This window comes from Phyllostomus hastatus, unplaced genomic scaffold (assembly GCF_019186645.2).
Source record: "Phyllostomus hastatus isolate PE091 unplaced genomic scaffold, TTU_PhHast_1.1 phas_scaffold_46, whole genome shotgun sequence".
Classification (NCBI taxonomy): Eukaryota; Metazoa; Chordata; class Mammalia; order Chiroptera; family Phyllostomidae; genus Phyllostomus; species Phyllostomus hastatus.
The window spans coordinates 41114358-41186446 of NW_025334032.1; positions in this window are offsets into that span (position 1 = coordinate 41114358).

Here is a 72089-nt window from a genome sequence, read left to right on the forward strand (position 1 = left end):
CGATGGCTATACCTGCAGGAACTATATCATAATTCATTGTAACTGTTTCTTGCCTTCAAGTCACAGTGACACACAAAAAAGTTCTCCAGCAGATCGGAGACTCCTGCACAGCCCCGCCAATCACCTGGGCCACGTGAGGGGTGATGCTGGACTCCTCGCTGTGAGCAGAGCATCTGTCTGCTATGTGAGCGGCCACGGGGGCATCCTCTGTGATGCCCAAAGGCTGCTTGCTGGCATCTGGCAGCCTCTCTGTCACAGTGTTCTGAGGCCAGAAGGTGACAGAGGAGAGGATGTTCGACAACACTCACCATGGCCACGTTGAATCCACGTGCGTGGTGCTGGGAATATCGGGAACATTGTGGAGCACATCATAGCCCCTCGCTACAAACATTTCTGCTGGCTATGCAACAATATTTAAAACACGGCGATTCTTTAACGGCTGCAAAGAAAATTATTGTGTTTAAATACAAATTAAGCGACATGAAAGCTCATTTGCTATATAAAATAAAAGATCCTATAATAATACTTCTTAGGGCTCTTTCTTCACCAACAATGCACAAAAAAAAGAGAGATAATTTAAAGATTCTAACATTTTTAGTGTATTCCACTAAGTCAGAACTCATAAAATACCTAACTTTCCCTATGGTTTATTAACAAGTGAACACGATTATGTTTTAATTACAGGCTATCATTCTTATGTATAAAAGAGACTGGGTGTCTTTAAATATTAAATTTTACCCTGACACTGCTGCGTTTCCCCCCGTGGCCAGAATAATTATGGCATCTTCTGTCGACAGAAAAAGAACGCTGTTTTCTGCTGCTCATACATCATTTCCAGGAAGAAATATGTTAATGTCAGAAAATATTTTAAGGGACAATTAACATAAAATCCATTAGCTATTAGCCCCTGCTCCCAAAGCGGAACCCGGACGCGCGTACACAGCGCCCGCAGATGAACGCCCCGCTCGGTGAGTCAGTGGTTTGCACGCGCTGCTGCCTTGACTTCCAGCCCCGTCTCTAACTGGGCTCAGTCTCTGTCGGTGACCCCTGGCCCCCGCGACCACTCAAGCAGCAAACAGGCTGAAGCCAATTTGTTTTCCTTATGTTTTTAAAGTCGCTGGCCTGGGATGCTAATTAGAAATAAATCGCTTGACCCATAAAAAGAAGCGGCAGGAAACCTGAAATGAAGGCATTCTCCAACCCTCCACGCTCCTTAGTGATGCCATTTTAAATATTTCAGACAGCCTATAAATAATTAAAACCTCACCACAGCAAATTATGTCCTATTATGCAAATAAATAGCCTCCTCCCTAGTTTCATTAAAGATTCTAGCTGACAAGCTGAGCCGTTTAAACACAGCGAAGGCACTGCAGTGAGGCGAGAATCTTTCAGTATTTTTTTTAATTGTTAGTGCCAAGTTCCATGTGGATTTTTACTCCAACACTTTAATTTGCATGAGCAAATAAACCTTTAATAAACCTTGTGTAAGTGGAGGAAATGCATCATTTAATTAAATTTGATTCGTTGTGAAACTATTGTGACTCATGAATATGTACAAAGCGGGAGCTCTTTCTTTGACTCAAAAGATGACAATGTCTTGAATAAAGGAGTGATTTTTCAAGAAATTGACAGTCTCTGAGGGGTTGAAACTAATCAATAAATGTTTGGCATAAAGTTTTCCATAAAATTGACAAACCTGCACGTAATGTATTTCAAAAGCATGCTCATACTTTCTTACTTCATGTTGAGATTTGTATATATTTTCTAATCAATGACATCAAAAACAGGTTAAATGTGAACCTTTCAAAATTCACCTGCCTAAAAAATTCCAGTCATATTTTCTGTTTCTTTGAGGTGTTTTCTTCCTGCTAAATTAAAATAACCCCAAGGTTTATATAGTGGGGTATGATTTATGTAAAACACCACAGGGAACAAAATCCTATTTTTAGTTTCAAAATGCTATGTATGTCACACGGATATGCCCCCCAAAAGAGAAAGAGGCTCAAATTGAAATACATAAATATCTTTGCCCTTTGGTGGTTAAGATATTACATTCCTCCCAAGCATAGACTCTTTATGATGACTTCAATTAAACCATTATAAACTTCAAAGAAAATAGTTTTAGTGGCCATTGATAAATGGAACAAGATGTATCACTTTGGAACATGTCCACCCAGCACTGCTTATAGCAATAATAAATGTGACTTGACTCCCACAACGCCTGGGAAGTTTTCCAAATACACCTTATTTTGTGTTTGTTAACAATTAGTGAAGGCCACTGTAGGTTAGAAAAATGTTATATGCGCTCTAAGATTATGCTTGGAGAAATATCTCAGTGAAAAATAGGTAGATTTATCTCCTCAAAAAATAACATGTTAAACTATAATTATTTATTACTACTAATATGTGAGTAATCCCTACAATATCTCTACATTAGATAGCAAGTTTTTAAAAATATTTTATTTATTTATTTTTAGAGAGGGAAAAGGAGAGAAATATCAATGTGTGGTTACCGCCTCCCCCACCCCCCTCACTGGGAACCTGTTCCACAACCCAGGCATGTGCCCTGACTGGGAATCAAACCTATGACCCCTTGATTCACAAGCCAGCCTTCAACCACTAAGCCATACCAGCCATGACTAATATCTCTGTTCAAAATGTTCTGATATTTTATGTATTGTAGGCTGAAGGCAGTCCTAATAATTTTTTTAAAATTATTTTGACACAACCATGATTGTTAGAAATCCAATAACTCGGGAAAGAAGAGGAAAGGATGTAAATGAACATGAATGAGGGACCCATGGACAGAGCAAGGGGGGATGGGGTTGAGGGTGGCAGTGGGCGTGGGTAGGGTGGAAGAAAGCAGTGGTGGGAAAATGGGGACAGCTGTATACGAATATCAATAAAAAAAGTAAAAAAAAAAATCCATGAAGCCTGTTAGTACAGCCGATAGTAAGTGTAGTGTAATGCTACCTACCTAAGTGAAAAAGTAGTCCAGTAATTATTTTTAAATATTTTTTAATCAATTATTTATTTTTTTCTTTTTGATTAATGTTTAGTTATTTTTTTAAAGATTTTATTTATTTATTTATTTCTAGAGAGGGAAGGGAGGGAGAAAGAGAGAGAGAGAGACATCAATGTGCGGCTGCTTGGGGCTGTGGCCTACAACCCAGGCATGTGCCCTGACTGGGAATCGAACCTGAGACACTTTGGTTTGCAGCCTGTGCTCAATCCACTGAGCTACGCCAGCCAGGGCTTATTTTTACACATTTTAAAAGATTATCTAGAGTTTTACCATTTTCCTCAAACTATCAAGCATCCCTGTAATTTTCAACAGATGTCTACTTATTTTGAAACTTCATCTCTCCACCCACTAATCCTCTGAGGACTCCCTCCTCTGAGATGGTCCTTTGGCAACCTTCCATCATCCGCCTTTGTCTTCATGTCTCATCTAGGTAACTCCTTAATCGTTATTAATGTGACTTAATTATATTTTCACCCTTTCTTTCTCTTCCAACTCTCTCTTATCATTTTCTCTTCCCACCCAAATAAATGAATAAGCAAGTAAATCAATCAATGTCCCACACAGACAAGCAATTAAGAGGCAAATGTGTCCCTGCTCGTTTCCAGTTTGTGGATATTATGAATGAATCTACTATCAGCATTCATGTATAGTCTATATTTTTCTGAGACAAAAGGTGAAGAATGATGCACTTCGGTTTTAGGGTAAATGCAAATTTATTTTTTAAAGAAATTGCCAAACTATTTTAGTCATTGTGATGGGTATAATATTTCCTTGTGGTTTTAATATGCATTTTCATGAGGGACAGTGATTTTGAATATTTCATGTGCTTGTTTCAGGGTCTTTTTCAAAGGAAAATTTTTAATTTTGATCAAATTTGACTTGTCAGTTTTTTTTCCTTTGATCATGATTTTGGGGTTAAGACTAACGGCTTTTTGCTTAGCTCTAGATCTCAAACATCTACTCTTGTGGCTTATTCTAAAAGTTTTATAGTTTTATCTTTTACACTGAAGCCTGTGATCTTTTTAAATTAATTTATTTTTACGAGGAGCGAAAAGTTTGCGTTCTTTTTGCTTCTTTTCTCTTCCCTACTAAACTTTCCTCTTTTCCCTTTTTTTTTTCTTCCCTAATACACTTTCAGTTCCTCTAGTGTGATTTGCTAAAACCCTTTTCCACCCTCTCATCCATCAGTGGAGGACGTTAGTCTAGGCACACTGCTGGATGCTCTGTTCTGTCCCATTGGTCTACGTGTGTCTCCACCAATGACAAAAGTCTTGATGATGCCCTGGCTGGCGTAGCTCCGTGGATTGAGCGCGGGCTGCGAACCAAAGTGTTGCAGGTTCGATTCCCAATCAGGGCACATGCCTGGGTTGCAGGCTATAACCCCCAGCAACCACACATTGATGTTTCTCTCTTTCTCTCTCTCTATTTCCCTCCCTTCTCTCTCTAAAAATAAATAAATAAAATCTTAAAAAAAGTCTTGATGAACATAAATGTATAATAAGTCCTGACACCGGATATTCCTGTTCAACCCACTTTACCCTTCTTTGTAAAGATAAGTATAGCTAGTCTATACTTACCTAATGGCCTGCACATTTCCAGATAAGTTTTCAAATAATATTGATTAATCTTATTTGTATCCACAAAAAACTTGTCTGGGATTTTGTTAAAAATGGTGGTGCCCTATATTAACAATTTAGGAAGAACTGGCATCTTACGAGGTTTAATCTTTCGATTGTTGGACATGGCATGCCTTTCTGATGATTGGATTTTGTTTGATTTCTTTCATCGGTGCTATTTAGTTTTCAGCATACATGTCCAGTACATGGTTTCTTAGACTTACACCTGAATATTTTGTTATATTTTAGTGATTATAATGAAATAAGTGAAATGAAATAAATGAAATGAAATAAATAATACTTCATTATTTGTTTCATCGCCCATGTATTAATTTCAAGTATGAGGAAATACTTGGTGAATAAAAACATGGAGAATGTTCAACCTAATAAAATTAAGACTAATCTCAATCTTAATATGAACAGATATACACAATGTAAAGACTAGAACAGGCACTCAAATTTTTTTTCTAATGTAATTTCTCAACATATACCAATGGCTTCAAATAAATAGCTCATGAGATGATGAAGTAATTCATATTCATGCGTATATCTTAAATATATACAAATACTGAAGATGGTTTTAGTCAAAACAAAGTTTTATATTAACCATTCTTTATATCTATAGAATTGAAGTTATTATACATGCCTATGACCATCACCTATTAAACTAGGTAAAAAAAAAGTACAGTAAATGACATGATAAACTATTGAAAAATAATTTGAAGAAAATAGAGAAAGTAATTACTATACCACATTAACTTAAAAGCAAACAACTGGCCTCACACACCTAAATGACAAAAAGCTTACTTTCGACAGGTGTGATCAGTGACGGCTTGCATCTCCTCTGCCCACCCCGCGTATCCAAGTTCACCAGAACACGAGGACACTGCATTTATAACATGCACTCGCTTGAGAATGAAACAAGGGATCCATTTCCAGCTGATATGGGCTGAGCTTCTCTAGCAGGAGACTAGACTGAAAGTTGAATTTACTTCTTTTTTTAAAGATTTTATTTATTTATTTTTAGAGAGGGAAGGGAGGGAGAAAGAGAGAGAGAGAAACATCAATGTGCGGTTGCTGGGGGTCATGGCCTGCAACCCAGGCATGTGCCCTGACTGGGAATCGAATCTGCGACACTTTGGTTACAGCCCCCGCTCAATCCTCTGAGCTACGCCAGCCAGGTAGAATTTACTTCTTAATCTGAAGTTAGTGCCCACAGACACTGAAGAATGAGTGAGGGAAAAGGCGGCAGGGAAGCAAGCACCAAGAATTTGTAAATGGACTGCAACTTGCCCTTATCAGTCCGTTTCAAGAGTGGAGACAATCCACAGAAACAGAATTGAACATGAGAAGTAACATTTTGTGAGATGCAGACTGGGTTTTCCAAGCCGATTCTTGAACTTGACCTGCCTTGAAGATCCCCTGGTGTGGAGGTTTGATCCCTCCCGGTAGGACCCTCCGGCTCCTGGCAGAGCAAAGACTGAGATCTGGAGTGAGAGCTGCTGGAGGCCACGTGCCCAGCCTGCAAGCTGACAACAGTGCCCAGCGAAGGAAAGGCAATCAAAAACCACGGAAGAACTGAGAGTGTTTTTCCAATGCATCTGAGCGGACAGGGCAGGCCAACTGAACAAAGGAAACTTACAGAGAACAAGAAATTGACAGCGGCATTGAAACCTCTGAGGAAAGCTATAAAAAATAAATTGCTAACAATATTAATGCCAAGGTTTGTGCAGTGAAGAAAAATAACAAAATAGAAACACATTTGCTCTGAAAATAATAGATATGTATTGGAATACCATTTTACGTAAAAGAGTGAATAATGTAGCGTTTTTAAAGTATATGTTTGCCTGAAAAATATACTTTCTGTCTGTGATTGATTTATAATGTAATTGCTCTCCTCACTCATAATGATGTTCTCTCCATTTAACTTCTACAGGAAAAAAAGTATGTGCAATTTAATATTTGCCTAAATCTCTGAAGTTGAGTCCTTCTCTAAGAGGTTTATGAATATGATTTCATCCCTTTTTACTTTGCATCTTTGTGGAAGGAAGGGCTTAATGTTGTTCTCATTGATAAGGACAAGTCAGATGCAGCTAAACCTAGGATTTTAAAATACTTCCTAGTCATTAACGTCAATTTAATGCAAAACATAGTTTATCTAGGGTAATTAGGGTTTATCTAGGGTAATCCACAAAGTTTATCTAGGGTAATTTTAGCATAATTTACCAGTTACGGTTACCACAAACTCTTCTCTATAAAACAGTAGTCACTCGAGATACCAAAAGTTACCCAACACTACATGCATCACAGCTGCAACAAGAAAAGGAGTAGAAGGTAGTCTCCCGTCTGAGGACCTCTAGAACACCAGTGTGCTCCAGTGGAAGGAGCGCCCTCCACTGGCCCTGGGAAGGGAGCAGCGGCTGAGGCCTGCGCCTTCTCTGGAAATAAGTAAGCGCAGGGCGCACCAACATCCGTTCCCGCTAGTGCTCCACTGAGTGCTTCCCGGGAGAGGGGGAGCACTCGGCCCACTGACAAGGCGAGACGAAGTCTCCTCTAAAGCGCGGTCCTGTTTTCCGCGTTCACAGAGGGTTCATGTCCCTCTCTTTCTGCCGCCCTCAGAGTTTTAAACCTGGTACTTCCAGGAACGCCCTGGCACCGTACATAGTTATTACAATATCCTTGACTATGTATCATATGCTCAACTTTACATCCTCATGATTATTTTGCATCTGTACCCCTGGAACTAATACAAAAATAATATGGAATGTAAACTGCAATTGAAAAACAAATTAAAACATGCGAAAAATACCAAGGCAATCATTGAAAATAAAGAGAAAGTTATAAAATAAAAAAAAAAACACACAAAATTTTGAACCTAAATACTCTCCAGAAGTCTTTTCCTTAGGTCCCGCTTTAATACTGAGCAGCAGCCCCATTGGCTATAAGGTCCATATCTCGGTGACAAAATAATGTCGCAAACCCCGGTCATCAGGACCGCAGGGTACGTGTACGTGGCGGTACAGCCTTCTCTGTAGTTCGGCGGCACCTGATAAACCAGAGGACGCTCCGTCAAATTTGACTGGGAAAACTCTAAATACAATTATGTCTCCCAGACTGTGATATACAGAAGCTACTATTTTTAGCTGTTTGTTTAATTTCATCCAAATTCCACTCCCCCATTATCAGAAAATGCTGTGCTATCAGTTTCTGTACTGAAATCCTTTCTTACTTAGACATCAAAGTTTCAATTTGGTTCAAAGAAATTTTGTCAGTCTTCTTGCAGCATTTACTCCCTTATTGCCATGCTTAATCAATTGTTTTGAAGTATTAGCTTCGATTTTTTTTTCCCTCACAGATTTTGAGCTGCTTGTGTAAGGCAGCAAAGCCAGGCTGCGGGTGCTCACATGTGTGAACTGTCCCTTGTCCCCTGGAGAAAGAGCTGTGCCCTAATCACATGTGCCTTCCCAGAGTACTCTCTCAGCAGGGCTCACACGAAAAAGTCTAAATAAAGGTCAAGTCAAAGTGGATGAGTCTAAGGCCCTCATTGGCCTTTGATGCCAAATGTCAATCACTAATTTAGATACCAAACTAAGTATTTCAACTTCAGTGCGCCTGAAGGCAAAACAATGCAATTAGTGGTATGTTTGTCCTAGTCTATATCTATTTATACAATTCAATATCATTGCCCTGTTTTCTTCTCTCATTTTCTTTTATCTCAGTTTACAATTTGCAATACGGCTGCCAGGGGACAGACAGTGGGAGGCCGAGATGGGGAGCGAGGGGCAGGACGGGAGGCGATGAGGGAGAGACCGAATTAGTGCCAAGGAGGAGTGTGCTAATATCTATTAATCCAAATAGCTTGCTTTGAGTGCAACTAGTCTCATTTAGAATTAAAGTCCAATGTTCTTTCAAAGACTATTAATCTTTCAAAAGCATCAACATCTGACAAGAGACAAAAATAACAAAGAATTCTTAGAAGAAACAATTCAAAACTAATATATTTTACACTTCAAAAAATTAAGCAGTTTACAATTAAATTCAACAAATCAACATAAAATATAATAAAGCCACAAAAATGTATAGGATGTTTAACCCCTTATAACCCCTTTTTATATCCATCTAAACTAACACGGGGAGAGATGAAGTGTTTTTTTTAAGCATAGTAGATTGTTTTACAATTTATTTTAAGAATACTTTTGTTTCTAAGGGGACTATTAATGTGATAATTCAATATAGTTAATGGTAGCTTCCATGGTGACTTGTTAGAGAAAAGGTCCAGGCCCAGGGAGTGCAAGTAGAGTGTAATCTGATGCCTGGGAATGGAGTATGCATATCTCATCTGAAACCATATTTTTAAGCGAATAAACAAGATTTGGACAAGCTACATATTTTACTTGAACGTATGCATCTGATGGGGAATGAAGCCCAGTCCTAAACGAAAGACGCAGTGGAACCAGCTGTACTTGAATACACTAGTGAGCAGGTTCCCAGGACCAGGAGGCGCGGGAGTGCATTTGCAGGGCTGGGAGAGAAGGCAGGAGTTGTACTGGGTCGCACTGTACCCACCAAACAACGTGCAATCGGCGTGCTAGGAAAGAAGAGTCACAGAAGAGGCTTTGAAATAACGGCGACACGGCCATAACTTACAATGTATGTGAAAAAGGAGAAAGGAGTAACCGTGATACTTGTCACAGTATCAGTCTAGACATGCTGAATAAACATCACAAAATATATCTTCACAATGATGTTCGTACAACTTTTATCAATACATCTTTCCTCCTTTCTATGCCGTTTTAAGCAGAGCCCCCATTCATTTTCTCACTGATGACATGGGAATATATTAACTGTCTGAATAAGAAAGTACACGAAATAATCTCATTATTTATAGACATTATTTTCTTATCAGAGATTCTACATGACAAAGTACAAACCTTATAAAATATTTTAAGGCAATCTACTTTCCAGGAAATGATTCTTCTGGAACTTATATCAACTTGAAAGCATGTACTCGGTTGCACTTTCAAATGTGTTTATAATTAGATTATTTCATTTCAGCTTGAAAAACAGTATGCACAATATTCCCCAAATATTTCCAATCAGCATTCTTTACTTGGCTCTGCACACAATTCCTACCATATATGATAATGTGGCAATCTATAAGAAGTAATATAATTTTATTATGATAAGATGTGATATATATTTGATGAACTTAAATCTATTTTCTATGATGCAGAAAACTACATTTCAAATTTCCATCAAAATATAAAATATGAAAACATGCCCATGTTAAACAAATAACATTTTATTTTTTTTAATTTAACATTGACACTAAAATACATTTTAATTTAGATCAACTACATTGAGATCAACTACCAAGAGAAAAAAGACAATTTGGTGGTATTGAACATGGTGACTATAGTGAAAATAATGAAAATCGTTTAAATCATCCAACAAATTGATTTTAAAAGTTCATAGTTAACCTATAAGCTTTGATCCATGGTTAGTTTAGTCACATTATGTTTATTTTACATATATCTACATTTCCTTTTTTAATTTATTGTTGTTCAGTTATAGTTGTTCCGTCTTTTTCCCCCCTTGCTCTCCCCACCCCGCCCCCACCCCACGTCCACGGTCAGCTCTCCCAGCCTCCAGTACCCGCAGAGTGGAGGTCCCTGAGCTCACACAGTGCAGAGCACTTGCACTCACAGAGAGCGTGCCCTGGCTTTTCAGCATGAGCATGTCAGTCAAGAGTTTTTGCTGACGTGGAAACCATTCAAGTGCAACTCAGGCAGGCAGTCGGTGAAGGCCAGTGCATTGAGGAAAATTGTAGTAGTAACTTAGCAAGGGATTTTCAGTCTACCAATTTTCCTGAACCTTGTGCAGTTAATAACTATAAAATTATGTAAAAGACTACATAAAAAGTATAGATGCTCCAAAAATGAAAAACCAGTGAACATATACCATATGGCAATATATTCTTAATTGTTGTATATTACCTTTTCTCTTATTCCTCTATTAATTACCACACTAATCAGCATTCCATCTTGAAACAGTCTTATTGGCAAGCCAGATCTGAGGCATGCAAGTGAAAGGGATTTAATCAGTAAACAGATTGTTAAGGGAAAGGCTTTCAAATAAACAAACAAAAACTACAAACACACTAATGTCCAAATTATTCTATCAATTATTTGGGTATCTATTTTTATTTCACTGTTCAAAGGACACCACAGTTAAGTATGTTTAGGAAAATGCCCACCTCCCAGCCTATGCTTCCTTATCATATGGATCCCGCAGTGAAATTTCAAGTCTAGTTCGAACCTCACGGTCCTGTCCGCAGTAACAAACTGAGTTGTAACCACAGGTTGAAGAAAATCAGAACTTGAGCTTCCATTTACAAAGCACATTGTTGAGAACAAATCTTCAACATCAGCTAAGGAGAGCTATATTTTCCTTAAATATTGGTTCTTTTGATTTATTTATTTTCAGTTATATTTTATTGATTATGCTATTACAGTTGTCCCAATTTCCCCCCTCCGCCCCCATCCACAAAGCATGCCCCGCCCCCTCAGGCAATCCTTCCCACCCCACTGTTCATGTTCATGGGTCAGGTGTACACGTTCTTTGGCTGCTCCAGTTCCTATGCTTGTTCTTAATGTCCCCGTGACAGTTCTGTAACTACCTGTTAAAGTTTTTGATTAGTATTCATGAAAATTCCATCCTTAGGCACATCAGGTTCATTATTATTATGAGGAGATTATGCTTTTGCTGCTTTTTGTTGATTTTCAAAAGAAGTTTGTTGCACAGGTGAGGAATAATAATTGATGAACTACAAAAGGCATGTGACTCAGAAAATCAAATAAGTACTTGAAAATGACAAACATGTCTACGAGGTAAATACATCAGAATGAAAAGGACCACATAGGTAATTAGACATTTTTACTGTACTAAGTTCATTTATGATGTTTTGCTAAGTTTGATATTAAGATGAATTCATATAACAAAGTCTCATCAAAACCATGCGAGACATGACAATGTCATTAATTCCAGGACGACAAAAAGAGGATATGTAATTATAAAAGTTGGTAGATAATAGCTCCATAAAAATCTTTCATAATATCTTCATTGTGCAATTAAAATAAAAGAGTCAATATCACTTAATTTCTAGGTTTTCACATGATACCTGGATAGAGAATATCAGCTATTATTTGTCCTTACCAGGTAATTCTATTTTCCTCAAAATAACACATATGTGCTAATATACTCATCTTTGATGAATCATTTCTAAGTAGTTTTGGGAAAGAAGTGTTTAAAAACAAAATAAATGATTAAATAATTTTGTTTTAAGAACTTAAAAAACTATGCAATTGTATTGATTTATTACTGAATTAATTTGGGAAAATAGGATTGCTTCACTTTAAGACAGTAAAACACACACAGTTTTTGTATATTTATATCATTGATAGCTTGTCACATAGTCAAAATAATTAACTAAGAATAAATACACATTAAACAGTATTTAAGCTATACAGAATACGCATATGTATCATAGAAATGTATAATCCAAAACTATGTTATCAGTTATAGTTTTAACATTTCATAGACCAGATCAAACAACGGGACGATTGTGTTCCAGAAAATAACTTGTCTCTCTGTCCACCACCAACATAAGAATTTGCAGCATCGTGTTCCTGAGATGTGAGAACACGCTATTAACATTGATCGTGACATTTTTAAAGATGATGTGCACAATTCAGTAAATTATGAAAAGTCCTATTCTTTAATATCATCATTTTTTCAGGGACAACTTCTACTGGAGCTTTCATTTGAGTCGCAGTTAAGTAGTTACACAAAAAAGATGACATTCTTTGAAAAAATGTGTTATACAATATTTTCATGTTTACCTAAATTAGTATATGCTATTTCTATATTCTAAGTTCAAATCAATTTGTACATAAAATGCTTTCCTTTCTCAATATGATTTTGGTAGTGAATTCATCAGAACGTATCCTTATAACTTGCATTTTAACAGAATATTAAAATACAGTATTTTTAAATAGATTTTGTTGAGTATGCTATTTCAGTTGTCCCATTTTTCCCCTTGGTCCCCTTTACCTGGTATCCCCATTCCCTCCAGCAATCCCCCTTACTTCATGGGTCATGCCTGTAAGTTCTTTGGCTTCTCCATTGCCTATACTCTCCTTAAAATCTGCCTGTCTATTTTGTACCTACCTACTCGTACTTCTTAATCCCTGCACCTTTCCTCCCATTTTCTCCCTTTCTCCTCCCTGATAACTGATAACCCTCCAAAGGATCTCTATATCTATGATTGTGTTCCTATTCTCCTTGTTTGCTTAGTTTGTCATTTGGATTCAATTATTAATAGTTGTGAATTTATTGCCATTTAAAAATTCATCATTTTAATCTTCTTTTTCTTATATAATTCCTTTCAGCATTTCATATAATAGTGGTTTGGTGATGATGAACTCCTTTAGTGTGTTACCTTGTCTGGGAAGCCCTTCCATTCTAAATGATAGCTTTGCTGGATAGAATCATCTAGGTTGTAGGGCCTTGGTTTTCTTTGAATACTTTGAATACTTCTTGCCAGTCCCTTCTTGCCCACAAAGTTTCTTTCGAGAGCACAGCTGATATTCTAAAGGGAACTCCTTTGTAGGTAGCACTCTGCTTCTCTCTTGATGCTCTTAAGATTCTCTCTTTATCTTTAGCCTTTGGCATTTCAATTATGATACGCCTTGTTGTGGTCCTCTTTGGGTCCAACTTGTTGGGAACTCTCTGTGCTTCCTGGAATTGTATGTCTATTTCCTTCGCCAGATTAGGGACATTTTCTTTCATTATTTTTCAAATAAATTCTTCATTCCTTGCTCTTCCTCCTCTCTTTCTGGCACCCCTATGATTTAGATGTTGGTAAGTTTAAAGTTTATCCAGAGGTTCCTAAGTCTATCCTCCTTTTTTTGAATTCTTTTTCCCTACTGCTATTCTGATTGAATGCTTTTCCTTCTGTGTGCTCAAAATAGTTGACTGGCTTCTGCTGCCCCAACCTCCGCTGGTTTTTACAGCCAGAAGTTATGGAGACTTACCTTCCTCGTGCGGGGACCCTGGGCTGGGTGGTCTAGACTAGAGCTGGGATCCTCACTCCTGTGGTGTCCCCCCTGTACTGTATCCACCACATGTGGGCGTGGGACCGCCCGTTCCCATCCCCCCGCCTCTCTGTGCCACTCCGGTTATCCGTGCTTCTCCACGCTTCTCCCCGTCTCAGCCCACCCTACTGTACGGATGAAGGTGGCTCCTTTAAATCCTCGGTTGTTGGACTTCCACACAGCTCAATTTTCTGACAATTCTGGGTGCTATTTGTTTTGCAGGGTAGCTGTATTTTTTTGCTAAGGTTGCACACAGAGGTGAAGAGTGTTTACCTACACCTCCATCTTGATGGGAATTCTCAGAATACTGGATTTTAACAAAATACCATATCTCCTGGACATTACTACTAATGATGTTTTCAAATTAAAAAGTGCAAATCATTGTATAACTGTTATGGTAATTTAAATTATCTAATGTAGTTTGTTAAACAATGCTCAACCTTTTTTTCCTGTGAAATATATTCTGGCAGAAATTCCTAATGCAAAGTAAAATGTTTATTGCCATCATTTATTTAAATATTTGGTTTCTTATTTAAAAATCCCTAAGTGATTATTACTTTTCCATCAAAATCTCAAACTAGTGCATAATGATTATTTATGAATAGTTATTTTTTAAAATGTTAGTAGTAATCATAAATATTTTCATGAAAGACACTGAGTCATTTTTAAATATTAGCATATATTTATATAATGTCTTACTCTAAATATATATATTTATACTGAGACTTACTATAATATATGCATATTTAACATAAAAAAGCATTTGGGTTTCACAATATTTAAATCATTTTACTAAAATCGACAATAGCAAGATGCTTCACACTGTGATGGAGAGAGGGTGACATCCTTTTGTGATAAGGTGTCCAAAGCAATTAAAGGGAATTGGTGAGTATCAGGAAAGTATTCAGGAGAATTCAGAAAAATAAAAGACATATGGGCTATGGTAAAAATACAGACATTTTAATGGTGTAGTTTGAGCTGTCGCCAGAGCATTCTCAGCCAATATGACCTGAATAAATGTGAAATTAAGATTTCCCTCACACCTTGGGCAGTCTCATTTGACATATTATACACGGGTAGGCCAGATGGTATTTGGGAAACACTCAGCTTCCATTGCAAAGCTGTCCTTTCTAACATGCATGCATCCAGCACAAGGCCGCAAAGCCAGAAAACTCTGACTGAATAATGATAGGGTGAGAACCAAAATCCATGGCAATTTTATAAGTAGATTATATTATGTCATATAAAACATCTTATTTGTAGCCACCTGAAAGATGGCAAATAATCTACAATGTTTTTAAATTAAAGGCTCATGCAATAAAAACATACAGTTAACTGAATCTGAGGATCTCTTTAAATGGTATACATGATATTTCACTTATTTTTATTTTTATTAATTGTGATATCACAATGATTATCGGCTACACATTTTCAATTACAGTAGGTTAGCCGAGAGTTTAAACAGAGCCACGCACTACACATTATAGACCATTGTTGTATTCCATTTTTCTGTGTGTTTAAAAAATATATGGCAGATTCCAGAGCAATAAAGTGAATGTAAATGCTGAACCTGCAAATTAACCTGTGTATAGGCGTATTTGGCACAATCACTTAACTTTCTGGCAGCTCAGTTTTTCTATCTGCATAATGGGTAGGCAGGAGTGGATTAATAGCAAACCTGCAAATTATTTTCAGATATTACTAAAATAAAACCAATTTCAAATAGAAGCAATAATTACATTTTACTAATGTGCATATATTTCCTTTATCTGTTAAAGATATTTTAGAAGACTGTACTGCAAAACAAATGCTTCTGTGTACAGAGTGTATGTGTGTATGTTTGAAAGGGAGAGAGAGAGAGAGAGAGAGACAGAGACAGAGAGAGAGAGACAGACAGACAGAGAGAGAGAGAGACAGAGAGAGAGAGAGAGAGAGAGAGCATGAGGAACCACAGGTCCATGACTGACAGGGAAACAGCAGCGGGTTGCAGCACCCTATCTTTTCTCCATAAAAGCTTCATGTTATGCATTTAGGCTATGAAACTCCGGACTTCCATTTTCCTCCTCAAAATGATGTGGGTGGGTCATGTGATCTCAATGTTCATTTTCTACTTTAATGTATTTTATTTTAATCAATATTTTTAAACGGATTATCTTCAGACAAAAATTTGTGGGAACAGTTCTTATCTAAAAGATATTTTGTTCTGTTTTCATCGTTATTACAGTAACTTAAAAGGTGAATGTTTAATTTTGATCATTTAAATAACCACATTAAAACCAAGTATTATCACATAATTCCAGGATCTTCAGTTGCATTTTTATTTAGAAATGTACCAGCACCAAATGTTCATTTAAAACTATTTAATATTTTAATGTGCAATCCTCCTGGTCAAACTATTTGAATGTTCTGAGTTTTGATGTTCTTAAATACCTAGTGGGGCTAATAAAATCAACCTTGCAGGGATAATGTGAATTGCCTGTGCACCCCACACATGTAGGTATTTTCTTCAGGTTGGGAGCCATGCAGGTGATGCTGCTGCTAGTTAGACAGCATTCATTTTATTAACAAGTGGTTCTTGGGACATGGATTTGGGCGTGTTTTCTAAATCCCTCTTCAGTCTTCCCGCCCGCCTGCTGGCTCTGCCAATCAGCCTCCCTGGCCCTTGGACGTTTTCCTTTAACCAAGTAGGGTCTGTATCCATAGTACTAAATGTTACATCTTCTTACCTGAGATCTTCTGCCAACCTAGTGGTGTCTTCATGCCATCTCCCATCTTCTCATCACCATCACGATGTTTTAATTTCCAAATACCTTAGTTTCTTAACCCAATAGGTGGTTTGGGGCCCATACCTTACTGGATTGTATATTTTACTTGGAAGTGTTGAAGTGTTGTTGTTTCTTGAAACATTTTGGTCTACAAAACACTGAATTAACGATTCTCTTTCTGACTGGTTGTTTTTTCTCTTTCCTTGTTATTTCCTCTCCTTTCACCTCCCCTCCGTGGGAAGGGCCTCCCAGAGTTCCGTGCGGAGCCCTCTGGTCCCGCACCTTTAGACTCTCTGTCCGATTGCCTTGGTCTGTACACGCTGCCTGACCTGCACTCATGGATGGAGTCCTACCGACTTCTTAAGAATTTATAAATCAAAACAGTCAGTGCAGTTTCCCTCTCCAGCATGTATATTCTTCTCTACCCGCACGTTGGACATTTCCACTGGAGAGCTGATGAAGCCCTCACGTTATACATACACAGTCCTCAATTCGTCATCTTTCCCACCCAATCTTCTTTCTCTGCCTAACTCTACACACTGATTTAATGACAAGACCCAGCAGCGTTACTTTCTAAATTCGTCACCCGTTTCTTCAATCTCCTTTAAATTGTTTAATTATTCTGTGACGTGTTTTTGAGTCCATGTTTGGAATATGACCCACAGAGCTTCCCGTCACCTGGCCCTTGCACCTGCCCACCCCCCACCACCGCATCTGTTACGGACCCTCCCGAGGCTCCCACTACCTGCAGTGGCCTTTCGCTCTCTGGAGCGGCCCGCCCTTCCTCAGCTTTGACTTTGCCCTGCCCTTCTCTGCTCTGCGCATTCATCATCCCACCCCCACGCCTGAGACAGTTACCTTGTCTCCTGCAATTCGTGGTGTACCTACTCCACGAGACTCCATTAAGCCATGGCTGAGATTATTAGGACTCTTCTTTACCTTCGTTACGTGTTTATGTTTATTCATTGGATTATCTGTCCCAATATAATAGGACCAAACTGCATCTAATGCTTTTTGGGGTATTATCAGCAACCATCATAACTTCTGGGACATATTAAGAACTCATTTTATTTTTAGTTAAATAGAATATAGTAAATATATGAATGTGTACATTTTAGTTGTTTCGGTAATTCTGCATGACCGTTATTTTTTGGTCCTCTTTATTCTGGATGGGGGAATTTGTAATCAAAATCACTTGCAGAAAAACGAAGTCAATGTCAAGTTTATGTTTCATGAACTTAAGGGTTTTCTGCTTTTTCTCTCCCACCCTGTAAGACCTCCAGGTGTGAGGACCCGCACAGATGTACACATGAATGATGCTGAAATGACGAGCGGTGTCCACTTACTGCCCACTCAGTATCCAAATTACAGTAGCACCCACTGGTACGCGCATTGTCCTTTCTGGCCCTCAGGTGCCCTCCGTGGGAACCCAATGAGCTGTCTAACCATCCACCTGTGCACCAGTCCTGCCCTTGTCTTAACCTTTATGCACATCTATTCCCGTTAGCCCATCTGGTGCATCCTTGAAAGACATCAAAAACTTTCAATATTCTTCCATGGACATCTTGGATGGTCAGTGGCTGCGTGAGGCCCTCTCTGCCTCGGCATGCCACACCGTGACTTTAGCGCACTGCCCCCCATCAGGGTAGCAGGCGCTCACATCCCTTGAATGTGCTCTGTGCAAGAAGCAAGAATGCAGAACCCCTCTCAGAGATGCCAATCAGCACTGCTTCCGGATCGGTCTTATGCCTGGACCATGGTTTCCAAATCTAAAACATCTCTTCTCTGTCCCCATGTTAATGATTTCTCCCTGGAGAAACAAATTACTCTTGCCTAGCGGTACAGGCGGGGAAGGTTTGCAGCAAGATAAACAAGGAATACAGGCATGGAGTGAGGTAGAAGCAGGAGAGCACATGGAAGCAATTCCGATATAAATGCACAAAAGCTAACTTAATGGATCTCACCACAAAAATAAAACGTAATCATTTTTCCTCACATTAGACAAAACACTTGTAATGGTTTCTGCTAGAAACGTCTACTTTTCTTATATTGTTTATTTGCTGTTTTTATGTCCTTTCACTCCAGTCATGGGGGCCTGCCACCTTTGAGCTGTGCTGGAAGGTTCTACCTGCTGGCCTGTGACACTCTTATTTTGATGCCTTAAGTCATCAACTGAAGCTTGATCTTGTATTTGCTTCATGAAAACTTAAATCTCTAAGTAACAGTTATTGAATGCAAGGTATATCACAGGGCTTGAGACAATTAATTTAAGTTTGTTCTTCGATCTAACAACTTTCCTACCCCTTCTCTTTGTATTGGATGGGGAATACACAGTCTGTAGCAGCAATGGGTGCTCTTTTATGGTCCCGTGTCACAGCCTCCAGATACCACAGTGATGAAGCAGAACCACAGAAGGTCTGCTGGTTCTGATACATGCCTTCACATCAGGTTCATAAACTTGGAATTTTGCTATATTGCACGCTTTGAAAGAAAGTCATACTGTATGGTAAACATTTTTCTATCACGTACCATGGTCTTGAATAATTTTTGAAAATCCTATTTGTAAACTTCTGTAGAATTACGTGCTGTGAGATAAAGCCCCACACCCCCTCTATTACTCTTAGACATTTAAGCCTTTATCGGCAGTACCTAGTTCAAAATCATGTTGCAATGGACATTTCCTTACACATGCCAGTGTCGAATTTACTTTGTTGTGTTTTGATGTTGCCTTTTAATTGGGATAGATATCAATGTGTTTTTATGGATCAAAGAACATACAACTTTTGAAACAAAGCATGACACTTGCACTACATTATATATTCTTTAAAAATGTGTTCTTTGTGGCTATTATATTTAAATCAGATTAAGCATCTTGGTATCAAGAAAGAGAAAATGTGACGGGGAGAATAAAAAAACTGAATTATGACCAGTTCCTGACTTGCCCTCATTCTTAATTAATCAAATGATCCCTGGGTCAAGAGAGATAATTTATGTTAAAACCATTAAAACTGGTATATGGAGCATTAACACCAAGAGGGAAAAGTAGACTATGAAACTTATTCTAAGAATAGAAAATATTTCATTAATTAGTATTATAATTAATGCTTAATATATTATTAATTATAACATAAAATATGCTAATCTATTATTAATGCCCAATAGATGCAATGGAAATTTTTTAAGAGACCATAAATTACTATGAAGAAAAAAATGCTTTAATTATAACTTAAAATATGACTGAATTCCTCTTTCACCTTTCTGTTGTTGTAATTTCCATAGAATTTTAATCTCATAACTAAATGGAAGCTCTGAACTGTCCCATAATGTGGGCTGCATACAAACTCTGGGTGTGATATTTGCATGGGATTTTCATAGCACAGTTAATGTGAGAGTTCGCCACCTGGTGTTGACACTGTGGAAGTGCAGACACACAGTCCAGAGGGCACATAAGCATAAGAGTGTGATATTCAATATATTTACCCCATATAAGTTATTCATATTCACATTTGTGCTCACATGAATATATTTTACTTAACCTAAAGGTGAGTGGAAAAAAGACAATCTGAGTTCTTATGCTTTCAAAATCTGGCAATACAGTTTTGAGCAAATTAGGAGATTCAATTAGATAATTTAATCCATAAATTGCCAAGATAAATTGTAAGAGATGTAAAATACGTATTTCTAGTAAAGTTGCTTGCCTCCTAAAATTTACACACTGATAGCAGTTTAAGAGTAGCCACAGGTATTTATCCACCTCCGCAATGAGAGGCCTTAGCAATCTTTGGAGCTGTGATGCTGGAAATCCTTAATGCATCTGGCTGCTTCCCTTTCTTATTATGATTCTGAAGAACTCTCCACTTTCACAGCCTGGTATCATTTTTTCTTTCACGAGGTCATATAGGAGAAGGCCTTCTTAGAGCAGCAGAGCATTTGGGGTCACAGTGGGAGGAGAGAAGGTACACCATTTTGAAAGCGGCTCTTTCACTGTTAGCGGTCAGTCTCTATGTAGCCCTACCTGGTGCAGGGAATGCAGGGGCACAGCGCTCATGGGATGCTCAGGTGTGTGTTCCAGGGGGCTGGTGGTATACTCTGGCCCTTCCCTCCTTTTTGTTTCCTCTACCTTCCCCGTAAATGTCATTTGCTTTTCCCCCATGAGCTGGGAACTCCTCGGTCTGGTGAAAGCCTCGACTTATGTTTCCTTACAACTGGAATTCCAAAACAGTGGGAATCAAGGCAGATAAGCATGGCTCATTTTTGTGTGGCATTTAATTTTCTAGTGGTAAAAAGAGATGATATAAAATGACAAAGCTTTTAGCATTGCTTTGACCTGGCATCACCAAAGTCTCCAGTTTTTAACTATATGTACATGCATATAAAGATATTTATGCATACTAATTATATATCTATATAACTATATATACTATATATAGTATATGCATAGTATATATAATATATATACATAGTGTGTGTGTGTATATAGCTCTCTCTCTATATATGTATAATGGATAATGATTAAGGATATGTTTGGAGTACGATTTCCTGGACATAAACCCCGGTCAGTGTTCACTGTCTGTTAGCCTCTCCCAGAGGTTCTCTCTCAAAGGCAACTGACTTCTCTGACTTCAGGTGTATCACTGCGGTCTCCCTGCAGGTACCAGAGCTGCAGTATCATCAGCAATGTTCGGGATTCATGAAGCGTGTAGGGAAGGAAACAGAGACACGAGGCGTCTCATCAGACCCGTCTTATCAACCTGCTTTGAGTACAGTTCTTTCCTTGAGGACAAATATCCCCGAACAAAACAAATGGAAATCCTTCTTTTAATGGGAATGTAAATATCATTTGAAACTTGGTACCATATTAATGAGGATGCCTTACTAGTTTTGTTGCTTTAAAACGTATTCATAACCAAGCAATGTTCTGGGTGATCTCCCACAAGGCATCAGATTTTATCATCAGTTCTATGACATAAATACCTCTTTTTTCCTCTTTTTACATTAGAGGGAGTGGGGACTTGGCAAGTTTAATAACTCATCAATGACATGCAGTAGAAAGTGGAGGAGCCACTATTTGAAGGAAGGTTAGAAATGTATTTTTTAAGTGGAATTGCATAAAAAGGGCAATTTGACAGAGAGTTTTGACTAAGATTCATCCATGGTAAGCTTCAACACCTCCCAAAGGAAAACCCATGGGCCCCTAGATGCGGGGTGGTCTGGCACTGCCACTGTGGGCCCCCCCACCCCGTCATGTTGATTGCGGTCCCTGCTGGCTGCAGTGGGGACCCCTGCTCTCCGATGGCTCTGTCTACATCCTCGGACAACTGGGCACTTGTCTAAGACTTACGCCCCTTTCTCTAGGGCCAGTGGCCTGCCTTCACTTACCCTTGGAGTCCATTTGTATGTGGCCACACTACAGGCCATGTCCTTTCTCATCCTGGCACAAATGGAGCCTGTTTTGTGAGTGGCTGTGGTTGTTCTCAGGGCAAGTCACTCAAGGGCCATTTGCTGCCTTGGATTGGTGGGCAGCACCTCTGTGCTTAACGATCAAGCAAGAACACAGGTCAGAGTGAGGCCAGGTGTACGGGATGGGATCGGAAACTCCCCGAGTTCAAGGCGCGGGTCAGAAAGTAGCAGGGAAGTGGAGTCAGAATGAAGGGAACAGGAACTTCGTTGACAGTCCACGTTCAGAAACACAAGACATCTTGGCGAAGGTTGTTACTTCTGGTCAAGGGCAGGGGTGTAACGGGGAGGCGCACTGAGGAGGCCAAGGTTACGGATGCGATGCTGCAAGCCGAGAGTTGGACAAGACCAGCATTCAGTGCGCCCGGCGCCTTCGCTGGCCCCAGGGTGCGACCACTTTAGCTGTTTTCACGGTTCCCGTTTCCCGCAGGACCAGAAGCTTCCTAGATCAATGGCTAAAGTTGAAGTATTTCTTTAGTAATTTGGCTGATGACATTTAAATGTGCTTCCCCTCACCAAAATCTGTATTGCTTTCTGATGTCTTTGCAGAGAAATTACTGAGCCGTTTGACCCTCGTGACAAAAAAATACGATACATGGCGACAATGACCACCTATGAATCTCAGCATTTTCTTTAATCTCTATTATATTTCACTTTTTTTAAAATACAGAGTGCAAAAGGGAAAGAAGAGAAATGAGGGTCTTATTAGTACTAAGGAGCTAGAATAAAATCCTCTGCATTTTATCTCACAAATGACCGTAGATTGTAAATGTGCTCATACTTTCCTACTTGAATGTAAGTGTCTAATACATTAAGAACATTCATATAACTATTTCTACCTTAGTCAGGCTCCTTAGTCAGGGCTCAAATGTCCATAAGTCTTACCAAACAGATAGGAGTCACCTTTATTCATGACCCAGCGCTGTCTGTTTTAGGGGACTTCTTCTAAACAGAAGCGTCTCTCCTATGTAGTTAGATTAATCAGGATGTTATTTTGTCTTGCCTGGAGCTGCGTGTTTAGTAATTGGATCATTCATCTTCCCCATCACAATCACCGTGGATGGAGTCAGTACACTGGCCATGAAGAAGTTTGTTTCTGCCCGAGCTCCGGGGAAATTTGACGACTTCTATCAGATTAGCATCCATTTGAGAATAAATTATTCCTGGAATCATCACCAGAGCCCCAAAGCCTGCTGGGCCTTCCTGCGGGAATTACCACTTTGGCTGGAAGGTGGGGGAGTGTGTGGGGGAGGCTGGGGAGATGTCAGAGGGGCGATGAGGGAAGAAATCTCGGGGATGGCTTGCCTTCCCTTCACGCCCAGGAGGCATGACGCACTAACAAGCCTCGTTCTGCTTATAAATTGGGAGGCAGAACTAAATCATTACAACGGTATTGGCATATGGCTGAATGCAGGGGACAGTGTTCTGAAATGAAGATCACGCACGAATGTGCCACCCAGAGCTGTCGGAAGTAGAAAGGAAACCACCGTAACAGTTTGCATCGCTTTGGTAAAGCCTAGTGCTTTCGACTCAGAAAAGTCTGTCTCTGGTGAACAGTTCAGCAAGTGTGGCTTTCTGCCACTGTTGCTATTGGGCATAATTACCCGCCGGTCCTTTCTAGGGAAAAGGGCCTTCTGTCCATGTTTCCCCAGGAATGACTCGTCTGATGCACACACATGGACACATATCTCTGCATGTACATGCTACAGCTTCATTCCTTTTAGTAACTACCATCAATTATTCCGTCATATTTCTTTTTACATATGGCACATTCAAAGACAGAATGAGTTCTCTCCAGATTTAGGAGTGTCTCTGCTGTAACCTCTCAGGCTACGAGTAACTCTTGTCTTTTAAAATTATAATGTTTTCCTTCACAGCTGCAGGCTCTTCTGCTATCTCACTATTTCCCTCACTCTGCTATTTGTCAACTAACTTTAGAGGAAAAAATAAAACTGTCTTTGCTTCAGGGTTTTTTTTTCCCTCCAAGTTTACCACCTTCTATTCTTATTGCAGAAATAAAAAGATGGAAATACAACAAAACACAGAAGTAATCTGCATGAACCATGCAATCTTTGCTCCAACTGGAAGTGTTCCTGCCAATTTATAATGTAGGATGATCAAAAAAGTAGTTCTCTTTTACTAAATCTACTAAGGCTTCATTGCCTTTTGTATAGATGACTATCAGCAATTAGTAATATATATCGCTCTTCTACAACAGCCATGCTGTTAGAATGTTCAGTTGTACCGTGTTATATAGGAGTCCACCATTTTTATGGTCCGATCCTTCCAGAGAGATGGCACATACACACTGAAGAAGGAAAGAACCACTTGCCTTTGGTATTGTCCCTTTCAGACCTTCCAGTTGCATATCCGTGATTATTTCAGTTACTTAAACATAAAATGTTAACGTGATGAAGTAGACTTCAAATGATGTTATGAGCATCTTTACAACATCTGCTCGATGTCTGCCCTGAATGCCTTTGAAACCCATGTTCAGACCTTCTTGCTACAAACACCTCTTCCTCAGAACTGCTGTGGCCCAGCAGCCCCCACCCCCCGCCCCCGCCCCCCGCCACTGCTGCAAAAGAGAGATCCTGCTGGACTTCCGGTCAGTAAATTGTTCTCTCTTTCAAGATGCTCAACATTCTCTTTCCAGCTTTGTCTGAAATTAGGTCATTTCCTTTTTTCTTGGAATTATGACTTAAAAGAAGAAAGTACAGCATGTTTTCAGGAACAACAGAAGTTCCAAACAACATTTTATATTTTCATTCTTTTAGTGTCGAGAAATCCTTAGGGCTCTTGCAGGCTGACGCCACAAAGCCCATGATGACTGACAGACTGAAGATGTGAGAAAAAGAGATAAAGATGGATGTGCTCCCGCACCTTGCATTGGCTTTTTCTCCAAAAGAGAGAGAGAGAGAGAGTCTGTCACTCATGGTGGAATGCATGGACCGCCAAGAGTCCTTTGATTCAAGGCTGGAGAAGCAGCAGAAGCAGAATGAAAGAAGAGGCAGAGAGAAACAATGAAAACAGGAAACCTTGCAGACGGGGTCCTGAGAGATGGAGGAGAAGGTTCGTTCCTGCAGGATTCTCGGTTTCCTAGCAGCTTCCCCGGAGCTTGTACCCTGTAGCATCCCCATGATGCTCTCTGTGACCTAACCCTCATTCAAGGTGAGTTCCTTCTGCGGTAGATCATTCTATGGATTATTTTGTTTCTTGAAACAACGGGTGACAAGATGAAATAGCCACGAGCTGCATGTGCCATGGAACGTCCAGTGAAATAGATTTCAGGAAAATAAGAAGCTGCAGTGCAAGTCCACAGGGCAGGTTACATATCTTCATTCCTCAGAGAATAGAAGAGAGAGCAAGCACGAAGGCAAAGGTGATGAAGGAAGGTAAGAATAACCAGGAAATGGGAGAATGTGGTTTAGAGGCTACGAAGATGGAGAAATTTACATCAAATTAAAAAAAAAGAAAGCAAAGAAAAAAGACTTTGCACACGGAAGGGGTTGGGCAGCAATTTCTCCTGTTTCCCTACAACGAGGATCAGAAAACAGAAGCTGCCATCACAGTCTAGTTCCCACAGTGTCGAGATAAGGCGACTCTGCTGTCTATGGCTTGTATGGACAGTTTACATTTTTTACAAGGTTATCTTTTTATAAAATCACTGACTGCCCAAAGTATTAATCTAGTCCAGTAGCACTCCTCTCGATATACAGTGGAGGTCTGGCACCCAGTCCCCTTCCTGAGAACACCCCAGATTCCTTGGGGACAGTAACTGTCCCGACGTGGTCTTGATGAAAAAGCGGCCCCCGAAGCCCTCCCCTCTACAGAAGACATGGGGCCGGGCGGCACTGTTGACGGAGCATGCGCATGCGACCTTGACCTGGCACACGGGTGCACTCCCCTGGAGCCCCGCGTGTTCGGCAGTTACAAGGGGCACAGGATGGAGTGGAAGGGCGTTTGTTCTAAGGCAGAGTGTGACTGCTGGGCCAATGCTGGCGAAACGTCTGCCTGGGATATTCAGACTTCCAGAGACTGACAGGCTTCTTCATCGTTCCTCCCCAAAGCTGGGTTCCCCCTGCGGATTCTACCATTCCCAAACCTGTTCCCAAGCCCTTCCAAAAGGATTTCTGCTCTTGATGGGTCCAACTCGTCTTCTGCTTGCTATCACAAACTCATCCGCACCCATAATTTTAGTAGAACTCATATGAAATTCTTCTATTTCCTTATTAGGAAACTTTAGACAGATGTAAGGTATCGATTTTACAAATAAACTCACTAATTTGCAAGACGTCATCTAAGTTGCCTCATGCAGTACGCCGCAGAGGGGGACCATGATCCAGCCACGGTTTCCTTCACGGCACATTCATGGCATCTGCTCTGTCTCCATTCTTTCGATGGCACTTACCATGCATCACTCTAAGTAGCAAAGGTCACAGCCTCCCAAACTGAAATGGTAAGCTTTCTCTTCCAGAAACAATATACTCCATCAATAGCAAATTTGAGAAGGTGTCTTTTCTGAAATATGGATGTGCTTGGTATTAGAGCATGAAGAACAGAAACTCCTCCATCTTAAACTCTATTTTCAGGGAATGGTTGTCATTAATCAACTCGGTTACGATTTTCATTCTACACCAAAGCGTGTTACCACATTACATTAAATACTTGAGGGAAGTTTATGGACATGTGCTGATGGTATTATTGCATTTTAAGATTTCTAGCTTGGTAAAATTTAATTTATTTCCAAGTATTTTTTGTGTTTTTATCCTTGTTTTAAAAGTCAAAAGTATACATTTTTCACAAACATTGATCTATAATATCAGGTACATCAAAAACTTTCCAACTTAAACCTTCAATCCCCTCACAAAAATACATTGACACCATTTTTCATATTGGATCATATTTTATTCCCTTTATGTTTTTGAGTTGATAGACTGTGTGGGTAGAATACTATCCCTCAAAAAAACGCGTGTTGAAGTCTCAATCACAGGTGCCTGTATGACCTTCTCTGGAACCGGGGCATTTACAGATGTTGTCAAGCTAAGAGGAGCTCATTAGGGCGTGCCCTAACTCAATAAGCCTGATATCCTTGGAAACAGAGGACAATGCCACGTGGAGACGGAGCCACGATCGCGGAAAGCACGTGAGATCGGCAGAACCAGCTAAGACACCAAGCTCGGCTGGCAGGCACGGCCGCTGGAAGAGGCAGGAGGGATTCTCCCCTCCCGGTCACAGAGGGAGCCTCGTCCTGCGCACAACGTGATGCCCCCATTTGCAAGACAAACCTGTGCTGTTTGGAGCTACCCAGTCCGTGGTGCTTTCTTTCCTACGGCAGCCCAGGGAAACGATGCGGAGACTTCTCCAACGGAAAGACGTGCCGCGCGCATTATACTGCTCCTCGCATTGTGTTCCATTCACAACCTCACGGGCAAAGTATTTGTCAAAAATCAGTCTCCCTCTGTCTCATTCCCTTACAATAGTATGTGCAGGAAGTCAACTCAAAATTCAGATAATCTTATTTTTAAGTCCTCAGGACGAATAAGAGAACTGATTATATACATTTGTATTGTTAGCAGACTACCACGCAGATTCCACTCTGCCTCCATGAGAACATCCGTTTCTCACGGATAACACCACGTATCAGATCATTTCATAACTTCATCAGGAATACCACGCAAAACGACAGTTGACCCTATTAAACTAACTCTCTCAGAGAAAAATAATACCTGTGTATCTCAAATCTCATAGTGCATGCATCTAAATACGCTGTGATTTTATCTCTTGTCTCTGATAGGATTCCAAGAATTGTGCTTTAATTTTGAACTTCTGGGTTTAACTATCTAGACAAAAAAACAATCCTTTATTTTACAGCCACCAGACTCACTCTTTTTCTGAGACATTTCTAGATTCATAAGCCTACCACCTCAGCCTAAACAAGCTTATTCACAATATCAAATATCAATTTCTGTAAATGACAGTCAAGTGTAAGCAACATAAATTGGTGTGATGGAGAACAGGGAATCTGCAGCCTGCATGTATTTTTGTAAGTTGAATAGGTTGAACCTGAGAGCACTTCCCCATTACAATAATGCTATAATTTTCCATGAAATACATAAACATCAAAGAAGTCAGTTTAATTCGGCATCTTCTCAAGTACCACCTAAGAATTGCAAACACTCTTACACACAATAGTGGCATCTCAATGAATAGCATCCCTAGCCTGGAGGAGCTCATAGCCTGGAAGGTTCAGCAAGGGTCTGGATTCTCAGTGCAGCCTATGAAACACAACCAGTTATTTTAAGCTCATTTTCTTAGGCTTGGCAGGGTTTGTGTGAGGACTGTCACGCAAGACGTTGGGCACACAGTACTGGATAAACACTAAAAGGGGAGGAAATTTTTAAAAAATGATTGAGTGTCAAGTGTGTCAGACAACAAAGGAGGACTCTAGCCATATCTGAGAGCAGGCTCCAGGGTGTTCTGTAGAACTCACACTCTGCTTGCAGGGAGCGGTGGCGGTCCAACGTGAAGCATCACTCATTTCGTGGAAGACCCGGTGAAGGCGGTAAAGGAGTGCCTCTCCCAGAGATAAGGTGGGCGTGGGAAATGAGGCATTTGCAGAAAGAAAAAAAAATCGCTGCTGTCACCAGCTCATTCGGGTTATCTACTGCGGAGCTGACTCCGGGACAGCTTTTTCCAAAACATATTTCATGAAAATGAATCAGGGGTAATGGAGGAGGGTTACCAACGGCAAGTAAGTTTGGGAAGCCTGGTTTAAACAACATCAAATAGATCTGGGTGCTGCAAGCCTGCTGGGAGACTTCCCACCAGGGTGGAAAGGGGGCCACTCCTGACCCAGCGAGCACCTGTGACCACGTGTCCCTTCCCGGGCACACACACAGCTCAACGGGAGCAAGCCCTGGTCTCACCAGCCCTTTCTCTCCTGGAGCTCCCCGCCCCAGCTCCGGAAAACTCCCTTTGGCAAATGCTTTTCTAGTGATAGGAAATATTCATAGTTGCCTAGGAAACAAAGCAAATGTGTGACTAAGGCAATTCTAATCAAATCTCTTTTTTTAACACAAATGCTTCCCCAAACCAACATGTGTTATTGTACATGACACATAGTTAAAGGGTGTTTGTAATTAGCAATACATCCTCATTTTCTTAATAATCATCCTACAAGTATCTAGGACTCAATTTTCTTTCCTTGGCTCATGGTTAGCAATCAATCTATAAATTGTACTAATATGCATTTTTCTGTCTGAAAATCATCGATGTGCAATGAGATATCACACAGACCAGCACAAAACACAACCAAAATATGTATGCATGTGTTTTCCACTAAACATAAAATCACATCTGTAACAGAATTTACAAATAAGTAAATTTCATAAAAATCAATTGTTTGTAGTATTGTCATCAAGGAATATCTATCACAGGGAATTTTGTTTTAAAATCTGTGTTCAAAATTACTTGGATCCTTCATCATCTCCCCTGACTTAACTCAGTTATCAGGTCACTGAACTTAATGGGGGCTAACCCTTGTGCTGAAATTGTAATGCAGACAAGGCATTTCTTTGAGCAGATTCAATGGGATCAGACCCTTAGCATCTCTCCCTGGCCGAAGTATAATTTATTTTATGTTCCAAAGCGGGAGAAAAAGCATGTTCCCCCAGGGAGGACCACTAATGCTAAATATTGGCCAATCACTAACGGTAACCTTTCTTTGACGTGAGTTTCCTGTGTGTAAGAGCCTTCAAATTCTTAGGATAGAATTATATAGCGCCTGTGACGTCTCCTACATCATTCAGTGAATCTGTAAGGGTTTGTGGAGATATCATATTTTCCTTTTTTATTTCAAAAATTGATTGATTTGAGAGGGGGAGAGAGGAACATCAACTTGTTGTTCCAATTATCTATGCATTTGTTGGTTGATTCTTTCATGTGTCCGGACCAGGGATTGAACCCACAACCTTGGCATTTGGGAATGATATTCTAACCAACTGAGCTATCTGTCCAGGGCCTAACTTTTGATTTTTTAAATATCCCTGGTATTGTATCATGTAAGGAAACAGATTTTCTCTCAGAATTGGTCTGGCCCTGAACTAAATAGAAGTTCATTTTCGAAAAGATACCTTTTATTAATGAATTATATTCACCCACATACATTCATGCAATATTTGAAGGTTCTGTTTATAGATTATATCTTTCACATGTAACATATGTAAAATTGTCTTATGTCTTATTGATTATGTCTTATCTCATATTTTGGCATTTTGCTCAGTCTTTTTCCAGGGGGTATATTGGTCTGTGTTTAGGAGGATGTGGTTCTCACGTATAATTATTGTTCTCACGTGACTGCTGGCTAGTCTTGAATGACTTATCGTTATTTTTCAGCTTATTTCATTAGCACAGCAGGTAGAAAGGCTGGTAACTTCAGCTTGGAAGGAACCAGTTGGAATACTTTTTCTTTTTTAACAACTAGTTTGGCATGATTTTAAAAACTAATGGTATTTCACTACTACCTAGACTGCCTCAATCTCTCCTCTTCTACAGAGACCTAAAATTTAAATGGGGGCATGTGGCAGAGAAGAGCTTCTTCCATCTGAGGCTCAGAATGGTAATTACCACTTTACGAGGACACCAGGATCCAGGGAACAGAATTGGGCTCTTCAAAAAATCAATGTGCTGGCGAGGTACAGCCACCCCCAGCGTTTTACAGTAGTGTTAACCTCTCTCCCACAGGTCTAATAGCCAAATAGCATTGCAGGAGCGTGGTTCTCCTTTGCAGACAGCATCTCAGGAAAATATGCATGCAGCTAAGGTCCACGAGGTAGACAGATGCTCATCATCCTATCTTTCCCTGCCTACTCTTTCCACTAAGGGGGCAAGCCTGTCTCCTCTGTTTGTGCTGATGTATTATCTGAATGAAGATGACTTCATTGTATATAAAATATACATAAATATTATTAGCTGTGAAATTTCTGTTGACTTGTTAGTTAAATCATTCAACCTATCTGTGATTTTTCCACAAACAAGGACAATAATAGTGATGACATCCTTGGGCTATTGGGAGACCATGAGAGCTATTACTAGCAGTTTCACTAATGGAAATGTTTCAAGCTATTTGTTTGGAAATCATGGTATATTGAGTCTACCTATATGAAAAAAAGGCAGAATGACTTAATAAGGTAACATTGTCCTTTTCCAGTCGTAGAAAGTATCAATGTCAGGCAACTTTTTCTGTATGATAAATTTAATTCCCGTAAAATATTTTAAATTATGTTCTTAATTTCTATTGTAAATGAGGCTTATATAAATATTGCCTCATCATATAAGTAGAAAATAAGAACAAGTCGTTCCTGTTAAAGTACAGCTTACTCTTTGTGACTTAAATGTGCATTTTAATTAAGTCATAAAGGAAATATGTCTCTGGGTAATACACACTCATCAGCCAGTTTTGTTCTTCAACAATCAGTGTTAAATTTGTGGTTTGTGTTATCTCTGGTAATATATTTTAATGATTGATAACTAGCCTCTTATGCTGAGGGAGCTTTCAAATAAATTAGTTCTATTTAGCTTCCTAATTAGATGTCAGAATGTTAGAAAACAAATATACTAAGTACATGTACATTCCTGTGTGTTTGTAATTACAAGGTGGGGCAGGCGTAGGTTTACATTTGTGAGAGTGTGAAACACAGAGTTTATTCTTATGTTATTTATTTATTATTGTATTATTTTCCATATGAACAACTGTAGTCTACTTTTGCCCCACCCTGAATATACATTTTTGTAAATAAAGAAACATATTTCATGATAATTCTAAGTAAGGACATAAAATGATATTCTCATAGGAACATATTAAATGGTTCTTAGTGATCCCTTCGATGTGCATGAAGGAATAAATGAACACTTAAAAATTAATTAAGAAGTTTGTATAAAAAAATACTAGCAGAGAGTCCAAGTTCGCTTGGAAGCAATGGCATGTATTCGTGTCTCCTAAGTTCTCAGTGACGACCCGAGACGAAGGCCACATTTTCTCGGGGACGTTTGACAGTGAGGAGCAGTGTGTGCCTGGGTGTCCTCTCTCTACTGACTTGGCTCGTAGCATGTGCCTTAAAATAACCAGAAGAATCAAACATGTTTTCTTCCTTGCGTGAAAATCTGTCAATATTCCACTTATGTTAATGAACTACAAAGTATGTTTTCCAACGTTAGACTCTTAAACCCAATTTCCCTCTAGCTACTTTAGTGCTTTCACATGTACTGAATATGCATGTGCTTTTGTGACTGGAATGCATGAAGATAAGTGTTTCAGCCAATTGAGTAACTGAGAACTTACAAAGCTTAATTCACATTTAACAGGAAACCTCAATAATAGGTTTTATATATGCACAGAACAGTACTACCTATATAATCTTAGAGTCTGGACTTTGGGCCTAATTTGATTCCTGAACTAATACAAAAAGCAATATAATTAAGTAAATGTTGATACATATTTATTTAATTTAATAAATATGTACATACATATGCAGGTTGATATGTAAATGTCGGTATAGGCATTTCATTAAGTATGTATGCATAGATTTATATACATACAGGTGTGTTCATTATACCCTCTCTAATGAATTCTTGAATTTTTTTATAAATCCTTCATCATTTTTCTATCTCCCTTAATTTAAACATGGTCATTTTCACCGAAAAAAGCAGCAAGTATTTAAAAAGGTTAATGTACAGGATAAAGACAATTATTATTTTATAAGAAGTAACTCAATAAGACACTTCGAGCATCAACAACTTGGAGCTCACATACGTGCACCCCCCCCACCCCACGCCCTGCCGTTCGGTTTCCATTCAGTGACGTGGAAATCACAGATAACAAACACAGTGATGTTTCTTTATGGTCAACATCAAGGTGCACATGACAGAGACCTTGAGGTGGTGAGAGTTTTGCAGACTGCAGACCAGAGCGGCGGGGCGCTCACGCCGCAGATCAGGTCCCTCCAAGGCTAGGGGCTGATCTGGTTTTCTCTTTCTGCTCCTAACCCGCTCCCCGCCCCAGCTCACCTCTTCCACGTGACTTCTCTTCGGGCAGTGACACACGTTTGGACGCAAGAAAAGCAATTGGCCTTCTCCCCTCTTATGTGCAGTGAATGAGGTATTTTTCAAATGCTGATGAGAGGACGGGCGATGGGGACCGAGGAGCACATGCATCCAGCATGTCCGCAGATGAAAGGACTGTCAAACACGATGGCTAGGCCACCTTCTCTCTGCTTCTCAGGCTTGCATTTGGGACCCTGTTCTCTGATCACGCACCAGCTCCCTCGATATCACTGTTGGTGTCCGCTGTGCTGTACCTGCTGAGACAGAGGTTCAAACTCTGGTGGGACCGTATGCCTGTCTGGGACCCATGTGGCGCCAGGATAGCCATGCTGCTTTAGCTGCACTTGGTCAGAAAAACCTACACGCCTATGTCCTGAACGTCTGCACAGAACGTTCCCTGAACCACTTGGGCGTAAGTATCCCGCAAAGCTCAATGAATAAAACACTGAATGTGGCATGCATATTCGGGAGGAAACGTCTCGGACTACCTGTGAATCGGAATGTAAGAGACCGCATCCCAGGTGAGGGGTTAGCGCCGCGAAGGGAGTCCCTGTAAACTCCGCGTCACTGCACGTCACGGCCACTCACCCTCCACGTGCTTCACCTCCCGCTCCCTCCCGGCCTGGGTACGCCCACCTGCGGACCTGTTACCACCACCCAAGGCTACACTGATTCCGATTCCTTAAACCTTTACGTCTTTTGGGGGTAAAATTAAAAAACAACAACAACAACACTAATGTTGTGTAATCCCACCTCAACTGTTCTTCTTCCTTTTGCAGATCTCTGCTCCTTTGACACATTTTTTTTAAAAGAAATCTCACACTGCCGTATTGTCTGTCCCCGCCCCCCTTCAATCACATCCCCTCCACTTCCCTGACACAATTTTCTGGTAGGCTTAGGGTGGGTGTCTTATTTCATCTGGCAATGACAAAACCCATGCATTTTCTTCTGGGCCCTTCACCGTTCCTAGCACCCAGATCAAAGTTTGGAGGTTTTGATTCCTCTGTCAATCTTAATAATTTCTCCAAAATCATCTCACTCCCTTACTTAACACACTTCACAGTCTTCGAGGTAAACTCCAACAGGTTAGCTTCACAGTACTTTGGTCTCATCTCAGCTCTCTGCTCACGCCTCCTAGTGCTGGTGCGATTCCCAGGTGGCCTCCTCCCTCCCTTCCTGCATTTGCCCGTGCCCCCCGCCCCTCCTGCCCACCCTCTTCTCAGAAACCATAGGCACCAGGAGGTCTTTGCTGACGGCCCTGCCCTGCAAAACACCGCACATGCGCACGTCCGTCTACAGCACCCAGCGCCAAAGGACGTAGCGCAGAGCATTGCAATCACCTGCTTCCTTCCAGATTTAACACTTTTGAGAGACCAGGCCAACAGACTGTCTGGCATGTCTCTGACATTTAGCTCAGTGACTGACATGAAAGAGATTTCAAAAAAGCCCATTGTGGAAGACGGGGTGGGAGACCTCACCGTAGCGGTGACCCTAAAATACAACCTGCTTTGGTAACTGTTTGGCTGGAGTCTAGCATTTCCCTTGGTGACTCTGTTTGGTATTGGGTCAACACATGCCTTAAAATATTGATTTTCACACGATGACTAATGTACGCCTAGGTAAGATTTTTTTTAATGGTAGTGAAGTACTATTCGCCTAGACTAGACAGGACAGTTTGCCGTCTGGGGTGATTTTCCCACGCGCTCTCACGCTGCAGACCGTCAGGGTGCAGCCGTTTCACAGGCTAAGTAAGGGTGGGTGTGTCTCTCCGTTCCCGGACCCGCTCCCGTTCTGCTTCCTCGGTCCCTGTCTTGGCACTTGGCCTTGCGTTAGTTTACATCCGGTCTCCGGTCTATCCATACGGAGGCAAATATTGTCTGTATTAAGGGCATTATCACAGGGGAAATACTTCTGAGGAGTAAATATCCTTCGATGTCACTGACTACTTAAATGTATATGACATGCAAAGTCGGTGTTCAATTAATTTATTCCATTCTTTATGGAAAACAGCATTATCCTAATCCTTTTCCGTATGTTGTTGCCATTAATAAAAGTGCAGATCTCAATGGGTAGAAATGGATTTATCTAATGTTTAAAGTTTTTAAATAATAGCCATGGGATATAAAAATTATATCCCTTAACCATTATTACGATTAGGACTACAGTTTAGTTCTCCTATTTCTTAGCTTTTTTTTTTATTTGGTCCCAAAAGAAACATTTAAAACTTTCTTTTCACACCCTTGTACATAAAACCCTCAGGAATGTTTCTTCCTTAGGAAAATAATCCCTACATTGTATAGCTTCATGTGGAACACAACAAAGTTTGTATCCTAACATTCTTTTAGGTCTTATATTTGTATTCTAATTTCGTGTTAGAGTATACAATTAAAGTAAACAATGTATTAGTACTTATTATTTTTAGTATGCTTTTCTTACAACAACATATGAGGATGTGCATATTTTGTGCACGGCCCAGCTCTACGTGTAGTGACTGTAGGTGCCACTAATTTGAGGGGCATTGAACTTCCCCTTTGCCGAGAGAAGACCCAGAGATCCATGTGGCCTTTGTCACTCCCATGGGCTCCCTCTGTGTTTCTGTGAACACACATTTATGTATGCAGTGTGCTGGGGTACGCAGTTATGGTGTTGAAAAATCATCACTAGTCAGCTTGTGCTAATAACAATATCCAGTGGAACTGGTAGAAAACAAATCTCTGAAAGAAAGAGGAAAAAAACAGAATTGCAAGTTTGAAAAGAAGAATTCAAAGAAGAGAAACAAACTGTTTGCACGTAACTTTGTGGCCTGGAACCAAAGGCTGAGGAAACATTCCAGTGCGGAGGGAGGTGGGAGGGAAGAAGAGAATGCATTACGGACGTGTTTTAAATTTCCTCAGTGACACATTTTGATTAAGGTGACATACATGCGGAAGCGCTGTAAGAACACTTCGTTCTTATGACATTTTACTTAGTCAAACGTCTTTTCTTTAGTGCTAACCCAACTTCTTTTCAGGATTAGGTTTGTGCGTGAAAAATAATTTGTATAAAAACTAAGTTAAAAAAGCAAAATGATGAGGATGCCATCTAAAAAAGTAGTAAATTTTATGTTTTATAATATGTATAGTGAGTTTTGGAATATCTAAGTATCAGGCACTCCATTGAGAGAAGAAACAGCCAAGGCATTAGTAGATGTATTTTCTTAAAATATCGATGTTAAAAATAATTTTGAAATCATTTATTAAATTAAAAATCACATTATTCTTTAAGCATGATTAAAAATCCCTTAACAAACTACTTAATTCAGAGGAGTGAAAAGTGGAAATTTTTCAGAAAGAACAATGTTCCTCCTACAATAGAATTTCCTAAGACGGTACTATGATAATACAAAGACACAAAGGCCAGGTGTCCTTTAAGAAAAAATTAAAAACAACACAAAAATATTTCAGTCAAAAGAATACCTAACAATGATATCATTTGGGTTTCATCATTTGTAAACCTAAAAAGCATACCTAAATAATCAGTTTTAATAAAATGACTTTGTTAACATTTTATGCTAACAGGTTCTAAGAAATTCATATAACAGAGTGAGTCTATTCTGCAGTAATGAAAAATGTTGAAAGAAAGGGCTTTTTAAAGAGTTAACATTTCCAGCCTTCACTATACATAAATGCCATTATAAAACACAATGTGCAAAATGGTGCTATTTGAAGGATAGACAAGACATTGACCTTATACTGGTAATGACATTCATGTGGTTTTATGGCTGCCACCAAATAACATGAACATTAAATAGATGGAATTATTTCCATTTCTGATAATGAGACTGAAGTATGGAAAATAAATAATTATCCCATTGATATAACAATTCATTCAACAAATAGGCATTCAGTGTCTACTATTTTCCAAGCACTGTTCTAAGAGCTTGGGTCTTAACAATTAATAATAAAACAGACTCATCTCTTGCCTGTCTATTGTTTCTATAGAATATGTCCTATGAACATGAAGTACATCAGTACTATACCGGGTCTGGTGGTTGGCATACAGATTGTCTTTTGTCTTAGAAATAAACTATTTAAAAATGCACCAACAATAGTAATAATTGAAAATTATATCTAACATCCAATATACTTAATAAACTGAACAATAAACATCCTCCATGTTTATTAATGATATGTAGGCCCAGCTCACTTAATACTTATACAGTGAGTGAGGCGTCTGTATGTACACTGAATGAATTATAATTTACCAAGGTTACTAGAGGAATGATATATTTTTTGTTCAGCAGCACAAATCAGTTTATGTGCAACAGAGTAATAATTACTGTACCATTCTCCTTAACCTCACCACAAGTGGACTGATTAATCCTGAGGCAGATGTAGCCTGGGTCAGAGTTCTATAGCTGTAAGTCACTCAACACACACTTAATCAGCATCTGTTCCACGCCAGAGGCTCTGCTCGATGCTTGAGATGTGTCAGTGAAAGAAAAAGACCTCTGTCCTTGTGGAGTTGCATTTGAGGAGAAGAGAGAAACCATAAGCAACAGCGATGGGAAGCAAATCGGACAATATGTAAGAAAGCAATGAGCTCCACAGAGCAAAGCATTTAGGGCAAGATAAGCGGAATTAGGAGTGCAGGCAGAGAGACAGGTTCCAGTCTGCGAAGTTCCCTTAGGGGTAAAGCATCATTGCAAAGAAGACATTTGAACAAAGACTCGAAGGAGGTGAGGGAGTTCCCTGAAAATATTTTGGAGTATGGTGTGGGGGAGGCATCCGTTCAGTTTTCGCATCGCTCCCAATTCCTCCCACGTCCTTCATCTTCCCTGAGCTGCGAGGCCAATCCCGTCATGCACCGATTTGCCATAAAAAGGTGGGCCCTGCTCTAAAATGAGACATTAAGGGCACTTGCGTTATAGGGCTGCAGTGAGGCCTGAATGGTTGCTAACATCCAACGTGCTTAGGACAGTGTCTGGTACTTAATAAGGAAACGATGAAGTTCACCACGGTTATAATAGTTGCTAGTTTTGCTAGTTAATAAAGAAAATGTTTTTTTCTCTATTGGTCTCACATGCAGCTACCTACCTAAACTCTCTATTTTTCTCCGTAACTGATCTGGAGATTCTGTTGTATTTTCTATATACACAATCTTATTATTTGTAAATATTGACATTTAGTTTCCTTCCTCTCTGATCACTATATATTGTATTTATTATGCTTGCCTGAAAAATGGAAGACATTCTGAATAACGCTGAATTGTTACTGTAAAAATGTGCATCATTAAGTTTCATGTCCTTACATTTTAGTTATACTTCTGGTGAAAAGGGTACATCCAAACATTAAAAAAAATTTCCACACATCTCTATCTTTACTAAGACATTTAGTCAATTTATAATGATTAGGTTTAATAATACTTTTTCTCTGCTGAATAGAAAATTATAAACTCAATATGTGCTTCATTGTTGGTTACTCTTGAAATTTTACAGTGCATAATTAATTTGAAAAAGTCTAAAATTAGTCAATATCTTTATCTGTTCAGAGAAACACTAGGATGATAGTATACTTTAAATATAAATATCACTCTTCTGACCTATAAAACATTATTACCCATTACTTAAGAGGACAAAGATATATAATGGTATATTCTTACTGTTTCATAAATAGTGTTGTTAAACATGCATCATAACACTTTGGCTCATTAGTGGTTGAAGTTACTTTAACAGAATTCGATTGATGGATAAATTGTTCTTTTTATCTTTTTAATCTGGACATAACTTGTAATCCTCTCATTCTGAAAAGATTTCTCAGCTCACCATTCTGGATTGACAGTTATTTTATCTCAAGGCCTGAAAGATATTGTCCTACTAAATAAAGTTAAGTTCAATCAATAGTGCTGAGAAGTGTCCTTCAAATCTGATTATCATGGCTTTCAGATCATCTGTGTTTTCTATCTGTTTTTATACCTTTGTCTTTGAGTTTCTACAGTTTCATTATGCTGTGTTTTACTTGGGTTTTTGAATACACTTATCTCATTCATCATATGTTGTATCTCCTATATCTGAGGAATTGTTAAAATAAAATCTGGAAACATATTACTTATTTTGTGCTCATTATCGTTTCTCCCACCCACTTGAGTTTTCTCTATCCAAATATCCGGTTGGAGAAATGGTAAAACGTCTCTTTCCATATTCTATACTTTATCATTTAAAAAAGAATTTCTCTCAATCTAGTTTTCTGGGCTATGTTCTTAGAAATTTCATAAACTCTATCTTTTGATTCATCAATCTCTTTTGTTGTGTCTTTCCAAGTGTTTAGTATATACTGAGTTAATTTCAAATGGCTTTTTAAATCTCTGAAATGATCATTTTCCCAAACATTTTGTACATTTATGGTAGGTTTTCACTCCTTGTTTATTTTTGTTCTACCTTCTATTTCTTTTTTTAAAAAATCTCTATTTAACATTTTTTAGATAATTGTACTTGTAATTTACTATTTGTTTATTCTGAACTATTGGTTTTCCTGCCTCTTTAATAATTTTTTTCAGCTCATATTTTTTCCTACTTTCAGCTACAAAAAATCCGAGGACTCCAGTTTTGAATGTTTTCCTCCACCATGACCTGTGTTTGCCTTTTCTGGAATTCAGGGTGTTCTCTTCCCCAGGGGTATTTTCTTAAAAGCTCTGTCCATCAGTCAGTCTACACTTAGCACATATTTGTCTATGTTGAAACTATTAAACTTTTCTATTGAGCTGTTTTTCTTCAATTTTTCTACTTGCTATAAAATATGTCTTGGTGGTGCTGTGCTTATATATATAAATCTTGAGTGTCCCACATAACATATACCAGAGTGTATCATATATTGTGAGTGTATTATTTTGCCTTTCAAAGAATAATGACCACATTCTAATCATAAATCAGTAGGAATTAAATGAAATTATTGCATAATGTAAGTCACAATGACTTGGAGGTGATATCAGTTAATTTTATAAAGAGTTTATCTAATTAATTTAAATATCATTATATGTTTCATTAAACCTATCAAGCTAAACATATGCAATGTAATATAAAGTAAAATGATTTTAAGCTTAAAGAATGCTTTTATATGCATGTTCATATGCTTCTGACTAAAGATTATTTACAAAACTTTTGTATTAGGTTAACATCTGAAAACTGAAGAAAAAATGTGTTTTTTTGATAATTCAGTCTCTATCCACAGAACAGTTGTTGTATACAGAACACTTTGAATAAACATGTACATATAACAGACATAGCCTTCTCTCTGAACTCAGGACCTGATCATCTGCTTAGCTCTGGGAGAGCTTTAACAGCTCTTCATTTGGACCACACTCTTGACCTTGGATACGTGAATTCTGGCCACTTGGCTCTTTGTGAAGAGTCCGTGGAAATCCAGGCAAAAACTCCCTTCGACATTGTGAATTAGTTGAAATCTTCCAACTTACCCAGGTTTCCCATTTCATGACTCATTTTGAGCCAGACAGGCTAAAAAAAATGGATCTATTCCACAATGTCCTATGGAAAACTTATATGAAAACTTTCTCCTTTGATTCTTTACAGTATAGTTGACTACAATACATGGCTATGATGACCAACTTGGTTTTTTAACCTTACATCAAACCAAGATAACTGTATCTTGTGTTCCTGAATGGGCTGGAACGGGGCTAGTGTACCCATCTATGTTTCTGCTTAATAAGACGTAAAAGTTTGCTTATACAATAATTCAGCACCAGTAAGTGCTTAATTTCATTTCCTGTGCAGCATCAAAATAATTAGGTTCAAAGATTAAGTGTCTGTGTAAAGGATTACATGATATCAAACTAAGAACAGTCAACAAATAAGCAAACAAACAAAACCCACATTTGCCACGTAGGCAGGGGACCATGGAAACATACGTCAGTGACAGGGCAGTCAAAGAGACACCCCCGTTGTCTCCGTTTTAACTGAGAAACAAAGCGGGAAGCAATGGGGACAGCTATCCTCACGTCACTCAGAGAAACGTCTGATCACCTGTGAAGGGCTTGCTAAGGACCTGGCCCAAAGCTCGGCCTTCGATCTGTACACCACCAGCTGCCAACGTCTTACATGTAGGCAGAGAAAGATGAGAGGTGAGTGTAGTTTGGAAAGAATTGTTAGAATGCTGTATATTTCCCCGCCCCCCATGCCCACAACTGCTTCAAATCAATCAATCCATCATCCAGAGAACTCGGCATGGGGACCCTAAAGTTGAGACTACAACTATGCATTACTCTGGCTCAGACTTTTTTTTTAATGAGTCTGAAGAAAAAGAGGAGAAGAATGGAGGACTAGAGAGGAAGCAAGAAACACCATTAAGAAGGGGATGGTACACATGTGCTACTTCTGGGTCCAGGAGAACACTGAGCACCCATGCGCAGTAAGAGCGTGAGCCCTCCTGAAGGTCACCTGGCTAGATGAGAGAGTTGCCTCCATCAGAAGGAGACTTCGTGGGGGCAGCACCAGGAGCCAGATGTGGGGGTAAAAGTGGTCAGCGGGTGGTACAGGGACCTCGTGACAAAATGTTGCCGTGGCAGTTCCCCATGGAGGAGTTTAAGAAGAACCAACAAACAGTCCCTTGGGATACACATAGGTGCATTTGGGCTTCTATGACAGCCAGGGAATCCAGGACAGATTACAAAACACCACTCATTTATGCCCTTGCCTTTACCTGTAAGAACATCCCTGTCTGAATGTTACCGCAGGAAAAGCATGACAAGACAATGATGATGGAAGAAAGAAGCTGGGGACGCTAGCCTGGAGAATGTAACCCGTGTCCTTTCCTTAGTCAAATTTCTGAACCTGAGTCAGGTTCAAGTTGGGGCAGAGGGAGAGACAGTGACTTGAATGAAAGATGTACAAGTTTATTTTAGTAAGAATAGGGTTTTTAAGACCTGAAATGTACACTTTTAATATCCACAATAACCTCCGGCGCCACCAGATCAGCCAGGAACCCTGCCCCGGGAGAAAATAGAGACCTGCTATTCATTGCCTGCCTCAGAAACGGTGGAACACGGGAAAAATGAGTGTTTCATTATTCCCCTCCCCACAACCCCAGCTCATTCAATACGTATACGTCTCGAAAGATGGCATGAAATAAAACGAGGATACACTAACTACTAGTTGTTTCCTTGTCTTATCAACTCAGTGCCTGCCGGGGCCATCTGGATGGGCCAGATTTGCAGTCATCTCGAGCTGGTTTATTTACACTCCGAGGCATGAGGCTCCGTTCCGTCAGATGGTGTGAAGCTTCTACATCTGGCGCCGCGCTCTCTGCATCGTCATGCCTGTAAGCATGTGTCATCAGAGGACATCTTCGGGGAATGGCTTGCAGCCCCCACTGGGAATCGTTACCCAGAGACCCCTATAAATAGTGCACAGGGGGGCGGTTCCCTATCGCGGCGCCGAAGGCTGCTGCCAACAGACCCCCTTCCTATTTTCTTCTGTTTTCTCTCCAGAGGAAAGGCTACTCAAGAGTCTCCCAGAAAACTGTTCCAAGCCGGTTAAAGACAAAAGTAAGTTGCACGTTCTTGAACGTGATCGTGTTCTAAGCTGGTATTCGTGATGAGATTCTGGTAGAGTCTCACGTGACATGTATCAATAACTGGACCCCACTGGTTTGTCTGCACCCACCCTAGACATATTTGTGTCATATGATCATAGCGTGTAACAGCCACTCAGAACAGCACCACGTCTGGCAAGCGGGGTGAGCGGCCTGAGACAGAGGTAACTTGGGCCGAGGAAGCCCTTGTAAATAACATCCAGTTTCCTTCTTTTGGACCTCGGAAAATCAATTTTTATGCTTCAATGAGATTTTTATTCAATTTTCTAACATAGTTTAGAGGTGTTTTCTCAAGGGCTTAGGAAATTCTTCTACTTTTAAAACACGAAAATATACTATGCCCAGTACTTCCTTCTACATTTGCAAATAGTTGACATAATACGGAAAAATTAAAATGGTGGTAATAAGTTTCCAGTGCTATCAGGAAAATTCAACAGAACCCATAAAATTAGCCCCCAGAGAATTGATCTGGGACACTTATTTTTGCAAGGTGCCCATTGCCTCAGAGCCTGCTGTGGTGGGAAACCTGTGGCATCTCCGCCCCCCACCCCCAGGGCTACAACCCCATTCCCCATCTGCTTGGCGCTCAAGAGCAAGTAAGGGGTGCGGCCCTGTGTCCACAGCCACCTGAAAGCAAGGGGCCAGCCCTGCCCACAGATGTGGGGCCACCATCTGCTAAAAGAATCTGTCGTCCACACACACACACACCAGTGATCACCCTGTGTAATCGCAACAACCACACTGTCGTTGCGGTGTGAGACACGCAAAATCCAGGGCTTCACCTCGCGGGCATTCCCACCCCACCCCAAGCAGGACGCAGCCAAGGTAAACGCGCATAAACGTCCGAACCTTTGTATTTCCTCTTGCAGGCATAGCTTGGAATAAAAAGCTTATAAGGAAACAGCTCACAGGGAAGTCTATTTCTCAAAATGTGTCTAAATAGGCTTTGCTGCAATATCATAAAGAGCTCAAGTTTGCCCGATGATCTCTATGTGCCACGGACAGTTACTAACATTTTAAAGCATGTTTAAGCGATAATATGATTTCTTAATTTTTGCCTTTGCCTTCCTTTCAAAAAACTCTCATTGATACATGGTATAATTCATTTAATACAAGGCATTTGTCCTCACATTTTTTGATTATACTAGAAGAAAGATGTGCACAGAAATATCTATATTTTAAAGTACCATCTAGCAAGTGATACTAAGTGAAACTAAGTGTAGAATGGGCAGCAAAGGAGGGCAGAGTCACTTCTCGATGGATTAGGAGACTTCACACAGATGCTGCTCCCGCCAGCCTCACACGATAAATAGAATTTGGGTTGGCAGATGGGTACATGAAGATGTTCTAGGCAGAAGGAACAGCTTAAGTACAAGCGACTGAGCACAGACAGTGCCATGCAAATACCAGGAGAGCAAATGTTCTGGAACTAGAGGGAAACGCTATTCTTTCTGAGAAATGTGGCAGGGAAGGGGAGGGCACCACGGCGGGGTCAGGGCCGCGAGGGCTGCCGTGTGGCAGGGTGTGGGGTGAGTGTCCCGGAGAGGCCCTGGAGACGGCTGCCGAGCAGGGCAGTGGCGTGCAGAATTTATTGTGCTAGGGGAGGGCTCCCAATTTGACTTCACTATTCTCCACGTGAGACAAAAACGATCTGTTTCTGGGAATGATGAGGAAGAAGGTAAATGCTCTGTTAATGAACGCATACTCACTGGATGATGTTTTAATGTGCTCTACATGATTAGAAAGAGTACTACTATTACCTCCTGTAAAATCTTGGTCCCCTTCACCATTTTTTAGCAAATAAAACCATGATCTATAAAACCACATATATATTTAGAAAACATATTATCTTTAAATTCAACTGTGGCTTCTAACTCCATGACATATTTACCATTTCATCAAACAGTTTTATATATTCTGATGGATCAGATAGCTCTGCATACTTGAATGAACTGGTATATTTAAAGGTACCATATTTTAAGGCATGTGAATAACTTTCTTGCATCATTTTAATAAAAATCTGTATAATTGCAGTATCCTATTATATGGCAGTTCTGTTAAATAGCCTTTATTTAATGATAACACCTTCCTTGTGACAAAAATGTTATAGTAAAATCTGTATAATTTCTTAAATCATATGAGCTGAGACATAATTATTTGTTCTTAAGAGAAAGGCCAAAAGGGTATTTGAACTTATAAGAAGGGCATAAAAGAGATGGATTCTTAGCATAAAAGAGCTGAAAATTAAAATAAAAATTTAGCTGTCTGGACTGGTGACTAGAATCCTCTCTGCTTAAAGAAACAAAAACCTAAAAAAGTCATGAATTTCATAATACATGATACATTCCATTTGTAAAGAAAAATGCTGCTAAGGGAACTATAATTATATAAAACATTGACCTTTATTTTGTCAAAAATGGATAATCACACATATGATTAATTCATATAAATTTATTAAATTAATTTCATAACAATGAAGCTGCAGAAATTAAGATCAATAACGTGAGGTCATTATAGATGACTAAAGTGTGTTCATAGCATTTGGACTGGCAGGCCTGCGTACAAAGCATTTCAGACGGCAGGCATCCCTGAGGTACCACCAGCTGAACCCAGGAAGTGCAATCCAAATAACGACAAAAGAAGAATAGTGTGTCACTAGAGGAAGACACTATTCCTTTTGAGAAACGTTGAGTGTTAAGGTGAGGAAGGTACTTTGGGGTCAGGCTTCCCAATGTTCCTGAAAATATGCAAGATGAAATTTACCTATTTTCCTTTCTTTCAATCTCTTATCGGAAGGTTAGGTGAAAGTAATGACTATAGATGCCATCCTTAAGTTAAATGTCAAAGTCCCTGAAAAGCAAGAACAAGTCAACGTTTTCCTAATGTTTTTGTCTTCTATACAACTGCCTTTTGACAATTCAGACTTCCCTCCCGTGAAGCTTTCAAAAAAGACTGTTACACATCATCAAAGTAATAATTGTGTGCAGAAATAATATTTTCTGTGTGCAGAAATAATATTCCTACATTGCAGAATGCATAAGGGATGGATACATTTTGACTCTTTCCATTAATTGTATGGTAATTTTTCTTAATATTGCATTGTGTTCACACTGAGTCTTTTTTTTTTTTTGTCTCTCTAACTAACTTTAAGCAGTATAAATCTGGGCACACAGCACATGCTCACCTTGGACTTTGTTTCTAGACTTTGTAGATGTGATCCTTCCTCTAAAATAAAGCCTTGGTTCTGATTTGCAAGAAGTCCCTTACTGAAGTTGAAGCAATAATACAAAGTGTGGAGTTAATATGAGATCCTTCATCTTCCTGGAAGATTAGACTGATGAGTTCAAGAACATTTCTGACAGCTATATAGATTTTGTTTCTACCATCAGTTTGTTCTACTTAAAATCAACCTATTCTACAAATGTGTCTACACCTCCCTTGGATGGTTTTATTGTATTCTATCTTATTCCAGACAATGTCAATATATTTATCTTTTTGGCAAAGAATAAAAAATCCCAAAGGATCCCTTGCTATAAAGTTGCCATGATGTTTGAGAAGCAAAGGAGCAAAAAAAAAAAAAAATAATAAAACAAAACTGCATTATCCTCACAAAGTAGCTTTAAAAGTACCAGCTTCATATATTAAACAGAGTTGGCATCTGAGTGTTGAAATGTAATATTTATCTTTGGCTTCCGATGTTAGGTTTATAAACTTCACATTTATTCTCTCAATAATGATACTTGTATAAGTGTCAGTGTGGTTGGGGGCTCAGATGCCAAATCAGAGGGCACATGAACCAGAGTGATTAGGGAGCAGAGTAGCAGTGGACTATTATTTATAATGGCAGTGGAGACCAAAACCAGTGTCCCATGAGAGGGCCAGTCACAGGCTGCCGGGGGCGGGGGCGGGGCCAGAGGTGCGGCTGTTCCGTGAGGCTGTGAATTCAAGTCCCTGAAACCCCTGGAGCTCAGAGTGGGCTGGAAAGGGGTGAAAAGGAGGCTGGAAATGTGGAGGGGCCGCTGGAAGCTATATGGCATCGTTACTAAAGATACGGAGTTTTTTCTTAGTGGCTTTATTTTTAAATTGGCATTTAATGTCATCCAGACCAGAGTCCGTGATCTCTATCATATCGGTTGTTTCAAATGTGATGAAACTATCCCCGCTGTAGCCTAGTAACGTGCTTATTTTTTGTAACCCCCCTTTGCGTGTTTGAATTAAAAGCATATTCTCTATTGATCTCATAAAGAATTTTCTATTCATATCTCTTAGATCAGGTTTGTTGAATTTGATATTCACAAACAGATCAACACCATATTTTTGTTTAATGATCTCTAGAACAGTATAAATATTCCCAACCATGAATTTCATTTCTATCTTTATTTTGGTTAAACTCTTAAACAATATTTTAATAGAGAAGCTATTTTATGTGAGTAGCTATCTTCCTTTGCCCTTTGAAGTTATTATATACTATATTCTGTCAACTATTTTATTACTGAGAAATCTGTTTCAATGTCATTTTCCTTTGCTTTTACACAATCTCTCTTTCCTCAGCACCTTTGACCGTCTCTTAATTTTTGATGATCTGTGTTTCACAAGAGTGAAGGATACTGGGTTTTATTATAAGGCTCAGTACTTGCAATGTGAGGATTTAGTTATATCTTCAAATCTAAGTTAAGAAACAAAAATAATAAAAAATCCCAATCTAGTATTTCTTCAAATATTGTCCCTTCAGTATTTGTTTTATTTCTGTATTCAAGTAATTCTACTATTTTACATAAGATTGAATGTCCCACTATGTGCTTTTTCTAGTTGGTTATTTTTCTATCGACCTATTCATGTTTTATATCATTTGCTATGTCCCATAAATTTCTTTCATTATAGAAGTTTGTCCATTTATCACTTTGGAACCACAAACATATTTTGAAACCTTTTTTTTCAGGCTGTCAAATGGTTTTGATTTAGTGTTCTGATTATTAATGCATTTGGTTTTCAGAGTATTAGCTGTCTTTGTGTTTTGACATCAGAGTTCAGAGGAAAATTTTAAGTAGCTTTTCCCCTCGTTCCTTCTCCCTCTTTGCATTGCCACCCCTCACAAGGGTGCCCTCACATTGCGTCTGTACAACGACCTCCATCTGGCCCCTCAAGGTTCACAGTGCAAACCAGGTCTCATGATGGCACTTGGCTGTCCCTGCACCGTATTGGGAAATGGGTGATCCCAACACCCATCCCATGGTTTAGCTCAGCATCTGATGTCAAGGTTGGGCCTGTACCTTCCACCCCCAGTAAACTGTAGCCCCAGTGAACACCAGCGAACAGCTTCACGTGGGAATTCACTGCACTGAGCCCTGGGTCGGAACCTTCCTTCCCTCCTCCGCTGGAAAAAGAGCGAGTTTGAACACTGCGGGGGCCACACTCCCAGTCACGTAACGTTGGCTGGTCAGGAGCTAGGGCACAGCCGGCTGAGGGCTTCAGCCAGGCTCGCCTCATTCTTTCTGCCAGGCTTTGTGCAGACCTGGCCTATCAGTTTTCATCGTTTACCTGTCATCCCATGGGTTTGGAGTTTGGGTAGGGGGGTGCTCAAAGTGGGATCAAGAGTAGCACCGCCTACAAATGCAGGCCAACAATGGGCTCCATTCCATGCTTAAGATACGTTAGTTCACATAGTATGTATGTACTTTTCAACATTACGTTATGCTGTAAGCACTCGCCATTCAGCGGTACTTTGATTGACCTGCTTCCTTCCGCGCCAGTGGAAGTCTCTTCCCATCACACCTTGTGCGCGCCCTCCCACATCGCCACGCATACTCGTCTCTGCATTGCTCGTGACAGAATCACTTCCTGCAGCTCCACCAACAGCACTTCCTTCTTTTTAATTTTGGATTATTTAGTTGCCTTTTTTTCTCACCCTCTTTAGGATAGCAGGCATCACTGAAAAGTACGTAATTTTCCTATCCAAAATTCCGGCACCCTTTCAATTTGTTCACATTATAGTCACATTTTTTCTACATTCAGAACGTCATATACATCCATAGTTGAGATATATAGATAGATAGATAGATAGATATAGATATAGATATAGATATAGATATAGACATACATTTGCATATAAAGCAGGTATGTTCAAGTATTTTATATGTTTGGTTTGCACTGAGAATGAATTATTTATTTTTATGGTTTCTAAATATTTGTGTCACTTAAGAGAAGTGCAAATATCTTCACTTTGTATTAAAACTGAAAATAGCTGCTATTACCTGGCTTAACAAATGTCTATTAACTTTATTGAGTTGTTAAGTATCTAATAATATTATCTGCCAAAAATCATGATCTAATCTTCTTTCTATTTGCCTTACCTCTTAATATATTTGCATGCCTTATTTCATCTGCTATTTTCAGAAAGAAATAAATTAGAAGTCAGGATAGCAGGTATCTTTCCTCTTCACCGTACTTTAAAGGGATTATTTTTACTTGCCATTTACTGTTAAATACGTCAAAGTGTGTTTTTGATCTAGTTTCCCCCCCCCAAGTTGTTCCTATTCAACATTTATTTAATATTGGGAATATATGACAAAAGATGTTAAATAAGTATTGGGGTTCACAATGATTAATTTCAAGTTGACATATTAATAATGATCATGATGTATAAAATACTAACTAAAACCTTTTGGGTCTTTATCATCAACCAAGTAGTTTTCTAAATTATAGAAATGTAGTATTGAAATGTATTAATTCATTAAATCCTCATAAGGTTTCCATGAAGCAGGTACAATTATTATCTATGTATAAAAGAGCTGAGACACAGGGAGATAAGGAACTTTCCCATTATGATAGGGCTGCTAAGCCCTGGCCTGGAATATGTCATTGTGATTAATCCAAAAATCTTTCCATTCACACACTTACATATGGTCAGGAATTTTTGTAAATGACAAGATCAGTTGATTGTAAGTAGTGCATTTGAAACTTTTACATTACTTGCAATTACTTTTTTGTAAAATTGTGACTTGGAAACTGGCGATTCATTCACGTGGTTATTGAAGTGCTATATCCAACATTGAACATGTTACAATTCATCGAGTTATGTTCTTTTAAGAAGGAGAAAGAATTTCTAAACACGGAGCAGTGCTGATTTCATCTCTCCTTCAAGTAAAATCTGTTGAAATCGCTAAGGGGCTTGCCAGCCAGATCTACCTTTGGAGTTTCAGTTCTAGATGTTTCTGTACAGTTTCCCCATGATCTGGTCCACTGTCAGTTCACAGGCAGTCCTTTTGGGCACCGGGCAAGTAAATCCCTTCAGGGACATGAAGAGAAAGCAAAAGCTATAGATTAAGAAAACAGTCTTATTATTCTCAAAATATTCCAAGTAATTCATACCCAAACTGCCTTCCCAGCACACTGTCTCTCAAACTGTATGAAGCTATCCCCTTCAGCTTGCTGACACTTCCAATACTTTAATTGGGACACCAATCCCTTATTATATTTTGCTGCAGGGATCAGTCGTACCTATGGAACATTTTAAATTGAATAGCCCCCAGGCCATCTTCTCCACTGTGCCCAAATGATAATGGATGAATATGCTTGTCTTAATTCTTTATTTTAAATTGGTCCTTTCCTCTTCGCTTCTCATTTTAAATTTTAAATTATTCCCTGCACCGCTCCATTATATAGTTGGTATCACATTATTAGATTTTAAGTATTATGCTATTTAACTTTAGTTAAGTGCCATGTTATAAAAAAAAGTGCTTAGTTCAAGGATGCTTTAAAGAGGAATTTCTTCTAGATATGAATAGTGTAACAGTCATAAATGAATTTTGTTAACTTCAGTTAGTTGACTTACTCTGGATTGTCCAATGGATCATGAAAGAATAATGATAATTTGGGAAAGATTCTGGAAATACATCAAAGTGATTATACTCTAATGAACTTACAGTAGGGTTCCCTAACATACAGATCTTGTTTAAACATTCATCAAGCAAGACATGAAAACACAGGACAGTGAAGAAACTCAAAAGACACATCTTCAAAATGCCAAAAAGTTAAAAATGTCCAACAATAAAATGAATTTAGAAAAATATATATTTAGCTATTTTCTTTTAATTATAAGCATTGTTTCCTATCCAAATTCCTAATAAATTCCTAAGAAATACATGACTCTAAACAAAGACAAAAGAAAATTTACATATGGAAAAAATATTGCTAGGTCAAGAAAAATTATAATATTTTCAAAGACTAAAAGACACACAAGATTGTTCAAACCAGTACTGTTCGTAACGTCAAAAGCAAATCATACGCTGTCAACAAGAGAATGAGCAGATCATGCTGTCACAGTGAAGTGTGGAACAAGAATAAAAACTAACTGCAGCTATAAATAAAGCATGAATACATCTGAATACAAAATGGGGAGTGAACTTGGCTGGCGTAGCTCAGTGGATTGAGAACGGGCTGTGAACCAAAGTGTCGCAGGTTCGATTCCCAGTCAGGGCACATGCCTGGGTTGCAGGCCACGGCCCCCAGCAACCACACATTGATGTTTCTCTCTCTCTCTCCTTCCTTTCCCTCTCTAAAAATAAATAAATAAAATCTAAAAAACAAACAAAAACAAACAAAATGGTGAGTGAAAAAGGTCCTTAAAGATTATATGCAGATAATATTTTAATAAATTTCAAAAACAAGCAAACCTAAACAATATATTCTATAGATAAAAAATACACATACCTAGGGCAATTGTTTAAAAAGTGACATGTTGATAAGCAGAAACCTTAGGGTGATGTCTCTGGGGGGTGTGGCACAGGAGGGCGGACTGGGGGAGCACAGACTGGGGGAGAGCGTGCAGGGAGGGGGCGCAGGTGTCAGTTATGGGTCTGGTTCTAATCGAACTAAATTACAAGGTGCCACCCTCTGTCTAACATTGGTAACATGCAAAGAACCGCCAATGTGAATCTCAAAGTGTCACTCATTTGAAATTAAAAACAGAAAAAAATGTTATTGAGAAATTTGAGCAGAAAAGAAATGTGAACCGAACTCTTCAAAATGCTGGTCAAATGCAAACGTAAAGAAAACTACTGAGTTTTTATGGATGATAATCCAAACACGAATCTGAAATGTAGTCAGCTGAAAACAGAATCAGACTATTTAGGGTTGCAGATTTGAGAGATGCCTGAAAAGTCATCAGGGTAGAGGGGAACATCTCCGATGTATTTTGAAATAATATGACTTTCCGCATCATCAGTTGAAAGTTGTCCGAGAATGTTCTCAAACCATTCTTGCCTTGCCATAAGCCTCAGAGTTCGGGAAGAAGGGTCTTTTCCCCTACTTCTTTAAAAAATAGGATAAAAGATGAAACATTTGCAATTGTAACTCAAGGAATTTGGATAATGTGTAATTAGTGACAACATTTTGCTAAATGTTATTAATCATCAAAATCAGTAACTAAAGATGTCCTAGGATGTAATATGGAATCTATGCATTATTTGCTATTCTCAGTTTGATTGACAAATTGAGTAGAGCCAGTGATGTGCTTTAGACTCCGTCCACGGTTCCTAGCTTTCCCAACAAAGGGAAATCAAGACAGAATTTGAAAACTGAATTCGGAGAAAGACTCTAAATGCATACTTTAATAAATACATACTAAGGTACAACTATGTCTGCAAGGGCCTCATTTACACGATGGGTAAAACAGAATAACAACTAAGACATGAACTCTGTCCTCAGCATACAGATGGGGTGCACTCTACCACAGCATGTGGAAATGAAAATGTGCCTGTAAATAAACGTATTTACCTAATTCTTCTTGAATCGATTTAGCAAATCTGAGGATCTATCCATCCTTGCAATAAAGGTATCAAACAGCAAACCAAAAAAAAAAAAAAAAAGGCAGGGGGGAGGAAGAAAGTACACAAAGTGCAAATGGAATGTGATATATCATTATTTTGATATGTATATATTTTTAAAATCTATATTATATTCCTAAGATAATCCCCATTCTTTAGGGCAGTGTGTTTGAAATGACCCCCAATCAAATCAAATGCTACACACACACAATGAGGTCATGCCATTGTGCCAGAGGAAAGGGACAGTTACAGCAGGAAGGGGCCGGCACACAGAAAACTGGATCGGAGACACCAGCAAGGGAAATGCAGTTCATCACAAGACCAAGTAGTCAAACCATCCCCTGCGTGCTCTTTTAACTTGTATGCCTGGGTTTCAGAGAAGGGTGAGGTTTTAGAGGAAGCCGGTGCCACACAGACAAGGTGGCAACCTTAAGAATAAATCACTGTGAATTGGAGAAGATAGACATTTCATACACAGTACAACCAAAACCAAACCAAAAAAAAAAAAAAACCAAAAAACAAGAAACAGAACTATTCAATAAATTGCCAGCACAATCTCAAATTGGAATACGTTCTCATTCACCAAAGATGAAAAAAATAGAACCTAATGACTCATTTTCAGCTCAGAGATTCTGCTTGAGCAGTTGGCCGTCCAGTGAGGCTGGCACAACCTCTATTCATTTCCTATCAGTAACAACGAGGCATGAAAATAAGCTCTGGGGAAAAGAAACATAAGAACAAGCTTTCAACAAGTGCTAAATTTTTGTAGGTAAAATAAATATCAACTTTTTAAAATTAGTGGTTCAAATTTTAACTCAAATTCACAATACTACTACATTGATTCTTTAGAAAATGTCTTTAAAAATCTCATTAGTTTGAACATATTACCCCTCAAAAATGGGAATTATTTTAGGAATATAATATAGACATTAAAAATATGTAGCAAAATATTTAACGATATATCAGATTCCACTTTCACTTAGCACACTTTCTTCCTCCCCACCTCCTTTTTTTTCTTTGGTGTGGTGTTTGATGCCTTTATCCCAAGGGCTAACACATCATCAGATTTGTAGAATCAATGAAAGAATAATTAGGTAAATAAGTTATTCATAGATACATTTTCATTTCCACACATGATCCTAATTGCATTTGCTGAACCCAGTGCCAATATTTCACTTCTGTGAGTCAGCAGTTCCTGTTTCCCCAATTTCATTCATCTCTTCTGTCTAATGTCTTCTAGGTTAACATGCCTTTCCTCCTTTAATGACTAGATGGGAGAAATATACCATTTTCTATTTTTATTAGGAATTAATAATCCTTTCTTTTGCACTATGCTAGAATTTAATTCATACTATTACCTTGAATTTTGATTAGTTATGCATAGGTTTTATTAGACTATAAATTATTTAAGCATAATAAAATACATACACATTTGTTTCCTCTCTATTGGTTACCATAGAAAACTATTTTTAGTGAATTAGTGTTTATCTGTGGGTATATACATGCATATTAGTACACTCATATATACAAACTTAACTCATGTTCATATATGTATATATGTATATATATATTTGAGTTAGATATTGCATGAAGATTGAGTAATGTTTTAGCTATAAACTTTCATATATGAAGACAACATTTATAAATGATTTTCAGAATGGACTGAACATTACAGTCACTAATAAAATGCTTTCAAAATAAAAATGTTCAGATCACTTTCCTAGAGATGATGAGGTGGGAAGTCGAGTGTAGTTCTCAGGCTTTCAATATTAGAGACTTGAAGAGTCTGTTTCAAAGTAGAGCCGGAACTTCTAACCACTGTCAAATATGTACCATGTACAAATATGTGTCTGTAAATCTTTGTCAACTCATAATTATGCATTTAATATCCCACAGTCCAGCACATTCTAAAGATAAATATTGTTATTCTTTGTTTAATTTCTCATTTGTAATCCTAAAAGATTGACAAGAATGGTATAAATGGTATAAACTGCTTTCTGGTGAAAGAAAAAGGAAGTGTACTCAGTTACTGTTTACACATCCTCAACAGCTTTATCAAAATTTCAGAGCTTGGATGCCCTGGAATGTTCTGAGCCTGGTTTAAAGAATTTATGTGCATAATTTCCCTCAACATATTCTTTATCTCTTCGAAACAGGGTGGGAATAACAGAAGTATAAATATATATACAATCATTACAAATCCACATATCCATGTCTACTTTTGAGAAATACTTGGTTTTATTACAAATACATAGTCTTAGTTGTACTGCACCATCATAATCTTCAGTAGTACAGCTTCAAATTATTAGCATGTTCTGTTCTTGGGTACTCATGCAAATCATCTCAAAATATTACATATTTGAAATATGTACTGGATTCCCTTAAATCAAGACCATTTCCCTCTTACCGAGAAAGTGATTATGGGACTGATATGCCTGGATCTTTAAAAAGTATGACTGGTCTTTCCCAGAGTTCACATGCTATTCTTGGTAAACAGAACCATTCCCCAGCCCGGTAGTTAACCAGATGGCGGCTCCCTGTCCCATTTACTAAGCTAGAGAGTTAAGCACGTGCACTCGGGCACACTATTCCCAAAGCGGTCTCTCTCCTCATCTCCTCCTTTTCTAATTCCCATCCCTTTCAGGTGGAAATCACTTTGGCAAAAAAGATAATTGGTTATGCTTTTCAGCACTGAAGTGTTTGCCTCAGGTTAAGACTGTCTCTTAAATTGAGACAGACAAAAAAACGATGTTGTAACTTTTCCTCTCTGTCTATCTCCTTGTTTACAAACGTTTTTAATGAGATTTCGTATTATGGTTTTTAATAAAACCTGAAGTTTATCTTCTCTGCATATTATTTTTACGTAATGGTTTTATTTTACTCCTTTCCTCCCCACTCGCACCCTCATGCCGTATTAAAGGAACACCCTTCACCTGGCTGGCATAGCTCAGCGGATTGAGCGTGGGCTGCGAACCAAAGTGTCGCAGGTTCGATTCCCAGTCAGGGTACATGCCTGGGTTGCAGGCCATGGCACCCAGCAACCGCACATTGATGTTTCTCTCTCTCTCTCTCTTTCTCCCTCCCTTCCCTCTCTAAAAAATAAATAAATAAAATCTTAAAAAAAAAAGGAACACCCTTCAGCCGGATGCATAAAACTGAGAATGGCAGCTAGGACTCTCACAAATGGCAGGGAAACAGCTCAGGGAAACAGCTCTGGCGGCCGTGACCTCATGGGCACCAGAACCTGCAGCGAGGACAGGATGCAGCTCTCCACATCTGCTTCCTGAATGGCTGATGTGGGGGAATGTTTGCTTTTTTATCATTTGTCTGACGTAAAAATTCCTCCTTTTAAATGGACATGTATATCACCATTCCTTCAATTAGTTCTTCCTTTTTAGCTTTTTGTTTTGTTTTTCACTTTGCTCCTTGGGGCTCTCTATTATTCTCTGACGTCTCATTCTCAGAGACCGCATTACTAGTCTCACTCCTGAGCGGGTCGGTCTGCAGACCCTCTGTGGGACAAGACATGTCTTCCTCCGTACGCCCTGCCCCCAGTGCAGTGAAGAGGACAGTGTTACTGATCAGTGTCATGAGAAAAGGAAGAAAATGAATAGAGAAGAGACGTTTGATTTGGGACATCATGACTTTGCTGTCTCTGATCTACGTCGAGTTTGCTAGTAGCCAATCAGAAGTAAAATTACCCGTAGCTATAGTAGATATGCTCTCCAAAAAGGAGAATCATCTTTCTTCATTCCTCAGAAGGCAGTGCCTTTTACTATCAAAATATCAAAATACACCAGAAACTCAGGCCAAATGGAAAGAGTCAGAGTGAAAATATTAAGTCAGATTTCACAAAATCGTGATTGCCACCCAGACGACAGTGTTTCTGCAATAAAACAAGCATCAAGTTGTATGCATTGGAACACACGGCAGATGAAGAATGACGAGTTTCGGAAATATTAAATGCAGTGATTATTGTTCACACCATAAGCAGACAGAAAAGTCAATGTTAAGATCTATGTTCAATAATTGGATTCTTTCAATAATTATGGGAAGTCTGTCAGTGTCCAGATCTTTTAGGAAAAAACAAGTAAGCCATATATCTTTGAAAATAAAAATATTTACTTAACTAAAGAAGATACTAAAACTACTCAAAATACAACATCTTGTTCTGAGTATAAATAAATATATATTATCTGATAATTATCAAAAATATGATAAATATGCTATCAGTTTAAGTCATTAACTTACCAAATTTAAATCCATTATCTAATGCAATATAAATTGGAATTATTCCACTATATTAAAATTAATTTTCTATCTTGATGATGTATAATTATATATCTTGATGTATATTTAATTGCTTAATTCATAATTCTAACCTTTAAAGGGTTTTAGATTTACATATAAGGCACATATGATAACTCTTCTGGAAAGACAATGACCAAAAAGTTATGTCATATGGAACAGTTTATTGACTTTCATTTACTCACAAAATGAAAAGTCTTTATGAGTATGTTGAGCTGTAAACTTTAGCCCAAAAAGTTATATGAAATTTTAAGCCATTTTCTCATAAAAATGTTTTACTGTGGTCATGCAATAAATGCTACTTAGTCCATTCATTTATTCAACAAACATTTATGAAATACTATATGTGCCAGGTGCCATGTTAGTGGGGGCGATACAACCACATGCGAGATTGACATAGCCTCTTACATGGCATTTATTAAGATATGACCAGTATATAAATAACATACCTACATCTTTTGGACTATAAGGCTCACCTTTCCCCCCCAAATTTGGGAGGAATAATGGTTGTTAATGCTGCTGTTGAATTCTGTTTACATTTACATTGGTGAAATATTATGTTATTTATGTTATTAAATATTTTATGGCATTTTTTGCTTCGAATTTTTTTCTTCTACTTTCCTCCTCTAAAACCTAGGTGCATCTTATGGTGCAAAAAATACGGTACTACGTAAGTACTTTTGGTATGTCATCATAGATTAAAATGCCTCCCTAATAAAACAGGTTCAAAATTACCTCTTATAACAGCATAAAGACATTTCTTCCTCCAAGTGCAAAATCTGGCACATGTCTGGGTGCCCAGTGACCACTACAACACGGCCAGGTAAAGGGAGTAAGACCTGTATGGGTTCACTGGAGGGTCAAAAACAACTTTCCCATTTTATTTTGAACTAAAACGTTACTGAAATAAAAAAGTTACTTTTATTTCAAAAACATAACTGACACTCTGGTGAAAAGTGAGGATATGAGGAGACAGTCCTTTTTTGGGTGGGGGAGTCTCTCTGCCTAATTCGGTGACCAACAGCCTCCCCCTTGCCTGGGTGGCCCCCTGGCGGCGGCACCCCATGGCCCTGCACTTCTGCCACACCCGAGTCGGTGAGCTGGGGAAGAGGGAATGTGCCCAGCAGGAAAGCCCGGCTCACTCTGCTCTGCGGACGCAGGCAGTCTGCCAGCCAGACGAGGTCTTTGTTCCTTTGATCAGCGATTGTGTAATTCTGGCTTCATGGGACTCTCCCTAAGTCTCCAACATTGTTCAGCCTTTGCGGCAGAGCAGTGGCCTATATAAATGATCACTCGGTCTTCTGCCCCTGGAAAAATGTCCACGATGTTTTTTTTTTTTCTCCTAGCATTCCATCTTTGTCTGAAGTTCCATTTTCAGCTGGATCTCTTGCGCCATATGAATAGCCCGTTCTCAGGGTTCTGGTATCAGCTCGTTGGGCAGAGTAAAGGCTTACACTGATCCAATGTATTAAAACACGTTATAAAGGTGGAATTTTTAAAATATAATGTATGCCTATGCTGTCATGAGAGTTTACTTGGGTTTATCAGGTTTTTTTAAGTAATGACATATTTCCTGTATTGATTCTCCATTTGAAAGGAGGATCTCAACCTTACATAGGCACAGAAATTACGGCCTCAGAATCACGTTAGTTTCCACAGTGTCCCTCTTAGTAAGAGCAGCTGTGCCATCACAGCTGGTGGCAGCTCTCTGCACCCCTTTCTGACAACGGTGCAACAGTGATCCCTGTAAAAGTGTGCTCAAGGATCACTTCTGTGTGACAAGTGACCCGAATCCACATGGAACCCCCAGCGTGCTGACAAATGACTCCTGGAGCAGCTTTTGGCCTCAATCAGCATGTTTTCCTGTCAATAGGGATGCCTTTGCTCCAACGAAATAAAAGATCAAAATGCAATTAGGTGGTTTTTCTTTTTTTTTTTAAGAGATGCCCAGAAAGGCTGCCATTGCATGGCCCGCAGTAAAATGTCCTAAAAACCCTTCATATTACCTCGTTTCACCGCAGTGCTCAGAGCAGCCAGTCCAAAATTGTGTTCTCCTCTCGCCCAGTCTCCTTTCCTGTAGCTGTCAGCCTGACCCACGCTGTTCCCTTTTGCTTTTCCATCCCTCGTTAAACCTTCGTTCTCAACCCAGGACTTCAGTGCCATTCCCAGTACTCCGTACACCCAGCAGAGCTGGAGGTAGGGTTCCTCATTTGCTTCAGAAACACTCCCTTCTATGTTATTTGGGAATTCCCTCACTCCTCTATGCGCTGGTCTTCCTTTGGGACCTTCCACCTTGACCGCCTTCTCTCCTGCGGCATGAGTCTGTGAGATTTCTTAGCTTAACCTTCTCTGAAATTAGCTCAAGATTTGAGTTTTGCTGTTGATTTGGGTTCTGGCCTGTCCTCTGGCTAATTTGGGCAGCTTTACCCAGCCTTAGACTCTCTATCACTATGCTAGAGTATGACTTGGTTGTCATTGGTCACCGTTCCTGGTAGCCTTCACCGTAGGTCCAGTTAAAGAGCCACGTGGACTTGACATGTTCTGCAGCCCGAAAGCATGACCGTGGGAGGATGGAGTCAGGGCTCATGGGTGCAGTTGTGGCCAGAATACCAGCTTCTGCGCTCCCTGCTGCTCCCTGTCTGGCCCAGGAAGCACAGCATGTAACCAGCAGTGCCTTCCTCCCCCAGCCTGGCTCTCTTTGCAGGACAGTAAAGTACCAAAAGCATCCTGCCTTTTCCCTGGGCAGCTCTGTGTTGTAGCAACATCTAGGGACCGAGATTCCTCAGTTTCTCTCTGACACTACAATAGCTGCCTACTCAATCCCTGATTCCATTCACTCCGAGCTACTGTTTTTTTTAAAGATTTTATTCATTTATTTTTAGAGAGGGAAGGGAGGGAGAAAGAGAGAGAAACATCAATGTGCGGTTGCTGGGGGCCATGGCCTGCAACCCAGGCATGTGCCCTGACTGGGAATCGAACCTGCGACGCTTTAGTTCGCAGCCCATGCTCAATCCACTGAGCTACGCCAGCCAGGGCAACTACTGTGTTTTGACAACTCATATTCTTTCCTCAAAACTACACAGAAGGTGGGATGCCACTATTCCATTCTGATGTTCACCCTAAGCTCTTTTAACCTGTGTTATTTGGTTAATGTGGTTCATAGAAAGCAACAAATGATGTTTGAAAGCCTTGTTAAGCTACAGTTATAGCAACCTTTATCCTATGCTCGAGAATGTCATTTTGATTAACTAAAATTGTGATGTGATGCAATTTGATTTCATTTAAATGAAACTGGGAGTTGATGGTAATGCCAGTAATGACAATAACATGTAACTGACTATACAAAAATAACTGCCTAGATTGAAATAGAGAGTATTGTTGCTCATAAATGTATTGAGGGTAGGTCATTTAAAAAGGTAGTTATGCAGTATTAAGTGTCTGAGCTGGAAATAAAAATAATTCTCTTCTGCATGGTAAGAAACCTCGTACATCTCACTCAGGATCACCGCGCCGCTCAGCTTCCTCACCTGTGACATCCCAAACAGCGCACACAACCTGCAGTGGTGCCCGATTGAAGTTCTGTGCTTTCAATTCGTTACGGCTTCGAGGACCTCATTCATTCTTATTCTAAAACCAGTTAAGCATACATATTCTTTAATTATAAGCACTTCAAGCCCTGGCTGGCGTAGCTCAGTGGATTGAGCGCGGGCTGCAAACCAAAGTGTCGCAGGTTCAATTCCCAGTCAGGGCACATGCCTGGGTTGCAGGCCCCAGCCCCCAGCAACTGCAAATTGATGTTTCCCTCTCTCTCTTTTTCTCCCTCCCTTCCCTCTCTAAAGATAAATAAACAAAAATCTTTAAAAAAATAACAATTACCTTTAAAAAAAGAACTTCACATAGTAATAGCTAAGTTTTACATTCATTTTTATGGATAAATTTTCATTTCATATCATTAAAAATTACCTTAAATGCTATTTTAGGGTGTGGAAAGTTTATAAATATATACAATTTTATATTCCAGAACTTCTCTTTACAAATGATTTCATTAATGGATCCTTTTTTATCCATGTCTTAGAGAGTCTAACATTTATTTTTACTACTACTGCAGCTGATGCTGCTACTAGCACTCACATTGGTACGATACACATAGCATATGCTTCATTATTTTCCAGAGTAATTTCCCTTCAGTGCTCAGGCTGTAGAACAGAACGGGGGAATCACTTTTCGTTTGGAACTCAATGCTCACACACTGAACGCAAGCCGCACTAACACTTAAGAAAGGGGGTTGCTTTCTGTTTGTTTGACTTGGGACCAAATGCCAGGGCAGAAGACAGACCCTTCGTGACCTAAGGAGAATCTCTTTGGGGACGAATAAGAACCGATGATGTTGGCATCAGAGGAGAGCGAAGGGGTTCTGAGATTCTTTTTTTCTTTAAAGATTGCTTTTTTAAAAATGATTTTTTAAAGATTTTATTTTATTTATTTTTAGAGAGGGAAGGGAGGGAGATAGAGAGAGAGAGAGAGAAACATCAATGTGTGGTTGCTGGGGGCTGTGGCCTGCAACCCAGGCATGTGCCCTGACTGGGAATCGAACCTGCGATGCTTTGGTTTGCAGCCTGCACTCAATCCACTGAGCTATGCCAGCCAGGCGCTTCTGAGATTCTTATTCATAAAACTCAGCCACTCAGATGAAAATGAAACCTGTTAGCGTGGTTAGTTCAGGCTTCATCTATTGATGACACTGATTTATTTTAAATTTGTTATTAAGCTTTTGTTTTCTGCCTTCATCATTTAGTGAAGATTTTAATCTTCCAACAGCTAATGAGATCCACAGGTCCCTTCTGAGATTAAATATCAGTATGTTAACTGGAGATGTGGATGCCATTATAGACGTTTGTTCATTTTATTTTCGCGTTGAAAAAGGTAATACTCATACTAGGCCTGAAAGGAGGATTGTTTGTGTTAGAATTGTTTCTTTCAGCAAAATAATTTTTTCTTAAAGTTATTTTCAGAACCCATAGAAGTCTGTGTTCGTTGTATGAATATTGACAATCTCCTATTATGACTAATATTTTGTTACATTTTTTGTAATGATGAAATGAGGCATCTACAGAAGGGTGAGTTTACGTCACCGTATCTACGAAGTGACAGACACGTGTACCTACTGGGCAGCTGAAGACGGATGGTTAAAGCTGAAGCAAGGGCTACGTTCAGTATTTAATGAATAACACAGACCCTTCTTGGGGTTTTTTCTATGCACCTCAGAACGAACAGAAGCCCCCCAGGGCTCTGTCAGAGCTGGCCTGCAGAGGGGAGCGCAGCGCTCTGACGCACCGTGTCACCTGTTTCTGTTAAACCCGTTGAGTTCCTCATCTTGCCCTTTCTCGGTTCCCATCGCAAATGAATGATCACCTTCTTTCTTCTTCTTCGCACACCCCTCCATTTCTGTACATTTCGTATGAAGTGTTTTCAGGTCTTTCCTCATTCTTGTATCTTTGTGGTTCTTCTTCTTGAACCACAGAACTAACACCTGTTCGAACTGCATCTGGAAGTTGTACCGGAACACATTTTCAAACTAACTTGTCTGATATGTCTGATAAAGTGCTTTACACATTTCTAAGATACAAGTAATTTTGTTGTAGGGATAGGTTTTCCTTCCCATCTCAGTTCTAGAGTCAAACTACCATTTTAATAAATAAGTAAATGTTTCATCTATTTATCTCTAGGCAGAGAGGAAGGGGGGCAAGGAGAAGAGAAACATTGATTGGGTTGCCTCTGGTGTGAGCCCTCACGGGGAACCAAACCCGCAACCCAGGCAGGTGCCCTGACTGGGAATGGAACCAGCCACCTTTCCCTCTGTGGGATGACGCCCAACCCACTGAGCCACACAGGTCAGAGCACAGACTATCGTTATTTCAGATGCTACACACTTTTCTACTTTCAAACACTGTCTCTAATCTTTGCAGTCAAACGGCTCCGCATAGGACAGCGGAGGGTCTGACCCACTGGAATGCCCCCGTAGCGTTGACCTCCTGCTGCTGTTCCTTCTTTTTCTTTTTTTGTAATTGTGTTCTTGATTTTGTTTCTGCACTGTCTTTCCTCTACAGGCAGAGGCTGCATCTGCCCCGTCATTGCTACTTTTGTCTTCTCTTCCCCTTCTCTCTCTAGGGACCCTTCTCTTGTTTACGCACCTCTCTCTGAGGCCTCACAACAACTCCCCCGTTATCAACATAAAGAGACACACCTTGCCTTCGATGACGCCCTTCTGTCACCTGTTTCCCTTTTTATTTCTTTGAAAGCACCTCTGAATAATTGAACGGAACTGCTGCATCCATACGGGGTATTTTGCTTGCAGATGCTTTGGTTCAACTGTCTAAAGATAATAGTCTAAATCAGCCCAAAGTACTCAGAGGCCGCATTAAAATTCAGCTTGCTCTGCCATCATTTATTACCAGTCTTCAGTCAACATAATATGCCCGACTCTACATTTATAATGATGCTTGCTTGTAAATCTAGCCTATCTCCCAGCTTTCAAACAATGCCTTTGGAAATAGCCTTTTTTTTTTCAAAAGTTCTGCTGTATTTAAATGGAAAAATAAAGATATTTTTAGTCAGCTCATTTCTTTGAAAAAACTCCTAAAATGTGGACATTAATTAGGACATATTAGTTTCTGGTAAAATATTGTATTCTATTATATTGAAATAAAAATATTTTTAAAATAAGTTAATTAAAACTAACACAGAAATTAATCATTGATATTACCATAACTAAAAATACAATGTTTCTCATAAGTAAATATTTTTCCAGTATACTTAGGTTGTTGCCTTAGCATTTGGTATAAGGTTTTCAATTTTAAAGGTATGACAAATAATTCCTAAATTTCATATATATCTTTTAGTTAGAAAGTAGCAAAAAGAAAATTGCTTTCTGTTTTTTGTGAAACTTTAGAATTGGCTAAAGAAGATAGAACTTTTTAGTAACAGTAGTTACTATGTAGTGACTCAATCTGTGACAAGGGGAGTAAGGTTCTAGTCTGTCTTTGAGTCCATATAGACTTGCATGTGTGAGGTGAAGCGTGGCCACCAAGTTCAAGCTCTTCAAGGGTAAACAAACTCAACTGTTGAACGTGCCTTCTTTTTGCATTTTGCATTTTGCATCATTGATTTTATTACAGTTGTCCCAGATTTTTCCCTTTTGCCCCGCTCCAGCCAGCCCGCCCACCCCCCTTGTTCCCCATCAATCTGGTCTCCACTCTCCACGCCCCTGGGTCATTCGCACAAGTTCTTTGACTACTCCCCTCCCCTTCCTTTCACCGTTCTCCTCCTGCAGCTATTGGTCTGCTCCAAGTTTCCACGTCTCTGGTTCTGTTTTTCTCATTAGTTCATTTTGGTCCTTAGATTCCGGTTATAAGTGAGGTCATATGGTATTTGTGTTTCGCCGGCTGGCTTATTTCACTTAACATAATAGTCTCCAGTTCCATCCATGCCGTTGTAAAGGGCAGGAATTCTTTCCTTTTCCTTTCTGCTGTGTAGTATTCCATTGTGTAAACGCACCGCAGTCTTCAATCCACTCATCTAGTGATGGGCGCTTGTGCTATTTCCAACACTTGGCTATTGTCAACAGTGCTGCTGTGGCTATGTGCATAGGGTGCATAAGTTCTCTTGAACTGGTGTGTCAGGATGATTAGGGCCAATTCCAAGCAGCAGAATCACTGGGTCATAAGGTAGTTGCATTTTTAATTTTTTGAGGAAATCCCATACAGCTTCCCACAGTGGCTGCATAAGACCGCACACCCACCAACAGTGCACTAGGGTTCCCTTTTCTCCACATCCTCACCAGCACTTGCTGTTTGCTGATTTATGAATGATGGGCGTTCTGACAGGTGTGAGGTGATATCTCACTGTGGTTTGGGTTTGCATCTCTGGTGGCTAGCGATGTTGAGCATTTTTTTCATATGTCAATGGGCCACCTGTCTGTCCTTAGAGAAGTGTCTATTCAGACCCTTTGCCCATTTTTTTAATTGGGTTGTTTTCCTCACATTGAGTCACATGAGTTTTTTAATATATTTTGGAGATTCAATCTTTGTCTGATGTATTGTTGGCAAATATGTTCTCTGAATACAGTCGGTTCCCTTTTCATGTTGATGAGGATTTTTCAAGCACATGCAAAAAATTTTAATTTGATGTAGTCCTATTTTTCATGTTTTCCTTTGCCTCTCTTGCCCTAGGAGATAGATTGCCCAAAATATTGCTACATCGGATGCCTGAAATTTTACTGCCTATGTTTTCCACTAGAACGTACTTCTCTGTAGCAGTCATGGTTCACTCTAGTGAGGAAGTAAACAGCCACAGGTACAGATGAGAAAATAGCTGTATTAAATTTCAAAAGTAACCATATATTTAAAATGGTTGTGTTTAAAATATTAAATGGAACTACTTACTTTTCTTAGTCTCAATGTAGTCTTTTTCTCTAGACAGAAAGTAATTTTCCACTCAAAATAGCTCATAAAGCTTCTTGTCTTTGTAATCAAGTTAAGACCAGAGGAAATGACTTGCCTCCATCAGCAGGATACCGTTTTATTAAATTCAATCAAATGTTCTATTTACACACTTCAGTCCTCAATAAAATCCAATTTTATTATTTGAAACCTATAATCTTCAGTGAAATTGAATAAGTGTATTTCACCAAAGCTGAAGTGCCCTGTTATATTAATCAGCCAGACGGGATTTTCTACAAAGGTAGGGAGGGATGGAGTAAAGGCAGCATTGCCGATAGTCCGATTCTGGCGAACTTAGTCTTCCCCTTTAAGTGAATCAATTCTTAGACTCAATGTCAAAAAATTTTATTAGATAAATTCTGCATGCTGAAATAAAAAAAATATGTTTGCATTTTAATTTAGCTTTTATGTTCCATGTGAAGGGTTTTCCTTGGGCACAGTTGTAGAATACTAATATTTTAGTATATTTTATTTACAGAAATCTACTTATTTAGCTTCTAGAAGAATAAGCATCATCTACTTAGGAATTCTGAGAAAAGACAAAGCATAAAATATGGTAAATATAATTAATGAAAGAAGACACCCAGTTGCAGTGCTTCTGAACAACCTTAAGTGAATTGCACCTTGAAATCAATGAGTAAGTCTCAGTCAGTTTAACCTACAAGGGTATCAATTCAGAGTGGCCACTGTAGCCTGCAAGGCTGTCCTTCAAGCTTTCAATTAGTCTCTTGAAAGTCTCTGTGGATTTACGGTGAGAAAGCCTACTGGCTATGTTTCTACTTTATCAACAGAGCAGAGAAGAGCCCTGGATTATGAGTCCGATGCCCTGTGTACAGTCATGCATTCCCAGTTAACTCTCCGTGCAACTTTAGCCGCGTGATTTTCAATCTCTGAGCCTCAGCCAGCTGGCTGCCAGTCTCCACCCCTCACCGGAGGGAGATGGGCGATTTGATTGACATGCATGCTCCGTACAGTCCTGCACTCACACAGTGGTCCAGGCAGCAAGTTCCATTAGTGTGACCACAATTTTTCAACTATTGCCATCCTAAGATTGGATCATTTCTAAGGTGATTGTCACTACTGATATTCTGGAACTCTGAATGCCCCCAGAGCAATTAATCAATTCCTGTTATTGACACTCATTGGCTCCAAGGCTCCCAGCTTTCTAGATAATTCTAGTGTTATTTACAAATGTTTTCTGTTGGTTACTAGCTCAGTGTTCCTTAGTCAGACTGAGACAGCTAAACTACGATGAATAAAACTAAAGTTTATTAAAAATGTATATACATATGCCAGTCATATAACATATATCGGAGGCATGTGTCTATCTATATGTATATATACATACATATACACACAAACCCACAGTGTGAAAGAAAGCTGAAGATTTATAATTTTTGAAATGCTTAAGCCATTTGTTTCCATTGGCAGGAAATGATAACTTGGCGATGTCTACAAATGATGTGTAATTAAAAGAAGGAGAGTTATGCTATAAGATAGGGCGCCGTTTGGCTTTGAGAGATGGTCCTGGGGCCACTGCCCGTGCGGCAGGATGACGGAAACGTTACTCTGAACTTAATCAGCCCCGAGCACATCCGTCTCTCTCTAGACCACCTTTAACACAGCGAGCCAGTGGATGTGATATCAGTGACAAAACGTCCAATTAAACACGGCTAGTTCCACTGATGATAATTTAGGTTTGGCGAAGTGCACAATGGACTGCACTGTGTATTTTGTTGGATCTAAATTAAGAAATGCATCAAGGAGTATTATGATAAGGGACAAAGAGCAATGCATTTGGAATTAAAAGACAAGGATTTAAATGATTGATCAGATGAGGCCCTGCATTTCAAGTGATTTTTTAAATGTAAAAATTTGATACATGTTTGTTATTGTTAGAAAAATACATACATTTAATTAGAACAATAAGCAGTGAGAAGTGATATTAAGAGGCACAAAAATGTGGTAAATAGACACACACATATGGAAACTGGTCCGTTTCTCTGTTTAACATATTTTATATTACAATATAAAATATTATTATAGTTTACATATTTTACATTTACATATCTTACATTATATCTAGTTACATTAAAAATAACTAGATATAAATAAAATGTAATATAAGTAGATTCATTCCCCACTTGTGGCAGTAAGCTTACAAGATGTATGGCTATAATGGAATAAGAGTAAGTTATGTGACACTTTCTAATACTTTAGTGTTGGCATTTTAACAATAGATATGGAGTTAAACTAACTTATTAAAAATGATAACTTTATAAGGACACTAGCTTCTGTCGCTTTAAAGAAAAACGTGAGTTTGAAAATAAATTTTATGGCTACTCTTTCCAAATCCTTGACAGAATTTTCAATTGCTTCTTTCTTACCTGTAAAGCAAACTAGACAATTATAAAATAAAATACCGCAAAAATATATTTACTTAGTTATGGAGGAAAGTGGATCATATTATAAAATTGATTCACATGGAATACATGCTCTCAGATTGTGTGTGTGTGTGTGTGTGTGTGTGTGTGTGGCTTAAGTTGCAGGGTTATAACATAAATTACAGGGGTATTTCTTTCAGTACATGAGTAAACTTGAAAGAGTATCAGGATATATAGAACATGGGGAATATACAAAAGAGTAATAAAATAACATGATATATTTTTTAAAAATATATTTTAATTCCAAATTAGTTATATAAGAACTAAGAATAATGATGGACTTATAGGTTGTGGCTGGACATTTTCAAACCTTTTTTATGGGGGGTTGGGCTGGGATGGGGTAAAAGGCAGAAAACTATACTTGAACAACAATTAAAATTAAATTAAAAAATTTAACATATAAATTTTCAAAAAATTTTCAAAAAAGGTATATGCATTATATACATAAGCATATTCAACATGCCATTAACAATTTCAAAATTATTAAACTGAGACTACTGAAAACTGGGACTACTATGTTCTCATGAACTTTCATATCACCATAAACTATAAACATGTAATTATTACTAAAATGATCAATGCCCATAATCTTCTGAATTTCTAAGGCAAAAGACATAAAATAGGTGATTGTTTAAAAGATCTTTAGTCAAATACTATTTTAAGCCCCATGATGTATAAACATTAGAATAAAGAAAATATATCACCACAGTGATTGGCATTTGTGGAGAAATTATACCATGTATCCTGCTAGAAATTCACATAAACCTTATAGAACACCAAAATACAGGGATGTGGAAATCTTTTTAAAAATAATAACCCTGTCTCGTAGCACATAGAATATGAATATTTTATTAGTATCACTTTGTATATGTGCAATGGGTTATGTAACTCAAAATGCTTTCTCTGTTCCTAAATTGTTCAGGTTGAATTTTTTTTTTAATAATACAGATGCTTCAGGTATATAATTTGCTATCAATATAGTATTGGAGTCCTACCCACAGGAATAAAAAAAAATGAAGAAAGAGAAAAAAGGCATCCAACTTGAAAAGCAAGAAATAAAATTGTCACTATTTGCAGGTACGATACTTTATGTAGAAAATCTAAAGACTTTACCAAAAACTATTAAACTATTAAGTGAATTCAGTAAAGTTTCAGCACATAAAATCAATATATAGAAAGCTGTTGCATTTCTAGGTATCAATAACCAATGATCAGAGGAGATAGTAAGAAAGCAATCCAATTTACAATTGAATCAAAACGCATAAAATACCTAGGAATAAATTTACCAAATAGGTAAAAGACCTACAGGCTGAAAACTGTAAGACACTGAAGAAAGAAACTGAAGAAGATACAAATAAATGGAAGGGTGCACCATGCTCATGGATTGGAAGGATTAATATGTAAAATACCCTTACTACCTGAAGCAACATGAGGGGCCAGTGAAATCTCTATTAAATCACTAATGGAATTTTCAGAATTAGAACAACTAATCCTAACATTTAAATAGAACCACAAAAGACCACGAATAGACAAATCTCAAGAAAGAACAAAGTGGAAGGTATCATGCCCCCTGATTTCAAACTATACTATGAAACTACAATAATCAAAAGAGTGTGGCAATTACAAAAAGCAAATCTATAGATGAATAGAATAGAATAGAATAAATAGAGAGCCCAGAAATAAATCTTCACTTACATGGTCAATCAATCTACAACAAAGGAGGCAAGGATATGTAACTGGGTAAAGACAGTCTCTTCAATAAGTGGTGTTGGGAAAGCTGAACAGATACATGAAAAAAAAAAAGAAAGGAAGGAATAAAGAAAGCAGACCAATTTCTTACACCGTACACAAAAATCAACCCAAATGGATAAATATAACTCCTGAAACCACAGAATGTCTAGAAGAAAACATGCTGCCCTGGCCAGTGTGACTCAGTTGCTTGGAGTGTCATCCCACACACCAGAAGGTTGGGGGTTCAATTCCTTGTCAGGGCACATACCTAAATTGTGGGTTCAATCCTTGATCATGCCTCCCATGGGAGGTAACCGATATTTCTAACACGGATGCTCTCTCTCTCTCTCTCACTGTTACTCTCTCTCTTTCTCTCTCTACCTCTCACCTCCCTATCTTTCTAAAATCAATAAATATATGCTTAAAACTTTTTTAAGAAAACATCTACAGTAAACTCACATCAGTCTTAGCATTATCTTGAGTTCTTGAGTATGGGCAACAAAAGCAAAAATAAATAAGTGGGACTACATCGGACTAAAACTTTTTTACACAGCAAAGAAAGTCATTCACAAAACAAAAAGACAACCTACTGAATGGAAGGAGGTATCCATAAATTATATATCTGATAAGGGAATAATATGCAGAACATATAAGGAATTCTTAAAACTTAACACACACACACACACAAATAAAACAATTCACTTTAAAATGGGCAGAGGACCGAAATAGATAGTTCTCCACAGGGGACATACAGATGGCCAACAAACGTGAAAAGATGCTCAATATCACTGTTCATCCGAGAGATACAAATCTAAGCCACAGTGAGATACCACCTTCTACCTGTCAGAACGGAATTATCCAACAGTCAACAAATAGCGAGTGCTTGTGTTAGTGTGCATTAAAGGGATCCCTCATGTGCCTTTGGTGGGATTGTACTTGGAACAGCCATTATGGAAAACAGGATGGAGATTCCTCAGAAAATTGAAAACAGAGCTGCCATTCGACTCAGAAATACCACTTCTGGGTGTTTCTGAAGAAAACAGAAATACTAATTGGAAAAAATATATTCACGCTCATGAATTTAACATAGTCAACATATGGAATCAACCTAGATATCCATTGATAGATGAGTGGATAAGGAGAATGTGATACATACATAAGAACGAAATCTTGCCATTTGCAACAACAAGGATGGACCTAGAGGGTAATATGCTAAGCAAAATAAACAGAGAAATTCAAATACCAAATAATTTCACTTATATGTGGAATCTAAACAAAAAATCACTAAAGCAAGACAGAAAAAGACAGACACATAGATAAAGACTAGAAGCTAATAACTGCCCAAGGGTGGCAGATAGGGGATGAGTGATGAAAAATAAATTATATTTTTTAAAAATTGCTATACTGCCAACCTAACTGCGATGCCACATATACTATCTCTTTTGGTCCTCTTCAAACTCTGTGGGGTAGGGAGAACACGAACCACTCCCTCCGTCTGAAATAACAGAGAGACATTAAGTATAGATACCCTCACAGACGAAGGTACATACGTGAGGTGTGAATGTGCTAATTAACTCCGTGGGGAAATCCCTTCACAAAATACATGTGTATCGAATCATCACGTTGTATATTTTAAACAGCTTGTCATCTCCTTTGTCAATAATGCCTCAATAAAGTTGAATAAAATAAAATGGAAAGGGAAGGCACGCAGAGAAAGAGAGTGGAAATGAGTTGGCCAAAGCCAAAGCCTTGACAATGACCCCCGCTGGGCTAACAACCTTCCCTGTCTCCCTCCATTATTTCCTTCTTTCTTCCTTGCTCCCTCCCTTCCTTCTTCACGTAACCATCATTCACGTACTTGGCACCTGTCTCCGATGCCACAAAATGCACAGATAAATGAGAAACTCCACAGAATGAGTAGATGGATTGCCAGCTCCTCTTTGGTAAGTGAAATAAAGCACCGGGAATGCAGGACGAAGGCCCTGGCTAATCGGGGGATTGATGGTGCCGCCTGCAACCAGAGGGACGTCACTGCAGCCCGTTTGAAGATTAAAACAGAAGGCATAAGCCATGCCAGACTTGACAGCTGATAAAATGCCGTGCACATCCCAGTCTCACCAGGGAAAGTAGATGTGCGTAGGAATCTAGGCTCCGGATGTCAGGTGAGATAGACATGTTTCGTGATAGGATAAATAAACGGAAATTAAATTGCCACAATATCTTCCTGGAAAGTCTTGACATACATTAAGGAAATGAGTCAAATATATATACACAGAAGAGATTTTTTTTACACACTCATTTTCAAAGTAACCATTTTCTTTTCTACCAGGTTTTCTGTAATTTAAAATACGGCCTTTGTCAGTAAAGAAGGCTCTTACAATGCCACCACACACCTTACTCAACGGATTTATTTAAAATGATTTTATCTGCGATCTGTCTTAGTCTGCATTGCCCGTATCCGCTGAGTGCCAGTAAGCGCTCGCCATGAAGAGGTCGGCGTTTAACATGTGTCACCAGCTTCCAGCAACCGCACCTATGGGCGACTGTCAGGGAGATTGTTATTCTGCTTTGCACCACCCCGA